General features: G+C 42.6%; 4 protein-coding genes across 7 annotated transcripts; 2 read left to right on the top strand and 2 right to left on the bottom strand.

The window, feature by feature from the left end:
* Positions 1-12,494: 12,494 nt before the first annotated feature.
* Positions 12,495-24,603, bottom strand: LOC120023992 (scavenger receptor class A member 3-like). The gene is made up of 7 exons (XM_038968083.1): positions 24,597-24,603; positions 20,532-20,567; positions 20,212-20,256; positions 19,545-19,664; positions 16,372-16,452; positions 14,859-15,902; positions 12,495-13,759 (listed from the first exon to the last, which is right to left on the bottom strand). The coding sequence occupies exons 1-7, from the start codon at positions 24,601-24,603 to the stop codon at positions 13,314-13,316; spliced, it is 1,779 nt and encodes a 592-aa protein (XP_038824011.1). The 3' UTR covers positions 12,495-13,313.
* Positions 24,604-31,103: 6,500 nt separating this feature from the next.
* LOC120024168 (clusterin-like) lies at positions 31,104-38,805 on the top strand. Of its 2 annotated transcripts, none has more exons than XM_038968337.1 (9): positions 31,104-31,236; positions 34,381-34,511; positions 34,641-34,789; positions 34,964-35,134; positions 35,337-35,784; positions 35,877-36,008; positions 36,331-36,557; positions 38,238-38,413; positions 38,540-38,805. In XM_038968337.1, exons 2-9 carry the CDS (start codon positions 34,421-34,423, stop codon positions 38,550-38,552), a joined length of 1,407 nt encoding a protein of 468 aa, XP_038824265.1. In that variant the 5' UTR covers positions 31,104-31,236; positions 34,381-34,420; the 3' UTR covers positions 38,553-38,805. The 2 variants fall into 2 exon arrangements, with proteins under 2 accessions (XP_038824265.1, XP_038824264.1); XM_038968336.1 differs by having other exon boundaries at positions 36,331-36,596.
* A 525-nt stretch (positions 38,806-39,330) lies between these two features.
* LOC120024055 (ralBP1-associated Eps domain-containing protein 1-like) lies at positions 39,331-53,943 on the bottom strand. Of its 3 annotated transcripts, none has more exons than XM_038968156.1 (19): positions 53,065-53,942; positions 50,016-50,139; positions 48,403-48,596; positions 47,981-48,140; positions 46,353-46,486; positions 45,812-45,977; positions 45,475-45,538; positions 45,061-45,215; positions 44,784-44,902; positions 44,205-44,285; positions 43,644-43,731; positions 43,342-43,428; positions 43,117-43,189; positions 42,824-43,022; positions 42,385-42,558; positions 42,206-42,292; positions 41,964-42,103; positions 41,157-41,262; positions 39,331-40,987 (listed from the first exon to the last, which is right to left on the bottom strand). In XM_038968156.1, the coding sequence occupies exons 1-19, from the start codon at positions 53,215-53,217 to the stop codon at positions 40,919-40,921; spliced, it is 2,373 nt and encodes a 790-aa protein (XP_038824084.1). In that variant the 5' UTR covers positions 53,218-53,942; the 3' UTR covers positions 39,331-40,918. The 3 variants fall into 3 exon arrangements, with proteins under 3 accessions (XP_038824084.1, XP_038824086.1, XP_038824087.1); XM_038968158.1 differs by having other exon boundaries at positions 46,422-46,486; XM_038968159.1 differs by lacking the exon at positions 44,205-44,285 and having other exon boundaries at positions 53,065-53,943.
* A 9,547-nt stretch (positions 53,944-63,490) lies between these two features.
* LOC120024548 (headcase protein homolog) lies at positions 63,491-68,823 on the top strand. Its single transcript, XM_038968832.1, has 4 exons — positions 63,491-63,815; positions 66,101-67,192; positions 67,913-68,067; positions 68,331-68,823. Exons 1-4 carry the CDS (start codon positions 63,656-63,658, stop codon positions 68,493-68,495), a joined length of 1,572 nt encoding a protein of 523 aa, XP_038824760.1. The 5' UTR covers positions 63,491-63,655; the 3' UTR covers positions 68,496-68,823.
* The last annotated feature ends 2,471 nt before the right edge of the window (positions 68,824-71,294 follow it).

Below are 71,294 nucleotides of genomic sequence, written 5' to 3'. Positions count from 1 at the left end.
TCACTCTCCATTGCCCATCCTTCTATTGTGGAATTATCGGTGGAATATGATTTTGTTTGGTGATGGGATTTATGCCTTTGACCTGGCTCAGGGTGTGCATACCTTTCAGAAATAATTCTCTGGTTGCATCGTCCACAATCCACACCGTGAGAATATTAATAATCAAATCAGTGGAAAACAGTAGGGAATGCATGCCTCTCCTGACAGGAGTTGAGTAATAGGATTGAGGTATGCTAAAAATGTCTGACTTTTAGTCCGCTAAATCCTTATCAAGTAAACCAACAGCATCTACCTATAACATCTAACAAAAAAGCTCAATTTTGAGAAGGGTCTTATTTGAGGCGCACTATATTTTTGTGGTTTTATTGTATCTCAACTTTTGGAAGACTTAAAAAAAATATATATATTGGAGGACAAGTAATTGACAGTAACTTGGAGCGTCTTTTAGTGAAAACACTTGGCAAGTTCTCAATACAGGAATAAACAATTATTTCATTTATCGTTTATAATGGTATTTAATAATGGAATAATAAATTATCATGACTTTTGATGCATATGTTTCTACATTTGTTATTGAAAGGAAGGGCACTTGGAAACCATAAAGTTTAAGAAGGGGTAAGAATAGAGTGCTCCAAAGTCAATGTTTTGTAGCTGAACTGTGGAGTATGGTCAGCAATATGACCTGACCAAAGAAAGACCCTTCCAAGATGTCTCCCAGATTGTAGAGCAGATGTAAGCCATATGGGTCCAAACCTAAGCCGATAATTAGAGACCACTTTTGGACAACCTGTTTATAGACAAAAACATGTCACTGCAAAATTACAATGAAAATAGGTTCATTCACTACGAGATTGAGCTATTTGGTCAAATTGAATGTTAGAGTTTCTTGTTGACCATAAGTGGGTGCCCTAGTTCACAGATCATAACAACGTAAACAAAACATATCGGCTTTCAAAGCATGAAATTACAGGACTATTCTCCTGCAGCTTGGTAAAATAAGAAAAGTGATTCCAAATTAAATCAAATATTTATTTTACAGTGTCATTGATCTCAAGTACCCAATTACATAGTGATTAATAATGTTTGACACATTGTTTATTAGACTTAATTAAAATAAGCATTGCATCACTCTATGCAAATCCCTAGTGCCAAATTGGAATATTGAAGCAACGTCCCAAAAATAGAACAAGGAAAAACAAAGGAGCGTATGTATAGACCTGCCAAAGACTGGAAATGGTTCATTCTTATGTGCTCTGACCGTCTTGTTATTTCAATCTGTAATAAAATATATAAATGGAGAACTAAATGAACGTATTACCTATTTGTTTGTTTTCATGACAGAGAGAACAATATAGGTATCTAATGATTAAAACCATATGTTTGGAGAGATAGATAATACTTTCATTTAGTTCTCCATTTATATATTTTATTACAGATTGAAATAACAAGACGGTCAGAGCACATAAGAATGAACCATTTCCAGTCTTTGGCAGGTCTATACATACGCTCCTTTGTTTTTCCTTGTTCTATTTTTGGGACGTTGCTTCAATATTCCAATTTGGCACTAGGGATTTGCATAGAGTGATGCAATGCTTATTTCTCTCCAAAAATATGGTTTTAATCATTAGAGACCTATATTGTTCTCTCTGTCATGAAAAGCAAACAAATATATAATACTTTAATTTAGTTCTCCATTTATATATTTCATTACAGATTGAAATAACAAGACCGTCAGAGCACATTTGGAACCTCTGAGGACATTCTGCAGCCGTAGCTTTTCCTACAGCTTTAAGAAATAGCATTGGATACTGCAATCAGGATCGACCCTTGTGAAATGCTCAAGTTCAGAACGGTCACAGTCCTCTACATGTGTGGTTTCAGTCAGCTAAAGGGGTCATAAAATTTAAGCTTAGCTGGAGTGTAAATGTCACTCAAAGAGAGTAGGTCTCTGAGCACACAAGGTGAAATATCCTGACACACAAGATGAAATGTCCTACTCTGAAATACCATTGGACTGAAGGGACCTTTTACCCACAGAGCTAGAAGAGGAGGTAGAAGAACCATCAGGATTGTGCTATGTTCTTAATACTTCCAGTGAGAACATCTAAACCATGTATTATAGACTACAATAGTATTCCCATTGCTCTTACAAAAAATCACCAGCATACAGTAGAATGATGCTGTTCTCAATCTCTGTCATGTCTTATGTACAGAAAAGCGTTGACTCAACCACTGTTTGATCAGCTTTAACGCAGGTCTCAGAACAGTCTATTTAAACAGCTGCACCTGTAATGGGTTCCATTGATGATGTCAGATTCCAGGTACGGTAGTGTCTCCTGATGTTTCTGTCACCTCCCTCAATGGCCAGACTGGATATGACATTATGGTAGAGATCAATCCCTGGAGTCTCTATGACACAAGACTTGTGAAAACAATCAATGTACGTATCTCACTACTCATAATAGCAGCAGGTGGGAATGTGTGATGTAAGAGAGAACAAGCGAGGTGGATCCAAGTATCTGACACACATTGTGTTGACATAGTGAAATATGCCATGGCTGATCCTTGATAAATTCAAAGGTTATTCTATGAGACATATCAGTCAACATTGATATAATCTGATGTGTTTTTGTCAGTGTCCAAAACAGACATTTGTCTTCTGTCAGACTGTGTGAATGAAAGTTATTATTGGTAGAAGGCACTTTTCAGATGGACAATAACCCATTGTCAAATATTTAATGGTCACGTTATTGCAAGCTTGTAAAGTTGCCATTGTGACTTGGATTGGCAAGCGTGACTGCAGGTGTCGTTCCCCTATTTCAGCCCGCTCTCTGGTAAACAGTGATCCATTGGCGTGTGCTAGAGGAGAAAATAATTAGCATGTAACTTTTGGCAGTCATTAAATCCACTTCTCAGGTAGTCAAGTACCATGTCATGCGTCCCCTGTTGCAACCGGGTTGTCAATGGCATTTGGAAAACTTAAATAGGAGGTAAGAACTTTTACCTTTGCAGAGACAGCTGCTTTACTATGCACAGGAGTGAGAAAAGATGTGTGAAATGTATTCCACCTGGAGAGAAAAAACTTGGCTCTGCTTCCTGACTGAACATCTGGTGCAGTTTATTCTGGCAAGCATTGTGTTTTTCACCAGAGCAAAAACACAACGCCCTCTTACTTTTCAGTTTTTGTGTTTGAACTGAGAATTAGAACGAAGTAATTTCCTTTCATTCAACAGCATTAATCTTTATTAAAGAAATTGGAGAACTTAAAGGCCCAGTGCAGTCACAAATTAGATTTCCCTGTGTTTTATAAACACTATATATACAAAAATATGTGGACACCCCTTCAAATTTGTGGATTTGGCTATTTAGGCCACACCCGTTGCTGAGATTGTTTTTACCATGTGCAATGTCAAGCTTCGGCTGGAGTTGTGTAAAGCTCGCCGCCATAGGACTCTGGAGCAGTGGAAACGCTTTCTCTGGAGTGATGAATCACACTTCACTATCTGGCAGTCCAACGTACGAATCTGGGTTTGGCAGATGCCAGGAGAACGCTACCATCCCCAATGCATAGTGCCAACTGTAATGTTTGGTGGAGGAGGAATAATGGTCTGGGGCTGTTTTTCACTGTTCGGGCGAGGCCACTTAGTTCCAGTGAAGGGAAATCTTAATGCTACAGCATACAATGACATTCTAGACAATTCTGTGCTTCCAACTTTGTGGCAACAGTTTGGAGAAGGCCCTTTCCTGTTTCAGCATGGCAATGCCCTGTGCACAAAGCGAGGTCCATACAGAAATGGTTTGTCGAGATCGGTGTGGAAGATCTTGACTGGCCTGCACAGAGCCCTGACCTCATCCCCATCGAACACCTTTGGGATGAATTGGAACGCAGACTGCGATTAAGGCCTAGTCGCCCAACATCAGTGCTCGACCTCACTAATGGTATTGTGGCTGAATGGAAGCAAGAGCCCGCAGCAATGTTCCAACATCTAGTGGAAAGCCTTCCCTGAAGAGTGTAGGCTGTTATAGCAGCAAATTGAGGACTTACATATTAATGCCCTTGATTTTGGAATGAGATGTTTGACGAGCAGGTGTCCACATACTTTTGGTCATGTAGTGTTTATTTCCACGCTATGATGTTGGAATAATACTGTGAAATTATGAAACTTATTATAATGCCATTTTAGTGTAAGGGCTGTTTGAAAAGACTGCCTGTAATTTCAGTGGGATGAAGTTTTGGCCTGACTGGTGACATCACGGTAAAGTAGTTAATGGGCCAATAAGAAAGATAGTTCCAAACCTGACTGCTAATAACAGGTAGTTTTCAGTTTTCCTCTCCCTACTCAGACAGTCCTAGTTAAATTCTTGCTTGATAAATTGCTCATTGCTTAGAAGCTATTTTTGTTTCTTTTTACCATTTTAATTAAAAACAATCTCAGTCAGGTACTAAATTGTTACTCGGAAATGATTTGATATTGAGATAAAAACGGCTGCATTGGACCTTTAATAGAAATTGATTATCCTGTGTACCCCCCTGTCATGGCAATGTTTTCCGCTTTCTCTCACCCCCCATGTATTGTAGGGCCCACACAGTGTGAGAAGGGACACTGATATTGTAACGATTTTCCTCTTCTTCTGACGAGGAGTAAGAAGGATCGGACCAATGTGCAGCGTGGTAAGTGTCCATGTTAATTTATTAAAACTGAACACTAAAAAAATACAAAATAACTAAGTGAATGATACAAACGAAAATCGAAACAGTCCCGAAAGGTGCAAACACATAACAGGAAACAACCACCCACAAAACACAATAGACAACAGGCTACCTAAATATGGCTCCCAATCAGAGACAACGACTGACACCTGCCTCTGATTGAGAACCATACTAGGCCAAACACATAGAAATAGAACAACAGAACAAAACATAGAAAAAACAACATAGAATGCCCACCCCAACTCACACCCTGACCAAACTAAAATAAAGACATAAAAAAGGAACTAAGGTCAGAATGTGACAGATACGCTGTAAAATATTGCATGAGAAATGGTCACCATATCTGTCTCCTTGTGAGAAATGGTCACCATATCTGTCTCCTTGTGAGAAATGGTCACCTTATCTGTCTCCTTGTGTTACATGCAGCTGTTATTCCAGACTGACGATAAGATAGTGTTTTTCAGAAAAGTCAGAAATCTTATAAAGCCATCTATTGACACTTGGCAACTGATAATGTAATGTGCTTTTTCACAACCAAAAACATCCTAGCAGCACAATAGTATACTATGTCAGCCTAAAGCTAGCTAGTAGGTAATGGCATGATGATGATATTCCAATATGGCTGTCTTAAAATCCAGGACTTTTACTCTTGTCAACAATCCCCCGGCAGCTGACAGCTCAGACCAACACTTGGCTGTGGTATGTCACAGGAGCTCCACGCTCAAACCTACAGACGTACACATTATGTAACTTTCCATCGCTCATACTAGTCCTCCTTCTCACTGACTTTTATAGTGGACTTTTACTTTTACCTCCATGTGAAGTTTGTATTTTTCATGGCTGGTAATTGTATCCATGGAGCGTTATGTGTCTGTCTGTCGGGGGTTGGAGGGGCGGTCCAGTCCGGTTGTCAGCCAAGCCAGGCCAGCAGCGTGACACGGTGTGGTGGTGGTGGCATGGACCTGCTGCAGGCTGCTGTAAGCTAAAGGCCTGTCTGACAGCTGTAGACACCCAGACAGAGGGCCTTTTTTCCACCACGCAGTCAGCAGACACCAAGGGTAAAGGACAGCCATTAGCTCATAAAGAGGCCAAACAATCCCCAGGTCTGTTTTCCCAGCTAGCAGCGGCCACATAACGAGACCAAGGCAACCAAAAACAAGTTTCACTCATAGTCGTTACTCATTAGTGAATGCAGTCTTGCAGTTTGGAGAAAAATAATGCAATATATTATGGTAATTGAGGTGGCTCGTGGAAATAAGTGTAGGATCTCTTTAATGAGATGACGTCACATTTTTCATAATTTGAGACTGAGGGTTTAGAGTTATGCACATTCAATGGGGCCAAATAGCAGTTATTGTTCAACTCTTTCAGTACAAGGGAAACTGAAACCAGTGAAATGGGGCTCAAAGGACATGTTGACCCCCGGCAAATAATCTGCCCTCGTATATTTTGGGCTCTTCATGGAAAGTGTATTGGTGAAGAACAGAGTGTATCTGGGGGTTCAGTTGTATAGACGTGTCTTAGATGCTACAGATGGGCCTGTGAAATGAGTGTGTCAGCAACAGACAGCATCTGTGACCCCAACAATACGCCTGGCGCCAATACAATAAATATTATATGGAGCAATTATTCTCTGCAGACCTCATAGTTTACCGTGCTTCACATTAAAATTGAGTTATACAGTTGAAGTCGGAAGTTTACATACACTTAGGTTGGAGTCATTAAAACTAGTTTTTCAACCACTCCACAAATTTCTTGTTAACAAACTATAGTTTTGGCAAGTCGGTTAGGACATCTACTTTGTGCATGACACAAGTCATTTTTCCAACAATTGTTTACAGACAGATTATTTCACTTATAATTCACTGTATCACAATTCCAGTGGGTCAGAAGTTTACATGCACTAAGTTGACTGTGCCTTTAAACAGCTTGGAAAATTCCAGAAAATTATGTCATGGCTTTAGAAGCTTCTGATAGGTTAATTGACATAATTTGAGTCAATTGGAGGTGTACCTGTGGATGTATTTCAAGGCCTACCTTCAAACTCAGTGCCTATCTATATCCACAGTAAAACGAGTCCTATATCGACATAACCTGGAAGGCCGCTCAGCAAGGAAGAAGCCACTGCTCCAAAACCACCATTAAAAAAAGCCAGACTACTGTTTGCAACTGCACATGGGGATAAAGATCGTACTTTTTGGAGAAATGTCCTCTGGTCTGATGAAACAAAAATAGAACTGTTTGGCCATAATGACCATCGTTATGTTTGGAGGAAAAAGGGGGAGGCTTGCAAGCCCGAAGAACACCATCCCAACCGTGAAGCACGGGGGTGGCAGCATCATGTTGTGGGGGTGCTTTGCTGTAGGAGGGACTGGTGCACTTCACAAAATAGATGGCATCATGAGGGAGGAAAATTATGGGGATATATTGAAACAACATCTCAAGACATCAGTTAAAGCTTGGTCGCAAATGGGTCTTCCAAATGGACAATGACCCCAAGCATACTTCCAAAGTTGTGGCAAATGGCTTAAGGACAACAAAGTCAAGGTATTGGAGTGGCCATCACAAAGCCCTGACCTCAATCCTATAGAAAATGCGTGGGCAGAACTGAAAAAGCGTGTGCGAGCAAGGAGTCCTACAAACCTGACTCAGTTACACCAGCTCTGTCAGGAGGAATGGGCCAAAATTCTCCCAACTTATTGTGGGAAGCTTGTGGAAGGCTACCCGAAGCGTTTGACCCAAGTTAAACAATTTAAAGGCAATGCTACCAAATACTAATTGAGTGTATGTAAACTTCTGACCTACTGGGAATGTGAAGAAAGAAATACAAGCTGAAATAGAACATTCTCTCTACTATTATTCTGACATTTCACATTCTTAAGGTGTATGTAAACTTCCGACTTCAACTATATGTCATAGGAGTATACACTGAAAGTAACAATATTATAAAAAAGTGTCATTAAACGTTCCAGTGTATGTTTGCTTAATGTGCTTTATTTACGGTAGCGGTTAGTTATTGCAGCACTAACAATGGTTATTGTAAAACTGCAATGATAAGATCCATGACCAGTTGAGGAGGGCACAAACATGGTAATCAGAGACAGCATCTGTTTCTGCCCAAATATGCAATTTTTAAAGACGCATCAAGCCAAAATCTCTCCCTACACACTGTGACTGAGTGATTTATGGTTGTACATGTGGTAATGGTTTTGAAAAGCTGCTGGAGGTCAGATATCTTGTGGCGGTTTGCACACCACATGTGCCAGTAACATATGAAAGAGAAGCCATTTTAACACAGTGTCTTTACACAGCCAGCCATTGAAATCAGACACACCTTCTCAAATTTAAACGCTGCAGTCTTTTCATATTGTCTTCAGGTTTTAAAGCTTTTTCATTTTACAATCTGTTTCCCACTGTAATATTGATGAGGTGAAAATCTAAAGTGGTGGAATCCCTCCACACATTGCAAATCCGTATAACCACAAAAATATGGGATTTGCGTGGATTTTAGGCGACGTTTTTGTTAAAGTTCATGTCCCTCAGATCTCACGAGACCTTGCATGTTTCAGAGCAGACAGAATGGCAGTGGTGGAAATAGAAAACTACTCAAGTAAAAGAGAAAGTCACCTAGTAAAACACTACTTGAGTAAAAGTATCTGGTTTTAAATGTACTTAAGTACAGTGGTGGAAACAGTACTCAATACTTAATATTAAAGGGAAAATCCACTCAAAAACTATTTTTTGTATTTTTTTCATTAGTCCATTGTTGATACAAGGCCAAAATGTGTTGCATGTCAACAGTCAAGTTTTCAAAATGCAATATCTTGAAAACTTGACTGCTGACATACAAAGCATGTTGGGACTGTATCAACAGTGGACTAATGAAAACATATACCAAAATAGTTTTCCTTTATGCAAACCAGACAGCACAATTTTCTTTATTTTCTTTATGGACAGACAGGGGCACACTCCAACACTCAGACTTCATTTACAAACACAGTATTTGTATTTAGTGAGTCTGCCAGACCAGAGGCAGTAGGGATAACAACATGTTATATTGATAGGTGTATTGTAACGATCGTCGTCATATTCCTCCTCCTCGGATGAGGAGGAGCATGGATCAGACCAACACGCAGCGAGGTATGTAGACATAATGAATTTATTAGACACGACGAACACTGACACGAACTATACTTGAATATTTACAAAATAACAAACAAACAACGTAGACTGACCTGAACATGCAAACTACATATAACGAAGCACGCATGAACAGGAAAGAACGAACGAACGAGACGAGACAGTACCGTGTGGTGCAATAAACACAGACACAGCGACAATCACCCACAAACAAACAGTGTGAAAACACCTACCTTAATATGGCTCTCAATCAGAGGAAATGAAAACCACCTGCCTCTAATTGAGAGCCATATCAGGTCACCCTATTAACCAACATAGAAACACATAACATAGACTACCCACCCAAACTCACGCCCTGACCGTCAAACACATACAAAATAACAGAAAACAGGTCAGGAACGTGACAGAACCCCCCCCTCAAGGTGCGAACTCCGGGCGCACCCCTAAAACTCAAGGGGAGGGTCTGGGTGGGCATCTGTCCGCGGTGGCGGCTCCGGCGGTGGACGAGGACACCACTCCACCACTGTCTTTGTCCCCCTCCTTAGCGTCCTTTGAGTGGCGACCCTCGCCCCCGACCATGGTCCAGGAACCTTCACTAAGGCCCCTCCTACATAGAGGAGACAACTCAGGAACGAGAGGTAGCTCAGGACAGAGAGGTAGCTAAGGACAGAGAGGTAGCTTAGGACAGAGGGACAACTCTGTACTAATAGCAGCTCCGGACTGAGTGGCAGCTCCGGACTGAGTGGCAGCTCCGGACTGGGTGGCAGCTCCGGACTGGGTGGCAGCTCATGACTGGAGGGCAGCTCATGACTGGAGGGCAGCTCATGACTGGAGGGCAGCTCATGACTGGAGGGCAGCTCATGACTGGAGGGCAGCTCATGACTGTAGGGCAGCTCATGACTGTAGGGCAGCTCATGACTGTAGGGCAGCTCATGACTGTAGGGCAGCTCATGACTGTAGGGCAGCTCATGACTGTAGGGCAGCTCATGACTGTAGGGCAGCTCCTGACTGTAGGGCAGCTCCTGACTGGCTGGCGGCTCTGGCAGCTCCTGACTGGCTGGCGGCTCTGGCAGCTCCTGACTGGCTGGCGGCTCTGGCAGCTCCTGACTGGCTGGCGGCTCTGGCAGCTCCTGACTGACGGACGGCTCTAGCGGCTCCTGACTGACGGACGGCTCTAGCGGCTCCTGACTGACGGACGGCTCTAATGGCTCGGGATAGACGGGCGGCTCTAATGGCTCGTGGCAGACGGATGGCTCAGAAGGCGCTGGGCAGATGGATGGCTCAGAAGGCGTTGGGCAGACAGATGGCTCAGACGGCGCTGGGCAGACAGATGGCTCAGACGGCGCTGGGCAGACAGATGGCTCAGACGGCGCTGGGCAGACAGATGGCTCAGACGGCGCTGGGCAGACAGATGGCTCCGACGGCGCTGGGCAGACAGATGGCTCCGACGGCGCTGGGCAGACAGATGGCTCCGACGGCGCTGGGCAGACAGATGGCTCCGACGGCGCTGGGCAGACAGATGGCTCCGACGGCGCTGGGCAGACGAGCAGTGCATGCGGCGTTGGGCAGACAGCCGACTCTGACCTGCTGAGGCGCACAGTAGGCCTGGTGCGTGGTACCGGAACTGGAGGTACCGGGCTGAGGGCACGCACCTCAGGGCGAGTGCGGGGAGAAGGAACAGTGCGTACAGGGCTCTGGAGACGCACAGGAGGCTTGATGCGTGGTGCCGAAATTGGAGGCACTGAGCTTGAGACACGCACCACAGGGAGAGTGCGTGGAGGAGGAACAGGGCTCTGGAGACGCACTGGAAGCCTGGTGCGTGATGTAGGCACTGGTGGTACTGAGCTGGGGCGGGAAGGTGGCGCCGGATATACCGGACCGTGCAGGCGTACTGGCTCCCTTGAGCACTGAGCCTGCCCAACCTTACCTGGTTGCATGCTCCCCGTAGCCCGTCCAGTGCGGGGAGGTGGAATAACCCGCACTGGGCTGTGTTGGCGAACCGGGGACACCATGCGTAAGGCTGGTGCCATGTACACCGGCCCGAGGAGACGTACTGGAGGCCAGATATGTTGAGCCGGCTTCATGGCACTTGGCTCAATGCTCACTCTAGCCCGGCTAGTGCGGGGAGGTGGAATAACCCGCACCGGGCTATGAACACGTACAGGAGACACCATGCGCTCTACTGCGTAACACGGTGTCTGCCCGTACTCTCGCTCTCCACGGTAAGCCCGGGAAGTTGGCGCAGGTCTCCTACCTGACTTCGCCACACTACCCTTTAGCCCCCCCCCCCCCCCAAGAAATTTTTGGGTTGTACTTGCGGGCTTCCAGCCTTGCTTCCGTGCTGCCTCCTCATATCGTCGCCTCTCCGCTTTAGATGCCTCCAGCTCCGCCTTGGGACGGCGACACTCCTCTGGCTCTGCCCAGGGTCCTTCTCCGTCCAGAATCTCTTCCCATGTCCAATCCTCCTTGACCCACTGCTGCTGTCGTTGGTGTCCGTTAACCCGCTGCTTGATCTGGGTTTGGTGGGTGATTCTGTAACGATCGTCGTCATATTCCTCCTCCTCGGATGAGGAGGAGCATGGATCAGACCAACACGCAGCGAGGTATGTAGACATAATGAATTTATTAGACACGACGAACACTGACCCGAACTATACTTGAATATTTACAAAATAACAAACAAACAACGTAGACTGACCTGAACATGCAAACTACATATAACGAAGCACGCATGAACAGGAAAGAACGAACGAACGAGACGAGACAGTACCGTGTGGTGCAATAAACACAGACACAGCGACAATCACCCACAAACAAACAGTGTGAAAACACCTACCTTAATATGGCTCTCAATCAGAGGAAATGAAAACCACCTGCCTCTAATTGAGAGCCATATCAGGTCACCCTATTAACCAACATAGAAACACATAACATAGACTACCCACCCAAACTCACGCCCTGACCGTCAAACACATACAAAATAACAGAAAACAGGTCAGGAATGTGACATGTATGAATTGGACCATATTGCTGTCCTGCCTGAGCATATTTGAAATGTAACTCGTACTTTTGGGTGTCAGGGAAAATGTATGGAGTAAAAAGTACATATTTTCTTTAGGAATGTAGTGGAGTTAAAGTAAAAGTAATCCAAAATATAAATAGTGAAGTACAGATACCCCCAAAAAACTACTTAAGTAGTACTTTAAAGATTTAAAGTACTTTCCACCAATGGAGACTACATGTTACCAGCACGTCATTTGAAGCCATAATATCCACAGCTAATATTCTGTGCGGAATATAGCCCAAACACCTAGGACTGACTAGAACCCTTATTGGCTCTCCTGGCAGCTACATCAGAGCCTTCTACCACACATAGATTGATAGTTCAAAATAGGTTTTCATGAACCTTTTAAAGTTCAAATATGTTAAAGAATAGCAGAACTTGTGAGTGTACGATGTCAATACACTTTGGTGAAGTAGAATGGTAGCATTTATTCAACATCTATAAGAATGACACAAGTTTACAAAAATAGCATCTCTTATCATTTTAACTTTTTATATGTTTTCTATTTGCTATTAAAATACACAGATCATCACACAACTCTGATTATGTGCGGAGATGAATATGAATGGAAACACAACAAAAATGATGTATATTACCTACACTTGAAAATCTGAAAACACTTGAATGTAACATGGCAAATTGTTGGCATAAAACCAAAAATACATAATGTAAAAATATCTATATTTCAAAACCGTACCCTTTAAGTCATTTAGGAAATGTTCATTTAATGACTAACATACAATACATCCATAGTTGTGTACCTTTGGTTCTTCAGCAATTTCATTCATCCCTTACCATTACACTCTATGACCTGTTGAATCATCTCAACTTCAGTCAGTATTCAGAGAACCTGCTCCGAAACATAAAAGATACAAAAGCAAACACATAAAAACTGACTGTAGTTTCTACACTTTATAAAACCAAAAGTGCCATTGAATAGAATTTCACGTGTTAATGTTTCACAAATTAGTGTAAAAATCTATTGTTAATTAACTCTACCCTCGTGAAAGTGCATGGCATTGTAAACCTAGACCTTTATGAAGCCCCCAAGATAGTGCTGTGGTTCCTTCAAACATACATTCAGCTGTATATGATACTGACAACTTCCAATGCATCTTTTTAAACTCAAGTCTTTTTGTTATCTTGTTATCAATGTCTCCTTTATACCCCTTCATACCTGAACACGGGCTGTGTGTATATGCTCAATGGTGTGTCCATTGAGTGTCCAAGGGAAACAATGGAGTAACATGAAGGGGAACGCTTGAGAGTGAACTCTTCCATGCTCCATTCATTCCATCCTCTTCAATCATCCTCCATCCCTTTGCCAGGCTGCCGGTACTTCCCCACGTCCAATGGAGGCTCGTCCTGTCCTTGTTGTGATCAGACACCAGAGGCCCCTCAAGACACCGTGTCTGGGTAAGCTGGCAGATCTGGTTGGCCAGGAATTCCGGGAGGCCCGTGTGGACCAACAGGCCCGGGCTTTCCTCTTGGGCCAGGCATCCCGTGGAGCCCTGGGAGCCCTGCTTGGCCCTGTATTCCCAGTGGCCCTTTGGGACCTGGTATTCCATCCTTACCAATAGTACCCATGTCTCCCTTCTCACCTCTCTCACCACGTGGGCCTGGTTGACCCAGAGAACCCTTCACCCCTTTGACGCCCACTCCACCTCTGGCCCCTGTTGGTCCTGGCTCCCCCTGAGCTCCTGTAGGCCCGATAGGGCCCTTCTCTCCCAGAGGACCACGGTTCCCACCTGGGCCCTTGTCTCCTTTGATTCCTGTCAGGCCAACTGGACCTTTGCCTCCTCCTTCCCCTCTGTTCCCCTTTGGACCAGGTGGGCCCGGTGCGCCTGTAAAGAGAAGAGTAGTGTTAGTGAGCACAGGTGACAGCAGTTAGGATACAAAATGCATACAAAAAAAGATAAAATCTGAAATGTACTTTGAATTTCAATAACCTATCTGCAATTCCATACAAATTTCAAACATATTGGAAAGATACCGTATCTTTGACAACCGAATACCATGAAAGCAGGTCTCACATACAAAACATCAATAGATACAGTACATACTCAAGAGCCTTTCAGTTAAAGATGTTCTATACAATTCTGTCAACAAAGAGTATTGGGTATTGATCATAACTCTAAATGCAGACTCTGTCATGAAGACATAATGCATTTGTATTGGTACTGTCCGACAGTGAGCTTATTTTAGCTACAGTTTCAAGGCTGGCTTTCCCATCACTCCATCAAACTACATATTAACCCTTAGCTTATCATCTTTGGTGACCTCAATGTCCATAATCCTCCAATTAACAACAGAATACTTCTACTAGGTAAAATATTCATATTCAAAATGTAAAATTCTAAATCTCTAACAACCAAACCTTAAAAAAAAAATTGTGTTGACACCGATTTATCCTATAAAGTAGAATTGCTATTAGAAATCAGAAAATGTAACAGCATTAAAGAAAGAGATGCAGAGTAAGATTATTTGACAAAGTCAACTAGAGTTCTATTGAAGAATATTATCATTGTAAAATAAGAATTTGTTCTTAACAGACTTGTCTAGTTAAAAAAAAAATGTACATTGTCCTCAGTTGTTATGGTTGTCTTGTCATTAATTGTATTTTTATACAATTTGTAAAAAATAAATATAATCCACTTCAATCAGTGTAGATGAAGGGGAGGAGACAGGTTTAATTGTCAAGGCTTAAAAATACTTCTTTAGACATGGATTGTGTATGTGTGCCATTCAGATGGTGAATGGACAAGACAAAAAAATGTAAGCGCCTTTGAACAGGGTATGGTAGTAGGTTCCAGGAGCACCGGTTTGTGTCAAGAACTGCAACGCTGCTGTTTTTTCACAGTAAACAGTCCACCACCTAAAGAACATCCAGATCTTTTAACAAAAGTGCATTTGGCAATGACATCAAAGACATCTCTGCTGTACCTTTGAGAATGGTGAAGTTCTGGATGAGCTGGGTGTGGTGCGTGTCCACTAGCTTCATCTCCTCCATGACCATGGACAGGTTCCTGGCGTCCACATCTAGACGGACGCTCAGCAGCATGTACTGCTGCCTCAGGGTGACAGCCAGGTGCATCAGTAGCAGCACCGTGTTGTTCAGGTTCTGCAGGTCCTCCGTGTGGCTACCCATCCGCGTCTGGCATGACGTGCTCTCGATGTTGATGTACTTGTACATGCTCTGCACGTGGCTCACCGTGGCGTTGATGCTGGATGAGATGGTGTCGATCTCCATCTCGATGGAGTCCATGCGAGCATCCAGGGTGATGAACCTCTCGCCCGTCCGGTTCTGGTAGTACTTGGAGTGGTAGTGGAGGTCGTGCATGTTCTCCTCATGCTCGTCCATGAAGGAGGTGACATTGTCCAGCTGCATCTGCAGGTTCATCACCTGCAGGGTGAGGTCGTGCACCATCTCCGAGCTCATGCTGATCCTCTGGTGCGTGGCCGAGATCCCACTCTGGATGCTCCTCACTGTCTGAGTGGTGGTGCTTGAGTTGGACTTCAGACCGCTCAACACCCGGCTGTAGTTCTGCCAGTCCGCCGTCATCTTCTGCAGGACCAATGTCTCCTCATTGGTCTTCCTCTGCAGGGCATCCATCCACAAGGAGTTGAGGGCCACCGTGGTATTGACCTGATTCACAGTGGCCTTGAGATCGTACTGATCCTGAGACAGAGTCTTCATGCTCTCGTCCGTCTCGGTGATGACCGCCTTCCAACCGTCCACCTGGTCTAAGTAACGCTCCAGGGACTGGTTGATGAGCCTGATGGACAGGGAGTAGTTCTGCATGTCTCGGGTCATCCTGCTTCTGGCTGCCTTCAGGGTCTGCTGGGTCTGGGAGGCCTGATCCAGGACCTGCTCCTGTCCCAGGATCATTTTCTGGAGATCCTCAAACTCCCTCTTCAGCCTACTGATCTCTTCGCTGAAGTGGGCCATGTCGAAGCAGTCAGAGCAGTTTCTGGTAGTGCTGAGATCTGGGTAAGAAGAGATAACAATGTTATGATGATCAGTTCATTGATAATTTAGCCAAGATCAGAGTTAGCTATGTGTCAATTCTAGTCGACTGAAGTACACGGAAGCTGCAGTGCTTCCATAAATGATGGGCCAATGGAGGCAGCTGTAGTTGGTCATTGTTGAAGTCATAGCCTGAGCTCTGTCTCTTCAGGGAGTTGACACAGCACAGGAGGCAGGCCATTAAGCTTGAAGAGCATGCCTTTATTTGCTCAAACTTCATACTCAATCACCCATACAGTTACACTCAATGGGTGACATATTTTAAACAGAGACAACTCTTTCGGCAAAAGACATATTTAGGAAATCTGCAGAAATGTTCAGTATGCTCTATTAGTCATTGTTTACTTCTTGACTTCTCTGTCAGCAGCCACATTGGGAGGCTCTGCTTGCACAGCACATTTTGTCTCATGATTAATAAAGCTCTCTCACCTTGTATACTTTCCTGGACCTTAGTAATCTTCTTATGATAAAAGGATTCCTCTTCTGATAAGTTGTCGACCTTCCTAAATACTGATAAGACAAAGATCATTATGTAAATTAGACTTTCAGAATAATGAGAATGGAGGTTCCTCTCTATGTAGGTATTGATTCAGACTTAATACATGTGTTAAGACTAAGACCCAAATGAAGTTAGAGTGACAACACCACTCCTTTGATAAAGAACCTTGCTCCGAAACATGCCAGCACTCAGCAATACACATCATTGAATGGAATTAAGATGCTGTCCTGTACCTCGTTTTACAATAACAACAACACAGTTTGTTTCCATTACAAAGTACAGCACAAATAATGGAAATGGTTTGTACAGCAGGTTACTTCCCAGTCAACTATATTTCCCAGAAGAACAACAACCGTGCTTAAAGCACACTTTTAAGGACTCCTTGTTGCATATAATTTCCTAATCCTTGACTCTGGGGATTAATAACAGTTGTGTCATAGTCTGTTTTTGCTCACAAGCGATTCCATATGTCCTCTACATACCACCTGTTATAGTGCATTAGGTCTCAGGGACGTTGATTTTACACAGCCTCTTAACATTAATTGGCATTCTCCTGGTGTACTGGTGGACTTGATCTTCTTCTTATTATCATCATGTCTGCTAGTTAGAGAGAGGTTGGTTAGGTTCTACTGTGAGTTTTTTGTTGTTATATAACACAAATTCTTGGGGACTGAACAATGTAAAACAGATGTGCTGCATGATAAGGACATTTCTACATTTATGGGTTCATGTTTTTGTTCTCGCTCAATGTTTGGGGAGTTTTAACCAAACACAATTTCGGACATTTCACAATTAAAGTTTACAGTGCTTTGTTCTTGTTTTGTTTTGCCTCAGTATTGCTGTGCTCTGCGTTGACATGAACTCAAGTAGACCCTGCTGCAGCCAATAAAATACGGTGCCACGGTGGTGTTGGAATCCCAGCCCTCTGTATCAGTGCTCTTGGAATTACACAATAGCCCTAAGGGAGCTCTGGGCTGCTGTGAAAAAGAGATGTAACGTTTTGAATCTCAATAATATTTTTGCCTAAATGCAAGTAACATCTGTAAGCACTTAAAACGTTGTCAGTCAGGTAAGAAATGGCAAATCAGATTGAAGTTGTATGTTCATTCGATCCTTGTTGGAAATATAATGGCCCTTATATTTTAAAGAAAAAACTCTCAAGGCTTGAACCAAATCTCCCTCCCAGCTGTTAGTGTACAACATGGCGCACATTGTTAAGTCAAGCATGACTAAAGAGAACAGATTCTGATTGTGGAGGAATGCCGGATGATGTGGCGCTTGAAGCGATGCACACATAATACCTGCAGGAACACCACGTCCCGGCCTTAAATGGCTAATTCAACAATCTGGATTTAATACAACTTTATTAGCTTAGTTATTATACTGAACAAAAATGTAAACGCAACATGTAAAGTGTTGGTCCCATCTTTCATGAGCTGAAATAAAAGATCCCAAAAATATGCACAGACAGCTTATTTCTCTCAAATTTTGTGCACAAATTTGTTTACATCCCTGTTGGTGAGCATTTCTCCTTTGCCAAGATAATCCATCCTCCTGACATGTGTGGCATATCAAGAAGCTGATTAAACGGCATGATCATTACACAAGTGCACTTTGTGCTGGAGACAATAAAAGGCCACTCTAAAATGTTGTCACACAACACAATGCCACAGATGTCTCAAGTTTTGAGGCAGCGTGCAATTGGCATGCTGACTGCAGGAATATCCACCAGAGCTGTGGCTGGAGAATTTAATGTTAATTTCTCTACCATAAGCCGCCTCCAATGTCGTTTTAGAGTATTTGGCATCACGTCCAACCGGCTTCACAACCGCAGACCACGTGTAACCATGCCAGCCCAGTACCTCCATATCCAGCTTCTTCACCTGCGGTATCGTCTATGACCAGCCACCTGGACAGCTGATGAAACTGTTGGTTTGCACAACCAAAGTATTTCTGCACAAACTGTCAGAAACCGTCTTAGGGAAGCTCATCTGCATGCTTGTCATCCTCACTAGGGTCTTGACCTGAGTGCAGTTTGGCATTGTAACCGACTTCATTTGGCAAATGCTCACCTTCAATGGCCACTGGCACGCTGGAGAAGTGTGCCCTTCACGGATGAATCCCGGTTTCAACTGTACTGGTGGGTGAGTGGTTTGCTGATGCCAATGTTGTGAACAGAGTGCCCCATGGTGGCGGTGGGGTTATGGTATGGGCAGGCAGGCCTAAGCTACAGATAACAAACACAATTGCATTTTATCGATGGCAATTTGAATGCACAGAGATACCGTAACGAGATCCTGAGGCCCATTGTCGGGCATTCATCTGCCGCCATCACCTCATGTTTCAGCCCATGTTTCGGCCCAGTTCTTCCATGGCCTGACATGTCACCCATTGAGCATGTTTGAGATACTCTGGATCGACAGCATGTTCCAGTTCCCGCCAATATTCAGCAACTTCACACAGCCATTGAAGAGGAGAGGGACAACATTCCACAGGCCACAATCAATAGCCTGATCAACTCTATGCGAAGGAGATGTGTCGTGCTGCATGAGTAAAATGGTGGTCAATACCAGGTACGGACTGGTTTTCTGATCCACACCCCTATGTTTTTTTTAAGGTATCTGTGACCAACAGATGCATATCTATATTCCCAGTCATATAAAATCCATAGATTAGGGCCTAATGCATTTATTTAAATTGATTGATTTCCTTATATGAATTCAGTAAAATCTTTGAAATTGTTGCATTTATATTTTTGTTCAGTATATATAGCAAACCCAACCAAAGTCGGTGGTGTAAAAATGGGCCCAACAACCCAAAGGGGCAAGAATCAGGGAGGCTTTTCCAAGTTCTCTGAGTGTGATTCAATTCAATTACTATTGCGGACATATTATTCCAGGGATTAAAAACATGAATACACATTTTCCTGTATCCTAGTGGCCTTGCAATCATAATCCTATAAAAAGCACAGCGTGGAAAACAATAACTATTCACATTTGTACAATACAAGCTATTAACAGACTCATAAATGTCCCTGGCATGGAGGATAACCAAGAGCATAACCACTGTACTGGAACGGTGGTGTAATATCATAGTTACTCACCTAGTGATGCCAGCACTGCCACTGCTATGATCAGGAAGACAAAGAAACCGTAGAGCACTTTGACGGCCAGCTGCAGAGAATATGTCTTCTGGCATTTCACACAGCCACCTCTGGTTCTTCCTGCAATCAGAAGCATGGGGCTCTAGTCTCTCTTACATAACATCAGCTGGTTAGAGGGCAGAGAGGAAGGGAAATACCTGTCTTAACCCTGACACTGTGTGGATCGTGCATGACTAATTACTGGACTAGCGTCTGGTTTTGGTCAGCAGAGCTGCTGAAGTTGTGTGGAGAAGGACTAAGGAGGGATATCTGAAACAGATGTACAATGCACGCATATAAACAAAGCAGTGATCGCAGGTGTACTGTATACAGACACACGCAGGTCTTTACACACACAAACATTGTACACACATAGCCCAATGTGCACACAATACGCCCTAGATGGATATTCTGCCGTTATTGTTCAAAGTGTTGTTGTTAGGGGACTTTGTCATAGACTTATGACTAACATCAAAACAATACTCAAAACCACTCCATAAAAAGAAAGTGCCGTCTCGATTGCCCCAAATAAGTCTTGCTTGCCTAGCCACATAACAAGGCACATAAACAAAAATGCATAGCAATATAAAATGTCTGTGTGTGGTAGAATTTGGGCCATGTTTCTCACCTCTAAAGGAAGGCATCTCTTCTTCCTCCCCAGTAAGATCATCCTCTGAAAAGCAGAGAAGAAAAATGAGTCACTGTTATGGAAATGTCTGATACCATCACACAAGCTTAGCATTCATTCACTTTTTTACCCAAACACAGCTTCCTACTGGGCTCCTTAACCTCTCCTTAATCCAATTACTTCCACCATACAGGCATGCAATAGTACAGTAGGCCTACTAGATTTTCCAAAGCCAGGATATCAACAAACAGATTTGTCACACCATTCTGGCCAAGGACTAGAGGATAGTTTAGGAAACTGACATGCATGTTTATCCTCACCTTTAAAGAGCTGGTTCTCGTATCCAGAATAGCTTTCTGGAAAACAGATGGAGAGACTTGAAATGCACGTTCACAGATTAAGGTCAATAGTCTATAACTTGAAGTTTTCTTGGGGGAACAACTCACACATTTTATTACAGTGCTCAAAAATGGCTAAATACGAGGCAAAATTGAATATGCCCCCGCAGCCACTTCTACCATCCAAGACACAAAACATTCAACTTGGGGCTCAATATGAGCGTGAGATCATACTTGGCTGCCATCTTATAGAAACATAACTATGCGAATTGAAAAAGGGATTTTTTTTGTCTAGTAAGTATGTAGTAGCTGTCAGATAAAGGGCCCCATAGCAGCACAATATGAAATACCAGAGTGAGGCTGATTGTGTGTGTTGCTAGCTGGGCTGGATGTAGTGGCATCACCATTTCCAGTTCAATGTGGTAGAGGGGCCAGTGGGACACAGCAGACTGATGCCAAAGAGAAGTGTCAAGCCAAGACCTGAATTTGGATTGAATTTGGGTTTAAATGGCTTCTTGCTGGGCACAAATGAACTGGTAATGCTGACATAATAGAGCTATAATGTTACTGTATCTAATTTGCTGCACCACAGTGCATACCTGTACACTGGACCTTCAATTGATTAATGATCATCTGAAGGATTACTGAGGTTTGTAGCCTAAAACTGCTCATACCATTAGAGTCCACAGCTCTCTTACTGAGGTACAAGAGCCCCAAAAGTAAAGAACATCACTCAGTTGAGTCTCTGTTCAGTGTTTTTCGTCACCGTCTTTTTCCCTTAATATTAAACTCAGCTGATGACGCTGTATTTTTCCAGCTCTGGAGATTTCATCTCTGCTGGGCTGTGCTGTGCTTTGCGTGCAGGGTGAGAGGAATGCAGTGAACTCTGAGGTGAGGGTGTTTATGTGTGCTGCCTGCTAGAGCAGCTGAAGTCAGGCCAGATGAAGAGGCTGAGTCTGAAATGCTGAGATGTGCGGACCGGTGAAAGAGAGCGAGAAGGGGTCTGGAATGGGCCCAGCTGCCTGCTGCAGGCCTCAGACTTTACATTTCCCTGTCAGCCATACAGATGGCTCTAAGCTAAACCTGGGCATCCACTGCTCCCCCGGCTCTGCCAACGGAGGAAAGGATTCGGCCGCCCTGCCCTCCCTGTCTAAAGCCCCGCGTTACCCTTCTTGGAAAACATGACTCTCACGTCAATCAGGAACTCTAGCTCTCCAACCTACACAGAGGAGAGCAGACCACTGCCTGCCTGCGAGGCCACTGCAGCACTTCCCCAGCATAGTCACCAGACGTGTTTTTAAGATAGAATCAGGCACGCAGTTGAGGGCACTATTGGGTCAGTGGTCATTAGAATGGAAAAGCTTTGAAAGTTATTTAAATGTGGTGGGTTTTACGTGTATGTAGAGCCAGCGTTCCATTGCAAATATGAGCACAGGTGCATTTGGAGGAAAAATCTTCATGAATGGAGTGTCCTCTCCAAAAACCTTGTAATACAATAACGTATATGCTGGGGGAGGGACATTTCTGAATCGTGTGTCCAGCAGGTATGTCCATCAGACTTTCTTACTAAGGTCTGTCATTCTTGCAATGCTAAGCTAAGAACCCAAGTAGCCACGTTGAATGTGCCTGGAAAAACATCAAGCTTACTCCACTGGAAATAGAATCACCCCTACCTATCATTAGTTTTTCAAAATACTGTAGATCATTTGGAATGTGTGTTTGATTATATGTTCTCTGTTTTAACAGTGTATACTGTATATAAAGCAGTGACCATGTAACCCTCTGTCCACTGTAGTACTTGCCAAATATACCTCTCAAGTTCCGTGCTATAGTTCTTGAACTGTGGTAATGTGTTAAAACCTCTCATTAACTGAAAGTAATGAAAATAATCTTTATTAGGTTTAAATAATCATCCAAATACTTCAGGCATGCCTCAGCTACAACTATGGAGACAATTGAATTTCAACAGCTGACAAACTTGTAAGTGGTGAGAAATTGATACAGCGATGTATGGAGAGGATTAGAGATGAGAGAAGCTGGCTAATAATCAAGTTGTCACACGTTAGGCTAAATAGTTGAATTATTTAACACTGTAACCTATAACCTAAGAAAGGGTCTGGAAGAGAGGTCCATACAGAACTGGTGATAAGGCAAGGCCAATGTTGACTGCCTAATGATGGTCAAATGATGACACCCTAGGGAGAGGAACTGGAGTCAGTAAAGTGGGTTCTGTTCTGTTTCCACAATAGGACCGCCACTTAGTTGGCTGACCCATATCTAATGATGCTATGACTGTATAATAGGCTATAGTCTAACCTGACACCTCCATCAGCATGACATGGCCCAAAGATTCTATTCCCAGTGCATTTGTTCTGCATATGAAATAATCACCAATGTGCATGTAAAATACACAGTGACCAAAGAGAAAGTTTTTGGTCTTTCAGTCTGTCCTCCCACGCTCATTGTTATTGTGAACTTTAGGCCACACTGAGCAAGAATATGACACCAGTCAATTCCCTGCAAGTCTACAAACCTCATGATTTGTCAATGCTTGTGGTTACCCTACTGTGTTCCTTCTTAGGTTTACATTTGGCAGTGGATTTTTGAACTCTACACTTACAGTCATCTCTTCATATCAACCTAGAAAAGCTGTTGAATATGTAACCCAGAGCTTGGATTCCACACACATTTAAATGTGGCGCAGGGGAAATCCAGATTTGTTTGACTATTGAGTACAAGCTTTGGCTCAAAAGGTTATGTTGTCCTGTCTTTTAACAGAGGCAACGGGCAATCCCCCCTCAAATGAACAAATGCCAAGACTGAAAACAAATTCTATAGTGTACTGGTTGAAATGTCCCCTTGAATGGAGTTCACTTAAAGCTTTTAACATGAATACCTAAAACCCCAAACCCCAGAGACACGAGATGGGGTTGCTCCAAAACCAAAGGGGCCTCAACTAATAAAGACAAGTGTCTTCACAAGCCACTGTTGACATCCAACTGTTTTAGATGAACTTACAAGGAAATGTGTGGTTCCTTTCAAAGCAATGAAATGCCTGGAATGTGTTGATCCAAATGGTCTTGCTCCAAGTTAATGAGAAATGATCACAAACACCCCCCTTTACTGTGGTTCATCTGTACTGGAGTGAGAGAGTTGACTAGAAATCAAATTATACTATAAACATGCCCTCGTTTTCTCCAGGAAAACGCTTTGGACATCTCATGATAGAAACAGCCTAGTAATACTAACAAGGGTCTTGTTCTGTAGTCTAATGAACATCTCTCCTGCAATCGCAGTTTTCTATAATAACAACCTTTCATTGTCATGTGCCAAATAATTCTGACTGAATGTCTATGTCGAAGGAATACATTTGTCTTTCCAGATTAGAGGTGCTGTGTTAAACAGTCCTATTCATATACTTGTATGGCAGTCTGTGTCTCCAGTCAGAGTTCTTTCTACTTTACTGTACTATATGAGCCAACCACACACCTGCTGCTTCCACTACAGAGGTGCCTCCTTCCTGTTTTACATTAGGAATGTGTTAGACTGCATGTTTAGAGCTCTAATGGAGCACGCTCCTAACAAGACAAGAGGAGACCTCCTACCTGTGTGTTCCCCTGTAAATACCTCAACACGTAATAAGACCTTCCAAAGCTAAAGCCACGTCGCTACTCCCCAATTCTCCAAGAGGACTCCTCAGATTTCTCAGCCTCTTCAAAGCCCCTTAATAGTCTTATTTCATGCAATGTTGACAAAAGTTAGTATTCACATGTTATCCTTTCAATAGGGCTCAAATAAGATATTTTTAAAAAGCCCAAAAGCAAATGTGTGGCTGCTGAAAATGGAGAGCTTTTGAAAAGGGTGGATGTTCCACATCATTCTCACTGGATCCTGAGAGGTACTGGTCTTAAAAGCAAGCTGTCTGCACATTTGTGTGCAACCGGTGCACTTTCAAGTCTCCTACATAATATATTATATTCCTCCACAGCAGGCAGTATTCTGAAGTCTAATACAGCATCAACAGAGAATAATCAAAAGCCACTTTACCTTTCATGGTGATTCTTCAGGCAGCTTTGGTGAGGATGTGAAGAAGTTGTTGCCCGGACAACAGCCTCTGACTGTCCTAGTCTCTCTTCTCTGCAGTAAAATCTCCTCCTGGACAAGTAACGGAAGAACTGTGTCTAATTTACATGTACAATGTAGACAGTCATCCATAGGACTTACTTGTTAATTTACAACTGCTATATATCCAGCCAGACTTTTCTCTAAACAACTAGAGTAGGAATTCTTCAGGCATGGGCTCTCTCTCTTACCAGCAACTTCTCACTTGAACTGCAGCTCACATACATAAAACAGTCTAGCTCTATTAGTGCATGGAGACTACCTGGCTACATGCTACAGTTAGTCTGCTTAAAGGCAGCTGCTCCTCCTGCCTCTCTCCCTCAGAGCCAGAAGAAACTAATACCTTGGACAGTAACCATCTGCAGCTTGGGGAAACATGACTAGGAGAGAGGGAGTGACGGAGAGAGGGAGGGAGAGAGATGGAAGGGGGACTGTGAGAGGGGAAGAAGAGGGAGGGGAGGAGGGTGCACAGAAAGTCCGTTCTGCAGCTCAAGCTAATTGCTAACAAATGTTTTAACATGGAGGAATGGGCACCTTTACTGCCTATGGCCTCCCTCCGCTGTTTAAAATGAAATACTTTTCTCCATGTCTGACATGTCAGGGGTAATTAATGTCCAGAAGAAAAGAGGCAAACCTCAAGTCATTTCAGAAACCATGTCATTGAATGGTTATAGACCACTTTAGAAGACAAACATCAGCTTAATTTACTTATAATACAATGTATCCATCGATTTGCCATGGAGTGAGATGATCTGTCAGTAGACGTATAACAGCACATTGGATTTTCAACCCAGCCTTACTTACTTACATCCAATACAAACCCTTACCTTTTATCCTGATTATAAGGGAGGAAAGTACATTTGCTAAAATTAAATCACCAACAGTCTTCATTGATCATTGTGCAGGGACATTGCATATTATTTTGGAATTGAAATGGAATAGTTTCTCAGTATGCAGTTTCCTAATTAATAACACATACCATCTAATTACCCTCCATATGGGTGCATTATTAGCTAATTAATAACACATACCATCTAATTACCCTCCATATGGGTGCATTATTAACTCATTAATAACACATACCATCTAATTACCCTCCATATGGGTGCATTATTAGCTAATTAATAACAAATACCATCTAATTACCATCCATATGGGTGCATTATTAGCCATGGGACATGCAATGCCAACTATTGTATCAATTATTCCCAACATTGATATCATGATGCTATAATGTTAGCAGGATGCTATAATGTTAACTCTCACCAGACCAGAGGAAGAGCAGATGCTTCTCTGTGAACCATATGGGCAGTAGTCACATCAACAGTCACCAAGATACGGATGACTGAGGAAGTACAGAGAGGATCTGGACAGGGCAGGAGGAAGTTATCCCTTCACTGAACAATTTTAAGATTATTACTCTAGCTAAATGAGCAAATTTTTCTCTATCCTTTAAGTGAACCTTTTACTTGGCTCCTTCTCTCCTAGTACCTCAGGGCCCATACAGAGTCAATTATCTAGTTGCTCTAATGGAGTCCATCTATACGTTCCAACAGAAACCCTTTCATTGCTTTTGTCCACTTTGGTCCATTCTCAACATATTTTTGTGATTGTTTTAGTTTTATTCTGCTCTACTGATGTTTTTCAATATGCAGTGACTGTACAAAATGTTGTGACCTTGGATGGGAATCCTACCAGCCAGTAAATCAATGGATGGATAAGCATTGCAAGATGCTCAAATAATCCTTAGTTTGGAAAAGTTTCTGAAAGCAATTTGTTTCTTAAGAAATGGATTCCAGGTTGATTTGATAAAGCTCCATCTTTAGAACATGAGCTGAAGGAGATTTCAGAAAGAGAAAGTGTGCGTGAGCGACAGAGACAGTTGCATGATGAAAGACAACAGACATGTGTTTTTCCTTCAATCGCATAAGCACACGGTAAGAGGTTGTCCTTTCCCCGCTGTGAAATGGCCTTTTGGCTTGGAGAGCGGACATAATATCATAATCACTAGGATAATCTAACAATATGCATGATATTAGCCCCTATGCAAACAGCTTCAATCAGCATTCATTTAAACACTTTCATCAGGTTATTTATCAATTTAAATAGAACATCCCCTCTGTAGTTGAGATTAATAAACCAATGTGTTTTAAATGTTATTGCATTACTGTTACTGGGGCAGCCATTTTGTAAATAGCCTACCTTCCAGTTTCATGAGTTTATTATGAGAGGCCCTTTGTTTCAATCCATAACAGATTAAATCAACATAAAACTGCTATCAAATAAATTGCCTGGCCACTGATTAATGGGAAGTTCATGACTGGTTTGATTTGTCAGTGATGCAGAGAGAGGCCATATTGGCTAGAGTTTAGAGGCCTCTATTTTTAACACATTTGTGTATACTTACATACAGATGTTGAGGCCTGAATGTTTCTAATAGCAGCTGTAATTCAGCTGTTTGGAAGGATATCTATTAACCCTATCAGTCCCGAGACCCCAGCAAAAATCTGCTTTTCATTTATTTATCAGACTTTCATTTATATTTGCAGCCCTTATATTTAGCCTCACAATAAAGTGTTTTACCATTTTATTTTCAGGACAACAAGTAGAACACTAAACAATTTGACATAAACAGTTGCATTCATGAGTTTTATTGGCAATAAGGACTACCAAAGCAAAATCCTGTTAAAAATGAATTTATGTGAATGATGTATGTACAGAAATTGTTTGCTCACTGGGAAATTAATATCCAACTAGTCAGTGACAACTGTGTGGAGTTTGTGACTGCAACATTGTGAGCTTATTACAGTATTATAGACACTATGTCCTGGGGTTTCCTATGATCTTCTACGTAAGAGAACCCCTTACCTGCTAACGACTCTTTTGAGCATCATATAGCAAAACATGTTACATGTGCGTGTGCGTGAGGTTTGTAGCTCCAACCATTCGGACTTCGGGATCCGCCCTTGTATCACAAACACCTCTCTAGCTCAGCCCCCTGTTAATCACACAGACTAATGGTTGGTATCTACGGATGCAGAAGAAATACACAAAGTCAAAAACGCGCAGGCGTCACGGTGGGACTGTAGTAGTTAATGATGTGTCTAAAGGTCAGAACGCTATCACCTTTAGGTTTAAGACCAATTACTGAAGTTATGTAATGTAAACTCCCGAGTGGCGCAGAGGTCTAAGGCACTGCATCACAGTGCTTGAAACGTCACTACAGACATCCTGGTTCAAATCCAGGCTGTATCACAATCGGCCGTGATTGGCCCAGCATCGTCCGTGTTTGGCCGGTGTAGGCCGTCATTGTAAATAACAATAAAGGTTATAAAAAATACACTATGGAGGGAACTGTAAATGTGGGACATTGACTTCCAATGATGTGATGTTATGCAGTAGTACTGTAGGATACATTACAAAAGCAGTAGCTGGTAACACAATATTGAGCTAAACTGAGGACATGTGGATCTAAAGATTAAGCGTGAATATCAAGTTAGAGTTGTGATGTATGAAAGGCGCATAATTACTTCAAGACGGACACTTTGAACTCAATGCCAAACTTCAGAGACTGCCGAAACAAATGGCCCATGCAGTCAATTTTAATGGGGCAACATGAGGGACTAGGCTATAACCCACATTGATTTAAATGCCCTGGCAGATAAAACACAACAGCGAGAGAAACAGACGTCAATTTAACGTCTATTCCATGTTGGTTCAACATCATTTCATTAAAATGACGTGGAAACAACGTTGATTCAACAAGTGTGTGCCCAGTGGGTTTCATCTTCTAAAACGTAACACCATGCCATAAGAACCTATGCCAAGGGCATTATTCAAGTTTGTTTATATATTATCTCACTTCTATGCTTAAAACTGTTGTGTCAAGTTCATACCCACATTCAAAATATAAAAGAATCTATATAAAACTAGACCAATTGAGGTCTTGTTGCTAGGACACTCCAGCTGTAATGTCCTAGACAACTGAACTTTTACCTTTCCTCTTATTTGAAACCACAAATCAGCCCTTGGAGACTGCCGACACAGTGCCAAAGTATGAGTTTGTACAGTGCCTTCGGAAAGTATTCAGACCACTTCACTTTTTCCACATTTTGTTATGTTACAGCCTTATTCTAAAATTGATTCAATAAAAAAAAAATCTCATCAATATACACACATTAACCCATATTGACGTTGCAAAAACAGGTTTAGACATTTTTGCTAATTAAAAAAAATACAATAAAATGAAATCACATTTACATAACTATTCAGACCCTATACTTAGTACTTTGTTGAAGCACCTTTGGCAGCGATTACAGCATTGAGTCTTGGGTATAACGCTACAAGCTTGGCACACCTGTATTTGGGGAGTTTCTCCTATTCTTCTCTGCAGATCCTCTCAAGCTCTGTCAGGTTGGATGGGGAGCGTCGCTGCACAGCTATTTTCAGGTCTCTCCAGAGATGTTCGGTCGGGTTCAAGTCCGGGCTCTGGTTGGGCCACTCAAGGACATTCAGAGACTTGACCTGAAGCCACTCCTGTGTTGTCTTGGCTGTGTCCTTAGGGTTGTTGTCCTGCTGGAAGGTGAACCTTCGCTCCAGTCTGAGGTCCTGAGCACTCTGGAACAGGTTTTCATCAAGGATCTCTCTGTACTTTGCTCTGTCCATCTTTGCCTTGATCCTGAATAGTCTCCCAGTCTCTGCCGCAGAAAAACATCCCCACAGCATGATGCTGCCACCACCATGCTTCACCGTAGGGATGGTGGCAGGTTTCCTCCAGACGTGATGCTTGACATTCAGGCCAAGAGAATCTTGTTTCTCATGGTCTAAGATTCTTTAGGTGGCTTTTGGCAAACTCCAAGCAGGCTGTGTCTTTTACTGAAGAGTGGCTTCCGTCTGACCACTCTACCATAAAGGCATGATTGGTGAAGTGCTGCAGAGACGGTTGTCCTTCTGGAAGGTTATCCCATTTCCACAGAGGAACTCTAGAGCTCTGTCAGTGTGACTATCGGGTTCTTGGTCACCTCCCTGACCAAGGACCTTCTCCCCCGATTGCTCAGTTTGGCCTGGCGGCCAGCTCTAGGAAGTGTCTTGGTGGTTCCAAACCTCTTCCATTTAAGAATGATGGAGGCCACTGTGTTCATCGGGACCTTCAATGCTGCAGACATTTTTTGGTACCCTTCCCCCAGATCTGTGCCTCGACACAATCCTGTCTCGGAGCTCTACAGACAATTTCAACAACCTCATGGCTTGGTTTTTTCTCTGACATGCACTGTCAACTGTGGGACCTTACATAGAGAGGTGTGTGCCTTTCCAAATCATGTCCAATCAATTGAATTTACCACAGGTGGACTCCAATCAAGTTGTAGAAACATCTCAAGGATTATCAATGGAAACAGGATACATTTGAGATCAATTTCGAGTCTCATTGCAAACGGTCTGAGTACTTATGTAAATAAGGTGTTACTGTTTTTTATTTTTAATACATTTTCAAACATTTCTAAAAACCTGTCTTTGCTTTGTCATTATGGAGTATTGTGTGTAGATTTCTGAATTATTTTGTATTTATTAAATCAATTTTAGAATAAGGCTGTAACGTAACAAAATGTGGAAAAGTCAAGGGGTCTGAATACTTTCCGAAGGCACAGTAAATATCATCCTAGCAGTTATTCAACATTAGGGCCCAGAACTTGTTATTCTCTGTGTGTTTTGGATGGGATGCAGCCAGGAATCTAGTTTTGCCTTTTCTTCCTTTAGATCATTTCAATTCTGAATGAGCTTATGTCATGATCATGCGTCACAGGAAAAAATAAAGCATAGTCATAACTGCAGACATCTGGTCACTGGCCTGACCGTAGAGCTCAGCTTGGCAACAGAACAATTAGGGCATGAAGTAACAGATTTAAATCTGCAGGGCTCATTAACAAACCCTTTTATAACCTTCCAGAAGCAGCAGGTTCCCAATCGGAACACAACATTCCCGTAAATACCTGTGTTTGGCCGAGCATTTGTGTGAGCCTGGAGCCTGGGACTGTTGTGTTTGAACCAAGTGTGGGGATATGCTTTGAAATAGAGCTACAGGGTGTTACAGTAAATGTGTGCACTTGTTTGGCTGATGCCAATATGATTTGAATGGGACTCATTTTGCACCTTTTGTGTGTGTATACTGATGCACCCAAGTTAATCAGTCGTTCAGCCCTGAGTCATGGGGATGAGTGATAATATAAAGAGCAATCATCTTTAAAGTACCCTCCCCCACCCTTGTTTACTGACCCACACAGCACACACAATCCTCCTTCTATTTGGTTTGTCTCCCAACAGCCATGCAGAGAGAAGCTAGAGGGGGTTAGTGACACACAGTGCAACACTGCCCACTCCTGGCTGTTTCATGGCTCAGCTCCGAGCTATGACCGGAAATTACACAACTTCTGGAAAAGTCCAAAGCCACAGGGCATTATATGGGAGTGAATCACAGTGCCAACATCACCGCTAGGTCATGTATAAATACCTAGCAGCGGACAGCCCCACTGCGCTTCATCCACTCTGAAGAGGCAAGATCCACAGGGAGGTGAGTGGTCCTCTGTTGCCTGTGAGAAAAATTGTGTCTCGTGTTTCAGAGTACCAGCCCTGTGTGCAGATACCTTTTGCTGCATATTAAGATAGGGTTATCGTTGGAATGCTTGATTGCTCTTACCATTTCTACCTGGGGATCAAGCCTTTATTGTACCATAGGTTGTTTATTATTATCAACTCTTGACCTTGCAGAAATGTTGCACAGTGATGGGACTGTATTTCCTGATTCTTACTCATGGATGACCTCTAGTATCAACACTGCTATTTCTGCCTGGGAATGACCCAGATACTAAGAATATCAAAACATTTTAAGGTTGCAAGCTTTATTCAACACATTTGCTATAAAGAGTGTATACATTTTGATAATTTAGTTCAACATCTTTTGCTCAAAGGCACAAATTCACTCTGAGTTATGGAGAGTTGTTATTGAGTTGATATTCTAGCTGCGCAGGGCAAGTTTGAGTGAGATGGACAGAGTAGACAGTAATCAAGTCTGGACGCTGCAGTTCTCTGACCCCATGTTTTTCCCTATTAGGAGGGTATTAAAATGTGCAAATCCCTTCTAATACAGGACTCAGTCCATCTGCGTGATGGATCAGAATTCTGTGTTCTACTTCGGAGTTCTATAAATAGAGTTCTGTTTTGTCCTGCAAGTACTTTTGGAGCAATTTATGAGTAGGAAGTTGTTAACTATTGTTATTGACTTGTTTTTCTCCCATTATTATTGTATTTTAGAACAACGTCCATTTTCTAGGGTTTGCAGGCTGACTAAACAATCTGTCCCAGATCCATTTGTTAGAGGCAGCCCTCTCCCACTCCATGGGAGAAGCTTCAGTAAAGACCCTCTGGAGAGGTCATGCAGCTGTCTCAGTGGTCCTCAGAGAGGAATCTCAAGTGTCTCTGCAGACACCAGCTGGAATCAGCAATATTATTAGAATAAAGAATTCAGAGGGACTTCATGGTTCTTACATAACCAAGCTAGGTGTTTTAGTTTGGCAAAGACTCATCCTCTCTAAGTGATTTCTTATTCTATATCAGTGGCGCAATGGTCTAAGGCACTGCAGTCCCTGGATTGAATCCAGGCTGTATCACATCTGGCCATGATTGGGAGTCCCATAGGGTGGCGCACAATTGGCCCAGCATCGTCCAGGTTTGGCCGGGATAGGCCGCCATTAAATAAGAATCTGTTCTTAACTGACTTGCCTGGTAAAAATAAAGGTTAAATAAAATAATAAATGCTGTTTGGAGTCTGATCATATGTGATGATGCCTCATTTGAGGCATCCTTTATCCAGCCAGACCAGTATAATGTGTAATTCTACAGTCCTCTGACTGAAAATGTCAATAATATTTTCCATCATTTCATCCACCCAGACCTGTAAAACAAAAAAAGGCTACTAACAGTCATGTGACTGAACATGTCAACATTATGACCTCCTTCAATGATGACATTTCCATTGAATATCTGGTGCCAAAATTGGAAGGATGTCATTTTTTTTCCAAATGAAGACTACTTTTTTTGTTTCTCAATGATTCAGTGTTTTCTTGTATATTGCACAGTGAGTGTTAAATACACTAGGGATTATAGGGCTGCCTGGAATATTCACAGAGATTAGTGGAGAAGGATTTGTGTTTGTTTCTGTTTACTCCAACAGGAGGAAAGTACAAATGTTTATCTGTCAGATAAATGTCTCCTAATCCTCACATTGTATCCATATCTACAGGGCTCTAGGAGTCTAATGTCTATACTTATATTAACAAAATTAGAAAAGTATCAAATGTGACAAATGTATATGATGTAATGCAGATTAAACACACTGCATCCTTTGGATAAAATTTGCTAACGTCAGAACGTTCTCCCCAATTTCGTGGTATCCAATTAGTACTGTTACTGTCTTGTCTCATCACTGCAACTCCCGTACGGACTCGGGAGAGGCGAAGGTCGAGAGCCATGCGTCCTCCGAAACACGACCCAACCAAGCCGCACTACTTCTTGACACAACGCACATCCAACCCGGAAGCCAGCCGCACCAATGTGTCGGAGGAAACACCGTACACCTAGCGACCTGGTCAGCGTGCACTGCGCCCGGCCTGCCACAGGAGTCGCTAGTGCGCGATGAGACAAGGATATCTCTTCCGTCCAAACCCTCCCTAACACCGGACGACACTGGGCCAATTGTGCGTCGCCCCATGAGCCTCCCGGTCGCGGCCGGCAGAGCCTGGGCTCAAACCCAGAATCTCTGGTGGCACCCGGGAGGCTGCCGTGTCACACTTAGGGTTGCAAAGGAAGGTATATTACTGGAAACTACCAGAAATGTGGTATCTTTTAAGTATTTTATGTAACCTATCATAAGACATCTAGTAGCCTTTTGGGTACTTCAGATTTTTACAGGAGTCTAATTATCTCTGTCCCTCTGTGTGACCTTATCACATGTAAAATATATAAAATAATTAAACAAGATGATACTCAAATAAAAAATGTAATGACAAAGCTGTAAAACATTACCATCAATGTAGTGAATACCATTGGTTTTTAATGAGGGTTTCAGCATGAAATATCCTTTATATTTTTTTTTACACACTTATTTATTTTACTACTTTGTTGTCCATGTTTTTTAATCAAATTGTGAAAAAAGTCAATAGTTGGAAGAGTTGCAACTATTGACTTGCCATTGTAGGTTAGATGCTTTTTTTCATTAGTCAGTCAATTTTCTCTTGAATCATATGTTGTATCTACTAGAAACTCATGGACAATATGGACACAGATGTAAAAACGTATACTATATATACATTTTTTGAAATTATTCAAGTATAAATTACCAAATTTACAATAGATTGCCATAGATTTTCTCTTAATTACCAAAATTACTGAAGATTCCGGTAACTTTGCAACCCTAGTCACACTATTATCATTGTTAGATGTGCAACATTACCCTCTAGTGGGTATAATCAACATCACAACAACACCAAGGTCAGACGAGAACTATGAGGTCATTTTGCAGTGCTTTTCATGAGGTGTAATCATTACATCCAAAATACCCTCAGCCCCAAGTAGCTTCCATAGACCCCCCCCCCCCCCCCCCCCATAAATGTATTCGATTTAGGTTTGCCAGTGATATTGTATCATGTCTGTTTTTCAGGTTTGTACTGCATCAGTAGCTGGATATATGAGAAAAAGTAATGATGAAAGTCTTTGGGTCAATAGTGGGCCTTGCCCTGCTCCTTGTCTCTGCTCAGTGTCTGCTGCCTCCATCCAAGGACGATCTAAGCCGTAAGTCATCTCAGAACTAAATATTTTTTTAAATACCGGTAAATTGTATGATGCGGGATGTTCTGTGATTATTGAGTCCATTGGAGTCACTTTGAAGATTTATTTTTAAGCAACGATTCTTATTGGCAGAGATTTCCCTCCTTGGAATGAAGTACCTGGACAAGCAGATAGAAAATGCTATCAGTGGGGTGAAGGAGATGAAGACAGTGATGGAGAGGTCTGGAGAGGACCATGAGAAGTTCCTGAGTGCCCTGGAGAAAACTACAAGGCAAAAAGAGGTAGTGTATTTGAGCATCATACTGTACATGTTGAGCTGTGGTCACTATATTGGCCCCCCAAAAAAGTCAGTGATCAACCTGTACATTTTGTATGCAATTTATCACCTTATACAGGTTCCTGGATGATTACAGTAGTTCCCAGCCACTGACCCTGTTGCTGTGCTTGTTTGTCAGGATGCTCTGAAGGCAGCTCAGGAGATGGAGACGAAGCTGAGTGAGGAGCAGGAGGTGTGTAATGGCACCATGCAGTCTCTGTGGGAGGAGTGCAAGCCCTGCCTGAAGAACACCTGTATCAAGTACTACTCCAGGACCTGCAGCAGTGGCGCTGGACTAGTCGGCAGACAGGTACCGCCTCAACTACACTACTCAACTATCATCAATCAATCTCCACATTGGTTTGCAATTGTAGCTCAAATATGTTTTGTGAGCAAGACTTACACAGGGACATGCAGTACAGCTGATCAATGTGCTTAAGCTATTGTTATACAATCCTTCCAAATAAAATAGGTTATTGTTGTACTAGCCGCTTTCTCCTGTTTTCTCTCAGCTGGAAGAGGTTCTGAACAGGACCTCTCCATTCTCCATCTGGATCAATGGGGAGAACATGGATGTTCTGGAGCGAGAGGACCAGGAGCAGAGCTGGAGGTTCCAGAACCTGGAGGAGCGCTACTCCAACGTGGCCGATGGGGTGGACAGCATCTTCATTGACAGCATGAGGGTGTTTGACCACATGCGCTCCCTCAACCCTCCCATGTTCCCCAGCCCCTACCGCATGCCCAGCATCTGGGGTCAGGGTGAGAGGGCCAATGAGAGAGCAGAGAGGGCAAAGGCGGGCGAGGTGCATTCCCGTGTGGTCAGGTCCCCTCTGAAGGACCCAGACTTCCATGGGTTCCACAACATGTTCGCTCCCATGATGGACATGGCCTGGAATATCTTTGGCTCCATGGGGCCTTTCATGGACGCAGATGCTAACTTTGACATCAACCCCTCAGAGGGTATGCCTCAGTCCTAATTAAACAACTGTTATTAGACCATAATATGATGTGAAGAGTCACATAAAATTACCTTTGGGTCTTTTTTTCCACAGAGGGGAGTGTGAATGAGGATGTTGTTGTGACAAAGCCTTCCGGTATGACCTGCAGAGAGATACGTCGCAATTCTGCTGGCTGCATTAAACTGCGAGGAGAGTGTGAAAAATGTGTAGCGATCCAGGATATTGGTAAAGCCCTTCAGATTTGTCTTTTCTCTTTTGCAACATTCACATAACCAAAGTGCTTCATAACTCAGAGGTCAGAACAGGTCTGAACAAAATCAAGCATGATTATCCTTGGCACTGACATCACAGGGAGTAGCATTCATCATGCAACATGCAATGGCTTGTACACCTACATTTTCAAGTCTCTATGATACCACAAAGCCATGCCTTGGCTGAGTCAAGTATAATAAGTTGCTATCACACCAGAAGTTGCTGACATAGGGACACCAGCAACCCTGTTAACTATATAGTTGTGTATTACATGAAGTGATGTTCTCTCGTCCAGACTGCTCTGGGAAGAAGCCTCTGACTGGTCCTCTGAAGGAGGAGCTGGAGCAGGCCCTGGCCATGGCTGAGAAGTTCACCCAGGAGTACAACAAGCAGCTGAGGAGGTTTGAGGAGCAGATGTCTAACACATCCAGCCTGCTAGACCTGTTCAGCAAGCAGTTTGGCTGGGTGTCTGCCCTGGCCAACAATACCGACACCAAGGATGGAATCTTCAAGATCGAAACAGTGAGACTCCATAGTCTGCATGGGGTTTCTATTACTAAAGTATCTTACATCGTACCAATTTCTTTCTATCATGGTATTATGAATAGACGCACAGTTGAAATCGGAAGTTTACATACACCTTAGCCAAATACATTTAAACTCAGTCTTTCACATTTCCTGACATTTAATCCTAGTAAACATTCCCTGTCTTAGGTCAGTTAGGATCAGCACTTTTATTTTAAGAATGTGAAATGTCAGAATAATATTAAGGAGAATGATTTATTTCAGCTTTAATTTCTTTCATCACATTCCCAGTGGGTCAGAAGTTAACATACACTCAATTAGTATTTGGTGGCATTGCCTTTAAATTGTTTAACTTGGGTCAAACGTTTCAGGTAGCCTTCCACAAGCTTCCCACAATAAGTTGGGTGAAATTTGGCCCATTCCTCCTGACAGAGCTGGTGTAACTGAGTCAGGTTTGTAGGCCTCCTTGCTCGCACACGCTTTTTCAGTTCTGCCCGCAAATTTTCTATAGGATTGAGGTCAGGGCTTTGTGATGGCCACTACAATACCTTGAATTTGTTGTCCTTAAGCCATTTTGCCACAACTTTGGAAGTATGCATAGGGTCATTGTCCATTTGGAAGACCCATAGATGATGCCATCTATTTTGTGAAGTGCACCAGTCCCTCCTGCAGCAAAGCACCCCCACAACATGATGCTGCCACCACCGTGCTTCACGGTTGGGATGGTGTTCTTCGGCTTGTAAGCATCCCCCTTTTTCCTCCAAACATAACGATGGTCATTATGGCCAAACAGTTCTATTTCATCAGACCAGAGGACATTTCTCCAAAAAGTACAATCTTTATTCCCATGTGCAGTTGCAAACCATAGTCGCTTTTTTATGGTGGTTTTGAAGCAGTGGCTTCTTCCTTGCTGAGCGGCCTTTCAGGCTATGTCGATATAGGATTCATTTTACTGTGGATAGAGATACTTTTGTACCTGTTTCTTCCAGCATCTTCACAAGGTCCTTTACTGTTGTTCTGGGATTGATTTGCACTTCTCCGCACCAAAGTACGTTCAGCTCTAGGAGACAGAACGCGTCTCCTTCCTGAGCAGTATGACGGCTGCGTGGTCCCATGGTGTTAATACTTGCGTACTATTGTTTGTACAGATGAACGTGGTACCTTCAGGTGTTTGGAAATTGCTCCCATGAATGAACCAGACTTCTGGAGGTCTGCAAGTTCTTTTCTGAGGTCTTGGCTCTATTCTTTTGATTTTCCCATGATGTCAAGCAAAGAGGCACTGAGTTTGAAGGTAGGCCTTGAAATACATCCACAGGTACACCTCCAATTCACTCAAATGATGTCAATTAGCCTATCAGAAGCTTCTAAAGCCATGACATAATTTTCTGGAATTTTCCAAGCTGTTTAAAGGCACAGTCAACTTAGTGTATGTAAATGTATGACCCACTGGAATTGTGATACAGTGAATTATAAGTGAAATAATCTGTCTGTAAACAATTGTTGGAAAAATGACTTGTGTCATGCACAAAGTAGATGTCCTAACCGACTTGCCAAAACTATAGTTTGTTAACAAGAAATTTGTGGAGTGGTTGAAAAACGAGTTTTAATGACTCCAACCTAAGTGTATGTAAACTTCTGACTTCAACTGTATGTTGAAATGTCTTAATCTCCTCCAAGGTCATGTCCAAGGACACGGAGGACCCTGAGAAACCAGGGGACACCAACGTGTCTGTGCAGCTGTTTAACACCCCCGCCATGACCTTCAGTGTGCCTGGAGACATTACCTGGAACGACCCGAAGTTCTCAGAGGTGGTGGCACAGGAGGCCCTTGACCGCTACAAACAGACAACAGTGTAAGTGCTGCTCTGTTACTGGACAAATCATATTGTAAATCAAACCAGGCTTTATTTTTTATTGTTCAACTGCACCATGTGACAATGACAAGAAATGTATTTTAACTTACTTTATTCCCTTTCCAGAGTGGTGAAGTAGACATCTGAGGGCACCAATGTTCAGGATGATTTCACAAGTCAACTATAAGAGAAGAGAATAGAAGTGAAACCTACGTCCTCGTCATTGTTGATATTACAAGTTATTGTATTCCTATATGTTGTGTAACTAGAGTTCATCCTGCTATAAAAAACCTAACTAGAAATGGTGCACCAAGTCCTGTTGTCTTGAGAAAGAAAAATATAGTACTAATGTTACCCTTTGAGTAAAACTTGTTCACTGCTCCTTCTTTCAAGTGAATTGCAACTTTTTATTTTGTACTTTGTGCTCTTCTGTCTGCATCATTTCCAATCCCCCATATTTTTTTGTAAATATATATACACACACACAGTACTAGTCAAAAGTTAGGACACGCCTACTCATTCAAGGTTTCTTTTTCTTTTTACTATTTCCTACATTCACTGTAGAATAATAGTGAAGACATCAAAACTATGAAATAACACATAGGGAATCATGTAGTAAAAAAAAAAATAGCCAACCTTTGCCTTGACATATTTTCCTCTATTATTTTCCCCTAACCCTACCACCCCTCTCCTAATTGGAGTAAACTAATGGACACCACTTAGGCGTCTACTTCCAGCTTATACACTACATATATTTTGCTTGAGAAATGTTACATCAGGGGAGAAGTTATCTTGTACGTCAGACTGGAATGCATAAATTGATAAAGTGTTAAAAATGTAGCAATATACACATTTGTAAGTTCTTCCTTGAGTCAAATCAGCAATAAAAAAAAATGAGACCTGGAAAAAGGCAGTTAAAATATTGTGCAGTTTTTATTTTGTGTAAAAATCACACAGCTGCTAGTTCATTCTGCAGAGATACATCCATGCAGTTAAACATCTATGATCACACAGCCATAATATAAGCAATTAAATAGAATATTTGCTGTTAGTCAGCAATTAATGCAAATGTACATATGAGATCAAAAGGTGTGTATCATATACAACATACCCCTTATACAGTACATCAACCTGAACAGCAGGGAAAAGAAGGCTCAACTTGGTTCAATACAGGGAGAATAGATTACAGTGGAAACCTGAACGCCAGGAGTAAGGCTTTTGAAGACAGGTTAAGAAAACTCAAGAAGCTCCAGAAAAACAGAAATAGACAGTTATACAAGGTGTAGGTACCAACACAAATGTCAGACTAGGTAAGATACCGCATACAGGTAGAAATCAAGTGGTTTGTATTTAAGCACTGTCTTCATACTAGATAAGAGCATGAACAACATGCGGGGGGGACAAAAAAAATGAATGGGGAAAAGTGCAGTTGTTTCATTCTGGTCTCGCTTCCGTAGTTGGTTATCATATCTCACAGGGAACCTTGTGTTTGGGGCAGGACTGATTCAATTTATGTACCTTGAGAGGCACAGGCAGCGTCAGCATGAGCAACTACAGAGCCAGGAGCAAAAACAAAAAGGTGGTCTGTCATCTGGGGGTCAATCACTTCACATAGTAACACAGCTCATTTTGTTACAGATTAAATTGCAGAAGACTAGTGGAAAAAATATACATACACACTCATTTCATCATGCCGTTTATGTAACCATTGCGTGCCCAAATAAATCCAAACACACACACACCATACATACAGCACACACACATGTATACAGAGACGCACACGGACAGAATAGCCCTCCACGTAGCGGGATGCTGTAATAAACTGGAACATTAATTCATTCCTGTCACATGATCAGTCCAAAGCGCTCCAGGATAGAGAGTCATCTCCTGTAGACTCCTCCCAATGCCTTCACTGGCATGATTATCTGTCCTCGACAGGTCCCAGGAGACCAGGCCCACACACAGCACAGGCAGACCCCAGAGTGCTCCTCTACTGGACACTTGTCATCATGGGGAAGAATGAGGGAGGGAACTCGGCCTTCAGTACACCATGACTCAAGTTCCAGTTCAGTGCCTGTCCGTCTGGCCTCGGGGCCTGTGATATAGTATAAGGGATTGATGTCCAGAATAATCTTTGCTATTTCTTTGATAAATAAAAGTGCCAATATTTGTAAAATTCCTATCCCAGCCCCTTTGGAAAGACTGTTCTCTGTCTGATGAGGGTGAGTCAGAGTGTGTTGTTGCGGACAGACCGACCGTCAGGCCGACCGGCGGTCAGTCCGTCAGTCAGACCGACCGTCTGTCCGACAGACCATCCGACAGACAGACAGACAGACTGACCATCCGACAGACAGACAGACGGTCGGTCAGTCCATCTGGTTCCCACAGAAGAGACAGCAGAATGCAGAGGGAATAGACAGTGGAGATAACATGTGCATCACACAAAAGGCCCCTTCAGGTCTCTCCTATCTTCTCTCATGGACTTGTCCTCCTCACACACACAGGTTACAAATGGGAAAATGGTCTGAGCTGTTCCAGTTGAACCTCCAAAGATATCCTCTCTTCTAGTAAGTCCTATGAATTAAAAACAACAAGATAAACAATCCTCAAATGAGGACTAAAGTTTAACCTTGCTAAAGGCTTGGATTTCGTGAAGATAACATTTTCCAAAACAAGCATCAGGTTCATTTTAGTAACAGAATAGCTAGCATGCATGCATGTATTATTGTAATCACTCCTATACCTTTAGCTGTTGCTGTAATTCACTGTTGAGTCTGGCCAAAACTGTGTTGGTTTCCTTGTTTCTTCTGATAGAGGCTTGAATTGCTTTTTTATCCTTACCAACAGACCTGTAAAAAGTATTCAAGAGAGTTTTAAGTTCGTGGCTGATGTTAACTACGAAATCTAATGTATAATCAACAACCACAGACCAGTCACTATTCAGATTTACTATCCACCCGATGTCACAGGAAGGCCAAAAAGATCCTCAAGGACAACAACCACCCGAGCCAGTGCCTGTTGACCCCGCTATCATCCAGAAGGCGAGGTCAGTACAGGTGCATCAAAGCTGGGACCGAGAGACTGAAAAACAGCTTCTATCTCAAGGCCATCAGACTGTTAAACAGCCATCACTAACATTGAGTGGCTGCTGCCAACATACTGACTCAACTCCAGACTCTTTAATAATGGAAAAAGTGATGTAATAAATGTATCACTAGCCACTTTAAACAATGCCACTTCATATAATGTTTACTACATTACTCATCTCATATGTATATACTGTACTCTATACCATCCACTGCATCTTGCCTATGCCGTTCTATACCATTACTCATTCATATATTTTTTTATGTTCATATTCTTATTCATTCCTTTACACTTGTGTGTATAAGGTAATTGTTGTGAAATTGTTAGGTTAGATTCCTCGTTGGATATTACTGCATTGTCGGAACTATAAGCACAAGCATTTCGCTACACTCGCATTAACATCTGCTAACCATGTGTATGTGACAAATACAATTTGAGATTCCTTTGAAACCCCTGTTCCTACCTGGGAATGGATGGCAGTGTAGCTAGAACAGTGGCTATGACGTTAGACTTCGGGGGGAGGGCCTCATCCTGTAGCTCGTCCTCGGATTTCAGTCTCCGGCGGACAGGTTTGGGTGGGGGGGCCATGATGGACCCTTTGGCCTGACAGGAAAAAAACAAACCCACTGTATAAATCATCCGAACAAATTAGGACATTTAGGCCCCCAGTATTGGCATCATGGTCTCAGTAAGTCCACTACTTACAGAGTTCACAGTAGCTGCAGCTCTCTCTTCCTGGTTGTCAGTCTTCACAGTTCTCAAAGGCCCAGCCCCTTCTGTAGACTTCTCTACCTGTGAACAGAGCACACAGTCTCAGTCTCTTTTCTTATAACAGAGCACAGCTGATAGAACAGGTTCTGTATTATACTGTATGTCTGACTCACTGGCAGACTCTCTGGGTGCTTCTCCCCGTCGTCACTAGGCTGATCTGAGGCAGCGAACGCCTGAAACTGACTGAAGTCAGCGAAGTTGGGCTGCTCTGGGATCTGCTGGGGCGAGGTAGTGGAGTGAGCTGCCAGGCCCTCATCCGAGCGATGCCCACTATGAGGACCAGAGGTCTGGAGACAAAGGGGATAGGATAGACAGAGTTCAGACTTAACACTGTATGTTGAAAACTGAACACAACCTTGAACTGGAGAGTACATGGTCAATGACTTTAAGTAGTCTGTGTAGAGTGAATAGAGCGTATGAACAAGAAAAGACAAAGTGAAGAGATTTCAGCATTTCAATGTGTATATTTCCTATAAAAAAAAGACTACCCAGAGGTGGCAACATCTCTTCTGCTATGAGATTGACTTTCTTCTGTCTGTATTGGCTTTCTACCTGTGTGGGTAGCGGTCTAGGAGGTATGGCTGGAGGACAGGCCACAACTCCAGATTGCTGTGGCCCTGTGGGGTGAGCGGCAAAGTTTCTGTTCATGTCTAGCGAGGAGGAGCGGGAGTGGGAGGCGTTGGGCCTGGGAGGGGGCGGTGGGGGGGCAGCCACCACCTTTAGACCTTCAGGAGAGGTCCCAGAATTAGACCTACAACCCAGACAACACAGCTAGTGAGCTTACTGTTCAAAAGCGCTTCAATAAACAAAGCATCTATTATCTCGAGACATTGAGACCAACTTACCTTTGTCTTGTTACAACACTTGTAATTGGGTCTTGATCTGAAGTATATGAATCTGAACTGCTATAACCATCACCTTTAGTAAAGAACATGAGTATTCTATGTTTAACCATTCCTCAAGGAAATGCAATATAATTATGGTCACATGACATTTTCTACAATAGATTTACCTACAAACTGCAATAGTCCTAAGTTCTTTATGATAATGGAACATCCCTTGACACTTACCAGAGTTAGCTGTTACAAACTTCATAGAGGTTTCTTCAGAGAGCTCAGGTGGTTTAGCCATCAGGGGACTGGTAGGATGTGTGTGGTCTGCAGGAATGAGAAAGAAAAACAGTAAATTCCATTAACAGTATATAAAAAAAAAAAAAGTTCTTAAAAGAAAAAGATAATGGGCATCCCTTCACCACTCCCAGTCAAATACGTGAGAGTTGCTAGTCGATGGAATCTCAAAAGTGAACACTGCTTTAGAGGACAGAGCTCAGTGTATGTTTAAGCGCTCTTATCATATGGGGAAACCATCTTACCACTTCCGGTTCTCTTCAGCTCCATCTCTTGCATATGGATCTTGCTTGGGGTCATGCGGATGGGAACAGGGTGGACAATAGCTGTATCCTGTAAGGACAAAGGTTTCTTGTTTGATCATTAGCTCACAATAATAATGCCTTAAGGAATCTTTCCATTCCCTTTCTGACTATAAAGAGAACTCTTTTCATACTGTCAGAACAGTTTATAAGGTTAGAAAAGGCTTATATGCGTGGCAATTATGCAGATTTAAGAAACCAGAAGATATATGGGAAAGATATTTCATACAGCTATAATTGATCAAATAGCCCGGACATTGACTTGCCTAGTTAAATAAAGGTAAAAATAAATAAATATATTGTAGAACCCACAATGTCATATTTTTAATATGGGACAGAAAGTTGAGTAAGTATCCAATAAGCTAAGCAAGCAAAATCACATTGACACCTCTGTTGTGGCAGATTCAGTAGAATTAAGTACATGCACTCTAAGAGAGAGATCAAGGGGCCAAGTGTTAATATTATCATTAATACAGAAACAGGCAAACTAGGTGATTGACTTACAGGGTCAGCTGGTGCAATGTTAGAATCAAATTGGGTCAGAGTTTGTGAGCTGGAGGAGCGTTCACTAAAAGTCTCCCACTGCTAGAGAGACAAGAGCAGAAATACATCAGCACCACAGGCATTTCAATGGATCATCACACACAGGATGATTCCAGACCCAGTTACAAACCCCACTGCTCTCCCAAAGGAGGGGTGATGAACTGCATTTATCATCACATATCATCCATTAGTAATAGTGAGGAGGGGATGGATATTGGCTAGAAACTGGTTAGTGATAACTAGCTAAACAGAAATGGAGAAAACTGACTTTGGGACAGATAAAGAATATCAACAATTGCAGCTTTCTGACAAAACATCTACAGTATGTAAATTAAGTAAGTATTAAGTGGTGTTTCTCAGAAATGGATAAGAAAGGTACTGAATCAGGAAAGTCCTGCAAAAGGATAGGTACTAACACCTCACAATGGAAAGGACCTTATCGATAATTTCATTGAGAAGTCATTTACAAAATGCTGGAAAGGTAAAAGTTCAATAATGTCCTTTTCTACAATGATAACATGGGGTGGTGCTGTGTCCAACCTCGTTGCCCTGGTTGAGATCAGGCCAGGTCTGGTTGAGTGAGGGCATGGGGGACTTGTTTGGGGTCACCTCCACGGGGGAGCCCGAGTAGCCGACGTCAGGGGCCTGGTCTGGAACCTCTAGAACATGGAACATTTATACCATCAGGATGACTGTTGCATTCAATCACGCTTATTTCTTTCCGTGTTTCATAAATCAACTGTCTACAGCAGATGGTCCCCGGGGCAGTTTTTGACAGATTCCAAATATATAGCAGTAGGAGAGTACGAGCTATTACCTGCGGAGTCATCCAAGTCAATAAGCTTTGGCATAAGACTCTCTGGCAGCTTTTCGGGAAGGTCATAGCCATTTTTCCTAGCAACAACCAGATGAAATGCAGCACAGAACTCATCCAGTGTCAACGCCCCGTCTTTATCAAAATCCGAAAGCTCCCTGTAATGCAAAGAATGTGAGAATATTTGTATTTTTTTTTAAACCCACTCATGCATTGCAAACTGCTGGAATCCCTTGTGAATTCACTAACTGGTAGCCAAATTCATTAATTGAAGAGGAGTTACCTAAGGTTATATTTTCCATTCTTTGATATAGCTTCCTAGATTAAAACTGAAGCAGATAACTCATAATATAATGTCATCATTACATATGGGGAGCATCTCAACTAAAGCCAAAAGCACACCTTGTAATAACTTACCAAATGTGGGACAGTTCAAGAATAGGTAGCTTTGATTTAGTGAAAAACTCTTTTGCGGCAGAACCTGAAATATAGACAAAAGAAAAAAGTCAGTTAGTGACAGGCCAATCATTGTAGTGTAACAGCCAGAGTCCATGTAACCTTTAAATGGGAACAAGTGTAAAAGGTGGTCCCAAACTAGGGTTGCAAAATGTCCTTAAATTCCCTGGTTTGCCAGAAATCCTGGTTGAAGATTCCTGATGTTCTGCTCATTCCAAGAATCCTCCAACGAGGCTTAATGGAACCCCTGGACATTTTTGGAAAGTTACAACCCTATTCCAGACAAAGATCACTCTACCAGGAATGAAACCGTTGAGGTCAGGCTGGATGGTCTTGAACTGATTGATGTAATACTGTCTCTGCTCGTCCGTGATTTTCCAGGGGTCGTCATAACCGCTACTGGACTGTCTTTGGATTTCATTGGCTGTAGCAACAGACGCAACCGTTCGTATGGAAGAGTTCTCCTAAAGGCAGCCAAGTGAAACATTTAGAGGAAAATAACAGATTGAAACAATCCTTTGGAAGAGCTGTGATAGTACTAATAGGTAATGAATACACAGACTGTGAGACGATGGGAAATAAACAGAAGAGTATCAGAAGTGGATTTGCAAGTGTTTGTTTTCAAATATCTCAACCCACTTACAATGAATCTTTCTCATTTGGACACAGAACTGTCCCTGATTTATTGCAGTGAAATATGTATTTTTTATGAAGGGGAAACTGAAGCCATAAAAAAGAGCATATAGTGAAGTAGGCTAGACCAAGAAGTTAAGATAAAGCTCCATCTCTGCCTTTAAGTGAGAAAGATGACAGGTCCATGGAAGCATTTGCTGCACTACCTGGACCAGCGAGAGACGCATTGGTGGCATTTTGCTGGAGGAGGGGGGATAAGTATCTTTCAAACTGACCCAGCTTTCCTGAACGGGGGGAGGTGAGTGTGCAGACCACATCCCATCACCTGCCACCACAGGTCCTATGGAGAGAGGATAGTTACACAGCCTCAGACAGTGCTATTAGATTACACAAAGATCGTTCTAGCTACAGTAGAGAGCATACTCAAGAACTGTTGAAGGACTGGACTACAGAGACACAGTGCGGCAAAGAAGTATTTGCCCCCTTTCTGATTGTCTCTATTTTTGCATAATTTTGATACTGAATGTTATCAGACCTTCAACCAAAACCTAATATTAGATAAAGGGAACCTGAGTTTACCAATAACAAAATGTATATTTCTTTTATTTAATTAACAAAGTTCTGCAACACCTAATTCCCCTGTGTGAAAAAGTAATTTCCCCCTTAAACTCAGGGATATCTGTGGGTTTAAGCATGAAGTGCTCATTTCAAGTCCTGCCACAACATCTCAATTGGGATTAGGTCTGGACTTTGACTAGGCTATTCTAAAACTTCAAATTTGTTGCTTTTTAACCATTTTCATGTAGACTTTTTATTTTAATTATTCAACTAGGCAAGTCAGTTAAGAACAAATTCTTATTTACAATGACGGCCTACCAAAAGGCCTCCTCCGGGGACAGGGGCTGGGATTAAAAATAAGTTTGTAAGTCGCTCTGGATAAGAGCGTCTGCTAAATGACTTAAATGTAAATGTAAAAAAATAAAAATATAGGACAAAACACACATCACGACAAGAGAGACAACACAACGCTACATAAAGAGAGACCTAAGACAACAACATAGCAAGACAGCAACACAGAATGGTAGCAGCACAAAACATGGTACAAACACTGGGCACAGACAACAGCACAAAGGGCAAGAAGGTAGAGGTGTGTTTTGGATCATTGTCTTGCTACATGACCCAGTTGTGCTTCATTCTCCTGTAGAATTACCTGATAGAAGGAACCATGAATTCTGCTCTATTAAGGCAAGTCAGTCCAGGTCCTGAGGCAGCAAAGCATCCCCAAACCATCATACTACCACCACGCTTGACCGTTGGTATGAGGTTCTTACTGTGGAATGCAGGGTTTGGTTTTCACCAGACATAAAATGGGACCCATCTCATCCAAAAAGTTGACTCAAGTTTGCCAAAAAGCACCTGGATGATCATCAAGACTCTTGGAAGAGTGTTCTATGGACAGATGAGTCAAAAGTATAACTTTTTGGACGACTTTGCTCATGAAATAAGTACGTAATTTTTGTTATTTATTCACTCAGGTTCCCTTTATCTAATATTATGTGTTGGTTGAAGATCTAATAACATTTAGTATAAAAAAATATGCAAAAGTAGCTACAATTAGAAAAGGGGCAAATACTTTTTCACAGCATTGTCTGATAACATCATTGTCAGGAAACAAACCAGTTCTGTTTATTGGCTGAACCTCTCATTTATTTAAGACATGCAAAAGTTGCAAGATGGTGAACGTCAATAAGACGCATTATTGAACATCTCCAACTGAAACATTGCCAGATTGTCATCTTCGCAGAGGATACAGTTTGCAGAGTAGAGTGTGTACCTGATTGTGCTTCTCTGAAAGGTGTCCAGACAGCACCTGCCACCACCACAGGAGGTCTCTCTACGTTCCCCCCGCTGGCCTGCCGTTTGTGCTTTCTCCAGGCATGAGGCGAGGTGGGAGGGGACTGGTGGGGAGATACCACTGGGGATGTGGTGTCGGGCTGCAGAGGGGTAAATAACATTAGATAAAACGTATGTCTATCAAAGTTTGATCTGTCTCAGTTTCTTAAAAAAAGGATATAATACAAATTGGTTTGTATCAAATGCATTTCTCCACCAGAGATCTGATAAGACAAATGTTGATTTCCTTGCCTTTTCCAACATGTAGGCTATATCAAACTTTCATCACTATCAAAATAGCAGCTCTTATAGAGCATGATATCTAAACTACTTCTCCAGACGGGAAGAATTAGTATGACTGACCTGTGGTTCTACTGTGGGCACACAGGGCTGGATGACCTCGTGGGCAGACACCTTCTTGACCTGCCCTCGGCCCGGGGGTCGTGGAATCACACCCTGGTAAGGCCCCTGGTTCTCCAAGTCGGGGTACATGGCTGTGTGTCTGGCCTCCTGCTCATTTTTGGCCACAACAAAGCGAGGCAGAGGCAAGTCCTTGACTGTGGATGAAAAACACTGCTAGATAACAGCACTACCTCAAACCCCCTCCAGCTAGTTGTCTTGACAGTTGTTGTAGTCTAGCATGGCTTATCACAACAAAAGTGTTGATATTGAAAACCATTATTTAACTGCATTATTAACCAGATCAAGTCAAGTGTTACAAGATTGACAACGTATATATATCAAAGGTGCTTTGCAAAGCTTGATGTAGTCATATGACAATTCTAGTTGTTTTTCTTTGTTGAGTTAATGTGTGTGTTTTTATGTATTTTTGTAGTTTGTCAGGGTAATTGCTTGTTTGTGGGAGTGAATCTTTTGTTAGTTTTTTCTTGGTTTGTTTGCTTTTGTGTGTCCACCACACTGGGATAGTGGGCTAAAAGGGTGGGGTGTTCTCGGGGAGGTGTGGAGGGTAGTCTGGGGGACCATGAACCTTTACCTCCCACTTTCCTATTGTGGTTTGAAAAGAAAGACCAAACACAAGACAAAAAAAAGGTGGTGGGTAAAAAAGACGGGGGAAAAAACCTGATGTTCATGTTCTGAAGGGCAACTTGGAGTCTTTTCCTCCAATCTCACTGGCCCAGCTGCCTGTTTGGGTTCTGCAATTTCCTGTTGACTTAAGTCTCTATTCTTCTCTTGTATCTTAACCCTACAGGGATGCCTTTATTTCCTGCAAATGCTCACCAATGCTCTCTCTCTGATCCATCCATATATTTGCATCCTGTTGCTTATTAATAGACAGATATGAGACTTGGGTGAGTCTCCCAAGTGATGCACGTATCCTCCATGTTTTGACAGTATATTACACATTTAAGAAACAGCTCATCTCTAGGGAGCAAATTCAGTTCAATACCTAAACATACCTTATTTGTATTTTAGGCCTATGTGTTAGGGCTGTGACGATACCAGTATTGCAATATTTGGTCATTAATGATGTTTGTTTCCAACATTGTGTCTGTTTTCCTCAATAAGTTAAATCTGCTTCGTGTTTTGTTAAATTGCCACGATAATAACGAGTATCGCGATACTAGTATTGTCTCGGCCCTACTGTGTGTCCATTGATTCAAATGGGAAATGGGATACCTAGTCAATTGCACAACTGAATGCATTCAACCATAATGAGTTTTCCACATTTAACCTAACCCCTCTGAATCAGGGAAGAAGTTGGTAAGTGTAGGCTATCCTCATTCCATCTTTGAAGTTATGCAATCAGCTCTCCTGTTGCAACGTTTGAAGTCAAATAAATGCCATTGTATAGTCATGTGTTCTTTACTACTGTCCCTTCAATATCGGCAGGCTGATTTGAAATATAACCGGACCAAAGGCAAACAAAGATGTAAACATTGTCCGGTGCTATACCCTGCCTCATATTTTAGGGGTCCATTTCTAATAGTTGGAGAATTCTGGACATGTTTACTCACCAGAATTGAGGCTCTCTACCCGGAGAGGCAGTCCAGACTGGGCTACAGCGATGAGTTTCAGTGCAATGTAAAACTGGCTCCTTCCAAAATGGCCCAGGCGAGTGGCTCCACAGAGCTCTGTTATCTGAGACAACAAAATATTATCAATATCGGTCTGTAGAGCGATACAAACTCATACTGTTAATGCACTACTGTTTTGTGCCAAAATGTTTATAATGGGGAGAATGCTGCAGTCTCTCGCAGAGAAAGTTCCAAGGACGTTGCTTCCTAACACAGGAAGACAGCTGTTGCTTTGCGTGCTTACTGAGCAATGTGACTTGTGTCTGCACAAAACAGCCTGTAATGTCTAAAAGGAACATGCACTATCTGAATATGGAGAGGTGTACGCCTTTAGCATTGCAGTGCTATAGGGTAAGACCAACGTTGGTAAAAAATGATGCTACCAGTCTAGGCCTAGTGAGTCAGCATCATTTCAATGGGAAATAGTGGGTCAAACTGACAGACCCAGGAAACATTTCACATCTCAGATGTATGGATCATGTATAAAGCCTATACTTCCGTATACTAAACAACCATAGCAGAAACTATTAGTCTTGTGTTTCTGCAGGAGGAAGAAATCATGGCCCAAAAAAATAGCAAGTTAATTATGTACACCAGGACAAATGGCTTCGGAATTAGACTGAGTCGGTCAATAACTGACACTTCGAATGAAAGACAGTCCAGAAATCCTTCAACCGTGACAGTAATGTTGATGTCAGCCCAGAAATTGATAATAGCACAAATATACAAAGAAATAGGCAAGCTGAACAGAACTATGTTCAAGTAACTCAGTCTGTGCTACAACGCACATTCTATTGACTTCACATCTTGGATTTGATAAATCATTCAAATGAGCACTTTGACCTTTGGATAGGTCATTATCAAATTATTAAACGGTCACAATAAGGTGCAGCACTTTCGATTTGCCTGCTGGGGGGGCAAGGAGACCCCCAGATCAGATAAAACCTTCTACAACTGTGTGCCGTTTTCAAGGGATTGTAAAATAAATGTTAATTCCTAGGTTGTAATATCATCACCTCTTGAAGAGCATAGAATGACATTTCAGATTATTCCATGCAAAACAATTGCGCACAGTTAGCTCTAGCCAAATATGCACTCTTAAGGAAAAGGAGCCTACCGTTATTCCTTAAGGTCCAAGGAACTTATTTGCAGAGGTAGACTGGCTCTTGCAGCCCAAACAACCAAATTCTCCATCTAAAACATGAATCGATTCTCAATTGCCATACGTGTCTAGAAACATAAAGACCTTTACTTTCATATCACATCAAAAATGCTAAATATTCACTAACCCTATTAAAAAGGTGGGTATCAATTTAACCTTTTCTTTATTATTTCTGGCTGATATTAAAAGATACCGTACCGCAAGTGATGTGTATTAATGTTCAGCCCAAGCTTCTGGGTTCTTAACAAAACGCCCCAGTACAGAAGAGGCCTTCATCCAATGACTCTTATGTGTAATGTAATGTAATGGGAGTCGTGATCAGGAGCTAATTTAGCCCTATCAGAGTTATACAACAAGTAACTGCATGTTTATCATGATGAGTAAACATCAATTGATCATGTAATTTCAGATATGTTAGGGTAGTTTCACAATATCGGCCACCATCAATTGGATATTTGAGTGATATAAAATAAAAGTGAACTAGACCTGTCAAGTATGAGTGGTTTAGGTTAATTTCCCATCCTTTGTGGGCTCTGCATGTCAAGCAGAAGGGATGTATTTGCCAATGTACTGTTAGCTGATAATGTTTACTTGGCAAGCTACCGGTGGAAACTTTGTACACTTGACTAAACATAGTGGTAAGTAGAGCTAATGTACTTTTTTCTCCAATCAACGTAGGCCAACCTAGTGAAGTTGGCTATCATTATCACATTTTTAACATTGCTTTTAAGAGTGTTTAATCACTATTGGTGATGACAGACATGATAGGCTTCATTGATTGATGGACCATGACAAATTGGCTAGCTAGCTAGCTAGCTAATAACATGTTTGACTACACATTTAGCTACATACCAAATTGATAGGCTACCCTCACATATCTGAAAATACATGATCAATGGATGTTTACTGATCATGATTAAGCATGCAGTTACTTGCTGATTAACTTGGATGATAGAGCTAAACATTTGGAATAACTGGAAATGTGTATTTCTATGTTCTTCAAGAGGTGATGATATTAAAACCAAATAGTTATAACATTTATTTAACAATCCCTTGAAAATGACAGATAGTTGGGCTCCTGAGTGGCGCAGTGGTCTATGGCATTGCATCTCAGTGCTTGAGGTGTCACTACAGACATCCTGGTTCGAATCCAGGCTGTATCACAACTGGCCGTCCCATAGGGCGGCACACAATTGGCCAAGTGTCATCTGGGTTTGGCCGGTGTAGGCAGTCATTGGAAATAAGAATTTGTTCTTAACTGACTTGTCTAGTTAAAGGTAAAACAATTAATAAATATATATACACACAATTGTCGTTAATAGCGAAGGTGGGGGTCGCATCACTCCCCCAGCAGCCAAATCGAACGTATTATGATGTTTTATTGATAAACGACCTATATAATCAAGGTGATACAAATAAGATTGTGTCCGTTTAATATGGACAATATTATTGTAAACTTTGTATCCAGTCCAGCAAGCAACTAAGTATCAACTGCACAAGGAAGGAAGTGGGCTATCGACTGTTAGGTAGCTAATAATTCAAATGGTAAGACTATCAAGCAGAAAGATAGCTAGAAGAACATTGGAAATAAATATGGTGCTGAAAGAACATGTCTATTGACATCAGTTTGCCCATGTAGATAATGTAATGCTAGCAACTTGCTAACTTCCTCTGGGTAGCATAGTTGGTTAGCAGTTAGCAAAGTGAAAAGGGGCTTTGCAACTGGCTAACGTTAGTAGGTGTCTTGTCACGTTCACCAGTCAACAAGTACGCCACATACAACAAATCTCTATCACACTTCACAGATTGATACATTATCTAGCTTACCTGCAGGACAACCTCACTGGGTAGCTGGGCCGCCCGGAAAAGATCAAGAACTTTGCCGTTGGAAGCCACTTTCTTGGTGTTGTCCGTATCGCAATAAACGAACAAATCAGAGTAATACTTCTGCTCCACATCAGTTAACGTTAAACTTTCCATTATGGCATCAAAAGTACGCGATCAGCAGACTAATTTTGTTATCCTTGTGAGAACTGGACTCAACAAGGCGAGAGGAGCGACGTTGCTGGTCAGCTTTGCTAGTTTCTCAGCTTAGCTAAATACTACTGTAGTTAGCTAGCTATGGCAAGAAGGGTTTTGTTTTTTTATTTCACCTTTCTGAATGTCCTCAGAAACCAGCCTAGTAGCAATATTACGTGCCGACTAATTAGAACAATGATTTATTTCGGATAATTATTAATTTATCAATCAATAAAATGTGAGTAAATAATGACTGACGTTGCTACCAACGTTAGCTAAACAAGCTAGCTATAGGATATTAGCAGGTAGCTTAACTAACAACGCTAGCCTGAAGTCAGCAGTGCCAGTAGTCAACTTCCGAGACTGGACGTCGCTATTGAACAGTAAATCAAACGGAATTCGAGTTCTTACGGTTCTATTCCGTTGCCGTATGTTGTTTCAATCAATTTTGAATCTTTCTTAATTATGTTAGAAGTAAAGTTTCAGGGTCTTTTGGCTCTTTCCTCCATCAGCCAGAGCCGCCATTCCTATACCCCGTGATGTCATCGTACAGACGGTGAGAGTCAGCGCGTGTCTGCATGGCAGGGGGACTATCCGTGTCCCGGATGAAGGATGTCAACCATAGAAATATAATGAATAGAACGGATCTCCCCATTCAATTCAATGGCCTTTTGTCATTTGACAAAGTCCTTCCTTCGCCCTCTCTTCCCCGTACTCTCTTCTCCGTAACCCGGAAACCGATAAGTGTTGAGTTGTCGAGGAGTTGTTCCAATTCGTTTGTAGGCAAACGGAAGACGGTCCTCCCCTCCTCGACAGCCTCCTTTTGGTGAGGAAGCAGAAGTGTATCCTTCCTGAGTCCTTCTCAGAACAATTTTGAAATCTGCCACACCCCCTTTGAATCAGTTATTGTTTTATCGAAGGAATGCACGCAAAATGTGTTACTTATCCATAATTTATAAAATGTCTTGCACAACTAGCTACATTTGTTTTAATCACTTTATACATTTATTTGGGGTTTTCACCCTCTAAACTTAATTTCACTGACAATAAGTGTTGGAGAAGGAGAGTCTCATTTCATACAAGCAAATTTTCGTCCACTTTCCCCTCTCCTGGCTGCCTCTCCTTTTCTCAATTGGTTTACTTAATTCCTGCGTCCTCTCCGGTCTCCTTTTGAAAAGGGTCCAATGTAATCGAGGCAGCGAGGAGAGGGAAAGTGGACGAAAAATTAGAATGCATTTGGATTACTGTTACAGTGCTATTTGGGTTATTAATTGGATTTGTTGGGACATTTCTTAATTTCTTTCTTTTTACATTGTGTGTATTGTTTTCTATTGCTAGGTTTTACTACACTGTTGGAGCGAGAAACACAAACATTTCGCTGCACCTGCGATAATGTCTGCAAATCTGTGTACGCTACCTGTAAGGTTCTGCTTTTCTTTTCTTGGTCAACCTTGTGTTCTTTTTATTTGTGTTCTTGAACATAACCCTGTTTCTTTGTGTTCTGGAACTTAGCCCTGTCTTTCATTTTTGTTGATTGATTTCACCTGTGTTTGGTCTCATCAGTTCCCTATTTAGTTCAGTTCTTTCTGTTTGTATGATTGTGAGGTATTGGTTGTTTTTGACCATTGCCTGTGACCACGATTCCTGTCTTTTGCATCAGACCGTTGCCCTCAGTTCACCTCACTTGTATGGAAAGAATTCATGGAACGCCTGGGGGTCATGGTCAGTCTCCCCTCTGGGTACTGTCCTCAAGCTAATGGGCAGGTGGAGCAGGTTAATTAGGAAGTGGGCAGGTTCCTGAGGTATTACTGTCAGGACCGGTGGGAGAGTGGGTGGATTTTCTACCTTGGGCTGAGTACATGCAGAATTCCCTCCTCCACTAACCTCAGTCCTTTCCAGTGTGTGTTGGGGTATCAGCCGGCCCTGGCACCTTGGCATCCGAGCCAGACTGAGGCCCCTGCGGTGGAGGAGTGGTTTCGGCGTGCTGAGGAGACCTGGAACGCTGCGCACACTCGTCTCCAGTGGGCAGTGTGTTGGCACAAGAAACAGGCCGACCGCCACCGCAGTGAGGCGCCTGTTTTTTTCTCCAGGCGACTAGGTCTGACTCTCCACCTGTAACCTACCCCTCCGCCTGCCCTGCCGGAAGCTGAGTCTTTTTGGTTTGTGGGTCCGTTTAAAGTCCTGAGGAGAGTTAATGAAATAATGTACCATTTGCAACTCCCTGCTGATGTCTCTCCTCAGGCCAGTGGTGCCTGGTCCCCTCGCTGAGGCTGGACCCAGTGATGCCCTGCCTCCTCCTCTGGACATCGAGGGAGGACTGTCGTACTTGGTCAGTGAAGTTCTGGATTCGAGGCGTCAGGTCTCCAGTACCTCATCGACTGGGAGAGGTACGGCCCAGAGGAGTGGCGACGTGTTCCTGCGGTGGACATCCTGGACGCTTCGCTGACCAGGGATTTTCCCCATTGACTGACCCACACCTTGTCCCTGAGGCCGGTACTCAGGTCTGTCTTGTCTCATTACGCACAGCTGGTTCCCCCTGATTAGTGTGTGCCCTCTTCCCCATTGTGCTTTTTTTTTATTGTCCATTGGTGTTGAGTACCTGTGTTCTGTTGTATTGTGCACTTGTTATTACGGGTCTCGTTCTTTTTTTGTGTGTCTTTGTTTTGGGCTTCATCCCCGTTTTCATAACGTACTTTATTTTAAATGTAGGAATAAAACCCCTTAGGCACAGGAAAATAATGTCTCCTATCATTATACAACATTAATAGTTATGGTTGATGGCCTTCATGAGAGAATTACTTTGGGGGATTATGTAGATTACATTTCAATTAATTTAGTTACACTTAACTGGTTAGATGTATAAAGAGGGGTTCCTGCAGATGCATTAAGAGTGTGGTTCGATGTGGCAGTTATTGATGTTTGTCCCCCATGAGTCAACGTATAAATTCCTGACCAGTCAAAATGAATCTAACACGAACTTTAACGCAAACTTTTGAATCTAAGAACACGTTATTTTGACGCTTTTGCCAGGATTTTACTCAAGCAATTTTACATCTAGGTAAGGTGTTTGGTGCAGTATTTCTCAAGTAAAAAAATTAGCCACGTTGTCTTTTATGTAGACAATGCTTGGCAGGTCTGTTTCACTGTTTCCATCAAACTTTTGTGTGTAAAGTACGTCGAATAACATTTCATGACAGGCCTGATGGAAACATTTCGGTGAACTTTCAAAATGTTGACAAAACAAAATAGACGAGACAAGTTGGGATAATTGTCTAAAATAAATCATGCAAGAGCTCTCGGTGTAAACGCTTGGTTATATCAATACCCTTAACTGCAGTCAACTGTGGTATTTTGGATGCAGTGTACTTGTTGCAGATAAAAAATAATTTTGCAGTTAAATTCAGTTTGGAAACACACCACTGGTGGGAAAATGCTCATATTGTCTTTATGCAGATTATAGAATTTTCGCATGAAATCTCACCAATTGGATAGAAACCTCGCTAATAGCGATGTCCCTATTAACGTGTTCTGTGAGTTTGTTTTTCACGACATTTATAAAGTTCGTATAGAAAATAGATACAATTGCCTGCTAGGGTGCATTTACATTTAACTATCTTGTGTAGATAAAAACATCTGGACGAAATTGTCACCTTGTTTTGATTACCGATTTAGGCAAATTGTGTATTAAATCAGTGACAGCCTGTATGCCCTCCCACCAATCTGTTTCATGTCTCATGTAGCCTTATTTGCCATATTCTAATTATTCACGTGCCAATGTATTGACACGGTCCGTGACATTGTAGAACTTGCCAGCCAACCAGAAAGGTGAAGCAATTCAGGCATTCTTGAAAGAGTAACAAAATGTCTTATATTTGCAAGCAGTAGACATTTAATATGCAATGTGGAGTGCATCTTTATAGTTACGTGGTGACGTCACGTGTACCTTACAAATTATTCGGCAATCATCCTCTATTCGAAAAATCCACTCGTTGAACAGATAAAAATAGCTATGTTTCCATTAACTTGTCAAGTGATTTTATGTTGACATTTAGAAAGTTTCCATAGAAAATAGACGCAATAATTGCCTGCTAGGATGAGTTACCTGGACGCAAAAGCCAGCATGGATAGTATGCAATAATTTACTCATTTTCCATATTGTCACGTTCTGACCTTAGTTCCTTTCTTATGTCTTTATTTTAGTTTGGTCAGGGCGTGAGTTGGGGTGGGCATTCTGTTTTTTCTATGTTTTGTTCTATTTCTATGTGTTTGGCCTAGTATGGTTCTCAGAGGCAGGTGTCAGTCGTTGTCTCTGATTGGGAGCCATATTTAGGTAGCCTGTTTGTCATTGTGTGTTGTGGGTGATTATTTTATTTTCTTTGTTTTTGGTTCACCGTACAGGATTGTTCGTTTGTCGGTTTCTTGTTTTTGTTCAGTGTTCATTATTTCGTATTAAATTAATATGGACACTTACCACGCTGCACATTGGTCCTCTTCTTCCAACCACGACAAGCGTTACACATATTCTAATAATTCTCCGTTTCCATCATTTGTCGCGATAAAAAAAACGGACAAAAAGAAAAATCCACCCCTGTCAAACGGCTAACATTTTAGTCGATCTTTAGAAAAATTGTCCTATATACCTGCCGTTTCCGTTAGTCTACACCTCTTGATGTTTTTGCGACATCGCTTTTGTCAAATAAACCTGGGTCAATGGAAACTTGCTTAGTGCCGGTGTGTTTTGCGGATAGAGCGCAATCACCGCAGCTGTTTATCGGGTATTCGTGGGCATTGTCGAAATCAAAACCCAACCATCAAGTAAGTCCTGACGAACTCTTGTTATGAAATATCAGAAAACCCAGTTTTAGATTATACTGACTTTTTGACAAATTAACCTACTTAAACTTTCTAGTAAATTTTTGAACTGGAATAAATGTTTCTGACAAACATCGCTGTCACATATGCCGTTTTCAACAAAATAAGTTGGTTCTCGAGTTCAGGTCTGCTTTATTAATGCAGATGCAACTTACTGATGTATACAAACATCACACGAAGCTACTAGTGGTGTTCAAATGAATTATGAAAAGGTTTTTGAGATTGGCTAGCAATCTTCACCCTGGCCCGAGTCCCTTTTTTAGAGTGATAATGAACACATATTTATTGCCACTCAACAACATAGAAGTGTATAATATGTGTTTGTTAGTCAGTGATGTACTACCACCAGTAGAATGTCAGAGACTGTGGTTGACCAGGCCTGAGAGGTTCATTAGGTGCAGTTCAGGAGTATGTGGGGCAACCTAGTACTTCATAAACTGTTGTTTCCCTTGCGGATGATAAGAGGAAACTAACCAAGAACAAATCAAATCCAAATAAAATGTTATTGGTTCCATACACATGGTTAGCAGATGTTAATGCGAGTGTATTAACATCATGCTTGTGCTTCTAGTTCCGACAGTGCAGTAATATCTAACAAGTAATCTAACAATTCCACAACTACCGAATACAAACAAATCTAAGTAAAGGGATGGAATAAGAATATGTACATCTAAATATATGGATGACCGAGGGGCATAGGCATGATGCAATAGATGGTATAGAATACAGTATATACATATGAGATGAGTAATGCAAGGTATGTAAACATTAAAGGGACTGGTGATCCATTTATTAAAGTGGCCAATGATTTCGAGTCTGTATGTAGGCAGCAGCCTCACTGTATCAGTGATGGCTGTTTATAGCGATTGCTGTTTAACAGTCTGATGGCCTTGAGATCGAAGCTGTTTTTCAGTCTCTCGGTCCCAGCTTTGATGCACCTGTACTGACCTTGCTTTCTGGATGGTAGCGAGGTGAACAGGCAGTGGTTGTTGTCCTTGATGATCTTTTTGGCCTTCCTGTGACATCGGGTGCTGTAGGTGTCCTGGAGAGGAGGTAGTTTGACCTCGGTGATGCATTGTGCAGACCGCACCACCCTCTGGAGAGCCTTGTGGTTGTGGGCGGTGCAGTTGCCGTACCAGGCGGCGATACAGCCCGACAGGATGCTCTCAATTGTGCATCTGTAAAAGTTTGAAGGTTTTAGGTGACAAGCCAAATTTCTTCAGCCTCCTGACGTTGTATTATCCTCAAAGCAGGCAAAGAAGGTGTTTAATTAATCTGGAAGCAAGCCGTCAGTGTCCGTGACGTGACTGGTTTTCTTTTTGTAGTCTGTAATTGCCTGTAGACCCTGCCACATACGTCTCGTGTCTGTGTCGTTGAATTGGTCGGACCAGCGTTAAATAGTTCTATTCACAGGTATATCCTGTTTAAGTTTCTGCCTATAGGACGGTAGGAGCAAAATGGAGTCGTGGTCGTAGTTGCCGAAGGGAGAGCGGGGGAGGGCCTTGTATGCATCACAGAAGTTAGAGTAGCAGTGATCCAGTGTATTGCCCGCACGAGTGCTACAGACAATATGCTGATAGAATTTGGGTAGCCTTGTTCTCGAATTTGCTTTGTTAAAATCTCCAGCTACAATAAATGCAGCCTCAGGATATATGGTTTGCATAGAGTCCAGTGAAGTTCCTTGACGGCCGTTGTGGTATCGGCTTGAGGAGGGATATGCACGGCTGTGATAATAACCGACGAGAATTCTCCTGGGGGATAATATGGTTGGCATTTGATTGTAAGAAATTCTAGGTCAGGTGAACAAAATGACTTGAGTTCCTGTATGTTGTTATGATTACACCATGAGTTGTTAATCATGAAGCATACACCCCTGCCCTTCTTCTTCCCAGAGAGATGTTTATTTCTGTCAGCGCAACGCATAAAGAATCCCGGTGGCTGGACCGACTCGGACAACATATTCAGAGAGAGCCATGTTTCCGTGAAACCGAGAATGTTACAATCCCGGATGTCTCTCTGGAAAGCAACCCTTGCCCTAATTTCGTCTACCTTGTTATCTAGAGACTGGACATTGGCGAGTAATATACTCGAAAGCGGTGGGTGGTGTGCACGCCTTCAAAGTCTGACCAGGAGGCCGCTCCGTCTACCTCTTCTGTGGCGATGTTGTTTTGGGTCGGCCTCTGGAATCAGATCCAATGTCCTGGGTGGTGGTGCGAACAAAGGATCCGCTTCGGGAAAGTCGTATTCCTAGTCGTAATGTTGGTAAGTTGACATCGCTCTGATATCCAATAGTTATTTCCGGCTGTATGTAATAACACTTAAGATTTTCTGGGCTAACAATGTAAGAAATAATATATAAAAAACAAAATCTGCATAGTTTCTTAAGGACTAGAAGCAAGGCGACCATCTCTGTCGGCGTCATAATGCTTAACAAAGTATGTGCTATCCGGGATTCTTGGGATGTCCCAACTCTGACTTTACCCCATTTGAAATGTAAAATAGTTACGGTTAGGTAAGGGTTATGGTTAGTGTCACATTTACATTTCCCAAGGGTCCCAGATAGCAATAACAGGCACAACTTCGGTAGTGTTTTCTGCTCAAAGTTAGCGGGATGCCTTACTGAAGTGCTCATTGACTTTCAATGTGGCACTGTCATAGGATGCCACCTTTCTAACAAGTCAGTTCGTCAAATTTCTGCCTTGCTAGAGCTGTCCTACGTGACTGTAAATGCTGTTATTGTGAAGTGGAAACGTCTAGGTGCAACAATGGCTCAGCCGCGACGTGGTAGGCAACACAAGCTCACAGAACGGGACCACCGAGTGCTGAAGAACGTAGCATGTATAAATTGCATGTCCTTGGTTCCAACACTCACAACAGAGTTCCATACTGCCTCTGGAAATAACGGCAGAACAATAACTGTTCGTCGGGAGCTTCATGAAATGGGTTTCCATGGCCGTGCATCCGCACACAAGCCTATGATCACAATGCGCAGTGCCAAGTGTCGGCTGGAGTGGTGTTAAGCTCACCGCCATAGGACTCTGGCGCAATAGGACTCTGGAGCTTCACCATCTGGCAGTCCGACAGACGAATCTGGGTTTGGCGGATGCCAGGAGAACGCTACCTGTCTCAATGCATAGTGCCAACTGTACATTTTTGGTGGAGGAGGAATAATGGTCAGGGGCTGTTTTTGATGGTTCAGGCTAGGCCCCTTAGTTCCAGTGAAGGGAAATCTTAACGCTACAGCATACAATGACAACATCAGTGCCCGACCTCGCTAATGCTCGTGGCTGAATGGAAGCAAGTGCCCTCAGCAATGTCCCAACATCTAATGGAAAGCCTTCCCAGAAGAGTGGAGGCTTTCTATATTAATGCCCATGATTTTGGAATGAGATGTTCGAAGAGCAGGTGTCCACATACTTTTGGTCATGTAGTGTACTTTGCAAGACAATCTGTTAAAATAATAAAATCACCAGGGATAGGTGGTGTGATTCCCGCAATAGGGGATGCACTGCATTTTAAAACCTCTACAATTCTAGTACTGGGGTGTAACCAAAGTCTGCACACCATGTGGATTCCCAGAATCATAATGTTATTAATGAGATCTGTAATTAATTAGTACAATAAAAGTAAGCTTGATTAGTCTCCATTTGGACACTTGCTCTTTATCCTCAGGCAGTGCAGCAACTGTTTGTGAACTCCTCTCTGGCTGTTCCACCTCATATTAGCTCCACTACCTCATGTTCTGTCCTGCTGTTTAAAATCCTCTGGCTTTCATATTTGTTTAGAGCCATGCTTTCCCTTATTTGCTCCTCAGCTGACACAGCCTATTTGAGTGTATTGTTTTCAGTATGATCCACTGTTTATCTGAACTGTATATATAATGATGACTGTTTCTGAATGTTTTGGTGGAGAGATGGAACTAGGTGGGGAAGCCTTGCCATTACCATGTAGTGTTAGTGGAAACTAAACATAATGTCATAGACGTTCACAGGAGCTTTAGGAAAGTTGATTTCTCCTTACTGAACACTGCTTTGTTTTACACATGCAGATGGACAAACTAGTGTCAAATTTGGTGTTCTGTTCAATGACGATAAGTGCACCAATATCTTTGAGGCTTTGGTTGGGATTCTGAGGGCTGCCAATATCTTTCTGAGGGCTGCCAAGAGGGAAAAGATCATCGCATTTGAAGGGGAGCTGCTCCTGCAAGGTGTCCATGACAATGTTGATAACACACTCCTACAAGAATGAAGCTGATGGTTATCATTATTCAGGTGATAAGTCAAGCGTTTCTTTGAGGCTTTACTATTGCATCTACTAGGGATCATAAATCAACATTTTATAAATTCTTAGGAATACAAATATTGTATTTCTAGGGGATGAAATACGTAGACTTCTTAGGAAACAAATTCCTCCTGTTTCAACCCTTACAGGAATCACTAAATGGCCATTTAATTGATTGTTTAAATGGTAATTTTGCTACCTCGTGTGGAATTCCTTAGAAAAACTAAGATAGCAAGTGCTTCAAGAGAGACCTTTGCACATACTGCTTTTGCAAAAGCCTCTTTTGAAGCACTTGCATTTTAGTTTTTCCGATGCATGGTGTTACTGTTATTCAAGGAATCACATACTTAGTATTGTGCTCTGGTAGGAAAGAAATGGGAAGCAATTGTAATTCTTCAAGAAAATGGGTAGGAAAATAAATAAAAACAATGACAAATTTAGCAATGTACAATTTCTCTGAACTAATACAATGCATTTACAGTATGATCATTATCAAACTTCATCGAAGTGCAGTTCCTTTCCAAACTTCATCATTGTCTTCTTATAATGGCAATAATACATTCCTAAGAAATCAATGGGGGGTTCTGAGGATGGTGAATAAAGTACCAACCTTTACTTTGCAGCCTGATTATTAGCCCAATACAACAGATGCATTGCATACATCTATCTTTTTGTAGCCTTATGCTGTGTTATTACATTGCACTCTGCCTCTACTGTATTATTGAAGAACATTTGTATTCATGAAAAGGATAGGAGACCATGCAACTGCAGACTAAGTCTGCACTCAATCAATCTATTGTTGGCAAAGCCATAGAAGATTATGACTGCAACTGTAGCCTCAGATAAACCAGATAAAGCATTGACTTGATCCTGAGGTATTACCGTGGATTCCCCTTCCTACCAGGCCCCTTTACTTGGGACTCCCTTGCTAGATCTAATAATAACTTACAGCAATGGGTCGGGGGGCGGGGCCATGTTTCGTCATGGAGGCAGGAGGAAAACAGAACAGCGCCTGACCGATCTACATTCAAAGCAGGAATCAAAACAAGAAACGGACACGCCTTCTTCGTAGGTTACCTTTACTGTCACAACTGCAGAAATCTAGATGGTGATATAGCTGCAAAAACAGTACCACCTGCAATCAAGAAGAGAGAATCAGTGCATTTGAAGTGGGATTCAAATGGAACCCGCAGAAATGTCAGACAGTCGTTTATAGTTTGAAATTATTCATATCAGGATCAGTAAAATGCCCAACCAGAAAAGCAACAAGGGGAAGAGAAATAAACGCACTAATAGTAGTGGAGATGAGCAAGAAAATGGAGCCAGTGCTGCCGCAACAGTGGGAGCACCAGGGGTAACAACCTTATTGGGGGCTACAGCTGCACGGTTACACGAGCATACAAGTGGTAAGTGTGAAATTGTGTCAAAACATGCGTGACAAGTTATTGCAATGGATTTTATTGCATACGCACGAGACGACATAAGCTTACGTTGCTTCACATATCATTGTTGTCATCGACTGTACCTAACTCACGTGTTATTGCTTTATTGGCAACTAGCATTATGCATTTGTAATTTAATGATGCGTTGACATGGAGCTCCATGCACTGCCATATCACGATGCACATATTCAGCCTGGTCTCTTAGACTAGAGTAACATAATAAACGTATATCCGGTATACGTCAATGAGTATGTTAAGTTACCTTTGGTAACCGCCCTACATAAGACCGAATGTTGTTTTAGGCGGTAAACGAAAGTAAAGTGATTGATCGGGGTGGATGGGTGAGCCTATAACGCGAACATGTAGCAACTCAAAGGTTGCGTGTTCGAATCTCATCACAGACTATTTTAACTAATTAGCAACTTTGCAACTGCTTAGCATGTTAGCTAACCCCAACGTCTAACAACCCAAAGGTTACGTGTTCAAATCTCATCATGGCAACTTTAGCATTTGAGCTAATTAGCTGTGCAACTACTTACTACTTTTTAGCTACTTATCATGTTAGCTAACCCGTCCCCTAACCTTAACCCCTAGCTAACGTTAACGTTATCCATTTAGCCACCTAGCTAACATTAGCCACAGCAAATTGGAATTTGTAACATATTATACACCTCGCAAATTCATAACATTGAACAAATTGCAATTCGTAATATATACGAATTGTAATTCATAACATAATTTGAAGTGGTTGACGGACATTCACAAATCATACTAATTGGAGTGTCCCGGATTTACATTTGTCTTAGTATGATATGTTTCGTATAGTATGTATTCATTTGTGGATGTCTATCATCCATTTTGTATGATATGTTACAAATTGAAATTCGTACAATATGTAACAAATTTGCTAAATGTATAATATTTGACGAATTCCAATTGTTTTTGGCTAACGGTGGCTATGTGTCTAACGTTAGCTAGGGGTTAAGGTTATGAGTTAGTTGAAAGGGTTAGGGGAAGGGTTAGTTGACATGCTATGTAGTTGCAAAGTAGCTAAAAAGTAGTGAGTAGTTGCTAAAGTTGTCCGTGATTAGATTCGAACATGCAGCATTTGGGTTGGTAGATGTTCGCATTATACGTCTACCCATCCTCGCATTATACGTCCACCCGCGACGAGCCAACCTACTTTCATTTTTGCCTTAAGTAACCTTCTGTCTCATGTACCCATACCAAACGTAACATATTGTACAAATTTTACTGTACTGGATTTACATTTACTATGTGATGTCTAGTCTATGAGACCAGGCTGATCTAGAACCTGAATAACCCTTTTTGGTTCCAGCTATAACCCTTTTGGTTACATGTAGAACCGTTTTGGGTTCAAAGTAGAGCCATTTCCACAGTGGGTTCTACATGGAACCCGAAAGGGTTGTACCTGTGTAACAGTGCTACTTCCGTCCCTCTCCTCGCCCCTACCTGGGCTCTAACCAGGGACCCTCTGCACATATCGACAACAGTTACCTATCGCTCCACAAAAGCCGCAGAGCAAGGGAAACCATTACTTCAAGTCTCAGAGCGAGTGACGTCACAGATTGAAACGCTATTAGCGAGCACCCTGCTAACCAGCTAGCCATTTCACACCGGTTACACCTGGAACCAAAAACGGTTCCCCTATGGGGACAGCCAAAGAACCCTTTTGGAACCCTTTTTTCTATGAGTGTAGTGCTACTTTAATTACTTCATTAAAGGTCTCCCCTGAATCGTTGAAGGCCACATTTTCATTAAATCTATTCGTTGGACTACTTCCCCACTCACTTGGCTGTACTGATGGGTTTCCCTGTCTGATGTGTATTCAGACGGCCTTTCTCAGTGATCCATGCTCAGTGATGATGGCTCTTATGTTGCAAGATAACACAGATTCCATTAACATTCTTCTTATTTTTGAATGTTCACACAGTCCATTACTGTTTAATGATAAGTTCCAGACAGGCTCTGCATTGATGTTTCAGTCCTGAATCGTTCACTAACAGCATGGAATATTGTCAACATTGCATTCACAGGAGTTAGTCTTTACAGCATGAATGAAATGAATCTATTATGTTTAATATCGTTTTGTTGTTCTGTGATATGTCCAAAGTGAATTTTGTGCCTCAAAACTCATGTTTGTTTTTATTTTCAAGTCATACGTTGTATGAAGATGTTATAATATAGTTATGAGTGATATAGTAACTCTTTTGTTTTGTGTCCAGCAGAGGCCCCCTGTGCTACCCCTCTTGTGTGCAGTCTGGCCAGAGACATTGACCTTGAGAAGGATGACTATCAACGTGTAGTGTGCAACAGTGATAGCTGCCCCTATGGCAACTGGATGCACTTGCAGTGCTTCTATGAGTGGGAGAGCAGCATCCTGGTCCAGTTCAACTGCATTGGAAGGGCCCGAAGCTGGAACGAGAAGCAGTGCCGGCAGAACATGTGGACTAAGAAGGGATACGACCTGGCCTTCCGCTTCTGCTCCTGCCGCTGCGGCCAGGGCCACCTTAAGAAAGACACAAACTGGTACCAGGTGAAGCGCATGACAGATGTAAAGAAGAAGATCCCTCTGGAGAAGAGCCTGGGGAAGTTGAGCAGCTCAACTGGAGCTGGAGGGGGTGCATGTGGAGGCGGGTTGGATCTGCCTGATGACCCTAAGAGGGGCAAGTTACATGGGGGCAGTAAGCTGGCTCACAGAGCAAGTCAGGAGCTGCCTCGCCGACAGTCAGTGGATCGGCAGAACTCTCAAGAGAGGGGACACGTAGGGCTGTTCTGTGCAAGCAGCCTGGGGCCCCGCTCACCCTCTGAGTCCCCAGGCCAGTCCCCTCCGTTAGGCTTCTCCTTCTTCTCCCCGCCCGCCTTCGCAGGGCCCCGCAACTCCCGGCACCTGGGGGAGTTCCTGAAGAATGCAGTGCACATGGATAGTCACCGGAAGCACATGCTGTCAAGCGGCATGCTGGGTCGCGGAGGCCACCTGGATCACACCATCTTGCCTCTGCCCAGACTCACCCTGGGGGACAACCCAGTGCAGTTCCTGCGAAGGCTGGACCTCACAGAGCTGCTGACCCACATTCCCAGACACAAGCTGAACACCTACCACGTACGTATGGAGGATGATGCCCAGGCGGGCCAGGGAGAGGACCTGAGGAGGTACATCCTGTCGGCTCTGAGCGCCAGCCACAGGAACATGGTCAACTGTGCCCTGTGCCACCGCACCCTGCCTGTCTTTGAACAGTTCCCCCTGGTGGACGGGACCCTGTTCCTGAGCCCCGCTAGACATGATGAGATCGAGTACGATGTGCCGTGCCACCTGCAAGGTAGGCCTGCGGAACAATGTCTGTCTCTGAGGAACTGAATTTGAAACACTTAGGCTATCAGAATCAGCAGACAGCCAAAACATTGCACATGCCTCATAAGTATGTTGTGATAGGCTACAAACTCAAATATTGCGAACGGAAAATGGCATCATTCTTGTTTGATATTCTGTGGACATATTTTCCCACAAACAGTCTCAGGAAACCTGTAATTACAACATTGAAAATGATTGGCTTGGTTCCGAGCTTCCTGCTGAGGTAGAAAAAATGTGTACAGTGAAAAGTTCAAGCTTACTGTTGACAGCTGATAAGGTCTCAGGAGCTACAGTATGTGACTGCAAGCAAATTATTTGGACTTCAAAAGATGTATGGTGGGACAGACAATTTTCATAATTTGTTATTCTGGTCTGCATATAGGGTGTTATCTCTTGCATATATTTAAGATGAGAACACACCATAATAAACTTGTCACAATACAATTAATTACTTTAATTGAGAAGTAAATTAAATGATTATGCCACATGAATGTGATCAAGCATATCATACATATCAATCAAGTCAATCTATCCAGTTTTCCACGAGCAGCTTGGTAGCTATTCACCACATGGATATGAATTAAAACAGTGGAAGGATGATGTTGCTTTGATCTTCAGGCATGTATTTTTCACGCTGTAGGGCTTATTGTAGATTCTATTAAATAACACTATTGTTTCTCTTGTGAAGGGAGGCTGATGCACCTGTATGCAATCTGTGTCGACTGTCTGGAGGGAGTCCACAAAATTGTATGTATCAAGTGCAAGTCCAGGTGGGATGGGAGCTGGCACCAGTTAGGGACAATGTACACCTACGATATACTGGCTGCGACGCCATGTTGTCAGGTGAGTAGGCTACTTAGTATTCCTCACATTGTTTTCTTCTCATGAGGAGTTTGAAATTCATCTTTGGGTCAGTATCAGCATGGTCAAGGGTCGTCATTCGGACATGGCAGGCTGCCATAAAGTAACTTCATGGGCCATAGTCAGATCAAAATGCAGGTTGTGTTGTGGCTAGATCTCTTGCTATCAATTAGTCTCATTGACATTATGGATGGCAAAGTCAACTACTGCAGATCCATAGCCATTTCCTCTCTTTGTGCCCTTAGGCCCGTCTGAACTGCAAGCACTGTGGTAAGCCGGTCATAGATGTCAGGGTGGGGATGCAGTACTTCTCAGAGTACAGCAACGTGCAGCAGTGCCCCCACTGTGGGAACCTCGACTACCACTTTGTCAAGCCATTCTCCTCCTTCAAAGTCTTGGAAGCTTATTGACAAATGTTGTGCATGTATGCTAGTGCTGTTTCTCTTGTTAAATTCTTTTTTTTAACTAGGCAACTTTATTTTGAGCCTTGAATACTTTTTTCTGGGCTTCAGTTATTGTTTTCTCTTTTTTTATGTATAGAAAGAATATGACTCCACTAAAAAGTTCCAAGACAACATCTACATGATTTCAGAAAAAAAGTATATTCATAAGACCTTAAACGGTTTGGAACTGTCTGGCACTTAAAAAGACGAGCAACACATATACTGTGACAAGTGAATGTATCTGTAGGTCAAATTGCATTTTTACAAAAAATCTCTAATAAAGGAGAGAAAGAAATGTTGCATGTTCTTGTTCATCATAATTGGCAAACAGCAAAGAGTCAGTGGAAATTAGTACATTTTAAATGATACTATGAATCTCTTTGGTTAATGCTTGGCTTATTGGTGCACAGTGATTGGTACATTTTGAAGGTATGTAGTGACGAATATCTACCCCCCGTACTGTAAAAAAATTTGCACAGCCTCTCATTGAATTCACTCACTCAAAATAATGTTTAAGACCACAAATAACAATAACTGTAGCGACCCTGTGTTTATAAACGTGGATATTGACTTTACCACTTAAGCATGCCTTTGTGGCACAGTCGATGCCATGCAGGGCTACAGGCCAGAAGGTTGAGGGTTAGCCGACCACCACGGATGAGCTCACTATTTGAACAAGGAGAGTGATGAAGTGCTGCATCAGATGACTGGCCTCCTCAATCACCCAACCTCAACCCAATTGAGATGGTTGGGGATGAGTTGGACCGCAGAGTGAAGGAAAAGCTGCCAACAAGTGCTCAGCATATGTAGGAACTCCTTCAAGACTGTTGGAAAAGCATTCCTCATGAAGCTGGTTGAGAGAATGCCACGAGTGTGCAAAGCTGTCATCAAGGCAAAGAGTGGCTACTTTGAAGAATCTCAAATATAAAATATATTTTTTATTTAACACTTTTTTGGTTACTATATGATTCCATGGGTTATTTCATAGTTTTGATGTCTTCACTATTATTCTACAATGTAGAAAATAGTAAAAATAAAGAAAAACACTGGAATGAGTAGGTGTGTCCAAACTTTTGAGTGGTACTGTATATACTCACCCTAAAGTTACATTAGTAGCCAGCAATGTTGCTGGGGCTGGAGAGGTGGCATCCTTCTGATGTACTCAATATGACTGTCCCATGTTCTCCACTGCAACCTGTTGAAGAGGGCTCCCCTGACTGGAGGAAGCCCGGGATCTATGTTTCTGTTGCATAATGTGAAGAAGCCTCCGTTACATCCTGCTTCATATGAGCAAAATGTGCTTCCTGCACACTATCAGAAAAGGGAAAACCATACGAAGGATGCAGAAATGTGGCTCTCTGGTAGTCCACACATTGGGGTGTTACTGCAGCCCCACCTGGTGCTGAGTAGTATCCCACAGGTGGAGGAGAGGGAACATAGGGTCCATGCTGCACCGTCCTCAGGCGTGGGGTTTCCATAGGCTCCAGAGAGGGGGTATAATCCACATGGTAGTAGTACACTGGATACCTCAGAACCATACTCCACTGGACCGCGGGTTGGCAGTGTGGAAATTACCCTGTGTGGTCTCTGTGGGCCGCCATACTAAAGGAAAGGGGGATACCTAGTCCACATGTTTTAAGCAGACCACCATAGTGCCTGTGCCCAAGAACACTAAGGTAACCTGCCTAAATGACTACCGACCCGTAGCACTCACGTCTGTAGCCATGAAGTGCTTTGAAAGGCTGGTCATGGCTCACATCAACACCATCATCCCAGAAACCCGAGACCCACTCCAATTTGCATACCGCCCCAACACATCCACAGATGATGCCCTTTCCCACCTGGACAAAAGGAACACCTATGTGAGAATGCTATTCATTGACTACAGATCAGCGTTCAACACCATAGTGCCCTCAAAGCTCATCAATAAGCTAAGAACCCTGGGACTAAACACCTCCCTCTGCAACTGGATCCTGGACTTCCTGACGGGCTGCCCCCAGGTGGTAAGTGTAGGTAACAACACATCCGCCACGCTGATCCTCAACACGGGCCCCTCAGGGGTGCGTGCTCAGCCCCCTCCTGTACTCCCTGTACACTCATGACTGCACGGCCAGGCACGATTCTAACACCATCATTGTTAGATGGGGGTATAACAACGAGACAACCTATAGGGAGGAGGTCAGAGACCTGGCCGTGTGGTGCCAGGACAATAACTTCTCCCTCAACGTGATCAAGACAAAGGAGATGATTGAGGACTACAGGAATAAGAGGACCGAGCACGCCCCCATTCTCATCGACGGGGTTGCAGTGGAGCAGGTTGAGCGCTTCAAGTTCCTTGGTGTCCACATCACCAACAAACTAACATGGTCCAAGCACACCATGACAGTTGTGAAACGGGCATGACAAAACCTATTCCCCCTCAGGAGACTGAAAGATTTGGCATGGGTCCTCAGATCCTCAAAAGGTTCTACAGCTGCACCATCGAGAGCATCCTGACTGGTTGCATCACTGCTTGGTATGGCAACTGCTCGGCCTCCGACCGCAAGGCACTACAGAGGGTAGTGCGAACAGCCCAGTACATCACTGGGGCCAAGTTTCTTGCCATCCAGGATCTCTATACCAGGCGGTGTCAGAGGAAGGTCCTAAAAATTGTCAAAGACCCTTGTCATAGACTGTTCTCTCTGCTACCACATGGCAAGCGGTACCGGAGCGCCAAGTCTAGGTCCAAAAGGCTTCTAAACAGCTTCTACACCCAAGCCATAAGAC

The sequence above is a fragment of the Salvelinus namaycush genome, chromosome 29, assembly GCF_016432855.1.
Source record: "Salvelinus namaycush isolate Seneca chromosome 29, SaNama_1.0, whole genome shotgun sequence".
Lineage (NCBI taxonomy): Eukaryota > Metazoa > Chordata > Actinopteri > Salmoniformes > Salmonidae > Salvelinus > Salvelinus namaycush.
Note: the sequence above shows the minus strand (reverse complement) of the source record. Positions and strands in the feature narration are given on the sequence as shown.

Excerpts from the sequence above, each read along its gene's own strand:
- LOC120023992 (XM_038968083.1), bottom strand. Across the intron at positions 20,257-20,531 it reads CGAGAACCAGCTCTTTAAAG|AGGATGATCTTACTGGGGAG; the intron begins GTGAGGATAAAC and ends TCTGCTTTTCAG. Across the intron at positions 19,665-20,211 it reads AGAGATGCCTTCCTTTAGAG|GAAGAACCAGAGGTGGCTGT; the intron begins GTGAGAAACATG and ends TTCTGATTGCAG.
- LOC120024168 (XM_038968336.1), top strand. The coding sequence starts at position 34,421 with ATGATGAAAGTCTTTGGGTCAATAGTGGGCCTTGCCCTGCTCCTTGTC. Across the intron at positions 35,135-35,336 it reads CTGGACTAGTCGGCAGACAG|CTGGAAGAGGTTCTGAACAG; the intron begins GTACCGCCTCAA and ends GTTTTCTCTCAG. Across the intron at positions 35,785-35,876 it reads TGACATCAACCCCTCAGAGG|AGGGGAGTGTGAATGAGGAT; the intron begins GTATGCCTCAGT and ends TTTTTTCCACAG.
- LOC120024055 (XM_038968156.1), bottom strand. The coding sequence starts at position 53,217 with ATGGAAAGTTTAACGTTAACTGATGTGGAGCAGAAGTATTACTCTGAT. Across the intron at positions 50,140-53,064 it reads CCAGTGAGGTTGTCCTGCAG|ATAACAGAGCTCTGTGGAGC; the intron begins GTAAGCTAGATA and ends TTGTTGTCTCAG. Across the intron at positions 41,263-41,963 it reads ACACTGCCATCCATTCCCAG|GTCTGTTGGTAAGGATAAAA; the intron begins GTAGGAACAGGG and ends TACTTTTTACAG.
- LOC120024548 (XM_038968832.1), top strand. The coding sequence starts at position 63,656 with ATGCCCAACCAGAAAAGCAACAAGGGGAAGAGAAATAAACGCACTAAT. Across the intron at positions 67,193-67,912 it reads TGTGCCGTGCCACCTGCAAG|GGAGGCTGATGCACCTGTAT; the intron begins GTAGGCCTGCGG and ends TCTCTTGTGAAG. Across the intron at positions 68,068-68,330 it reads CTGCGACGCCATGTTGTCAG|GCCCGTCTGAACTGCAAGCA; the intron begins GTGAGTAGGCTA and ends TTGTGCCCTTAG.